The sequence below is a fragment of the Zalophus californianus genome, chromosome 1 (assembly GCF_009762305.2).
Source record: "Zalophus californianus isolate mZalCal1 chromosome 1, mZalCal1.pri.v2, whole genome shotgun sequence".
Taxonomy (NCBI): domain Eukaryota; kingdom Metazoa; phylum Chordata; class Mammalia; order Carnivora; family Otariidae; genus Zalophus; species Zalophus californianus.
The window spans coordinates 189,666,178-189,738,266 of NC_045595.1; the positions used below are offsets into that span (position 1 = coordinate 189,666,178).

General features: G+C 39.4%; 1 protein-coding gene across 1 annotated transcript; it reads left to right on the plus strand.

Annotated features, from left to right (window-relative positions):
• Window positions 1-12,029: 12,029 nt before the first annotated feature.
• LOC118355991 (ceroid-lipofuscinosis neuronal protein 5-like) lies at window positions 12,030-27,204 on the plus strand. Its single transcript, XM_035721983.1, has 3 exons — window positions 12,030-12,129; window positions 13,426-13,621; window positions 25,008-27,204. The coding sequence occupies exons 1-3, from the start codon at window positions 12,030-12,032 to the stop codon at window positions 25,705-25,707; spliced, it is 996 nt and encodes a 331-aa protein (XP_035577876.1). The 3' UTR covers window positions 25,708-27,204.
• The last annotated feature ends 44,885 nt before the right edge of the window (window positions 27,205-72,089 follow it).

Below are 72,089 nucleotides of genomic sequence, written 5' to 3' on the forward strand. Positions count from 1 at the left end.
GTTAATAAGTACTCCATTATAATTTTAATAAAAGGTTTTTATGTATTTTGTCAAAAATATATCATTCTTATGCTGGAGAGTTTGTGTTTAGCCTTATCACAATATCCTGCATTTGAGGAATATAGAACTGCTAAGGTTATTGATTTAGTGAAAGACATTAAATTTGGCAAAGTGCCTTGGAGAAATTAACAAACTCCTAAAGTCTGGCCTTCAGATCCAAACCCTTCTTATCAATATTAGGAATGAAGGAAAAGCTCCTTTCTGAGTCCAGTGCTGTCTTAAGAAGATACAACTTCCAGCCTATTTCCACCACCTCAGTACTTCTTTCTTATCCTCTCACCTCCTGTCCTCTCAACCCCTATCTCCATGCTCCCATTAAATTCTAATGTCTGCATCTGGTCAGAGTAAAACACAAATGGTACTTAGCAAAGACCTAGATAACCAGTAAGTCAAGGTCAGTGGTCCCAAAGAAAGCCCCTTTATGATTCTCCTTACAAGAAAAAGGCAGCTGGAAAAAAAAAAAAAAGGTATACTTCATGCAATGGGAAATGGAAAACATATTGAATGCATTTGAAATGGATGATTTGAATATAAAGAAAATCCCTTTCTCCCTCAGTTGCTCTTCCACCACAAGGAGGGCATGAAACTTTAGAATGAGTCAAGAGGGCCATAAGACATGAGAAAGTTTTAAACTATTCCAAATCATTATCCATATGTGGATTTTAAAAACCATTACTCCTATGAGATTGTTTTTCATTTCTAAGACTCCATAGGGCATTCTTTGGTCTTATATCCTATATTCCTCCTCTGTTTGGATGTTATATAACAGTACAAAAACTCTATAGTTCATTCTGATGAACAGCTTTATTTACTTGGGAATATGATCCTCATCTCAGAAGGACTTTGTAACATTTGATACAAAGGTCACCATTGCTATACTGCTTACAAATTACAATTTTTAATAGCCCTTCTGCCCTACTCTTTACCCCCATCACCCACATATGCCTAGCATGAAAAGAAGACCTGTTCTTCTAGCAGTTTGAATATAAAACACTTAAGTTTTTGTTTAAATGAAAATTAGTTTCAACGAGGCCTCTTGTTCAATTAATGTATATGGAAACTTGATGGAAGCTACGGCCTATTCTGCTATTATGTTGCTGATCTGTGAATATGATATTTTTAGATATATTTTTAATTTACCATATCCTATGCTAAAATTAGACTAAAATTTTCTCTCCATCAAAAACTATGGCCAATTTTCAAATATCTACTGAGAATCTTATCTAAGTCAACATGATAGCCACATAGAAGAAAAACTATGATCCCTGCTCTGCCTTAGCTTAGATGAGCTAAGTGAGAAATTATGCTCTCACGCACACAAAAATAATGATAATGAATAAATAATTGTGAAGGAGTTCTCTAGACTGGCCCCTAGTATTGCAAATCTAAAGGCCTGTAGAAACCAGGTTGACTGTGACAAGTAGAGAAGAGAGCACACGCTCCATCTTGCTAAGTATCCACTACTGACTCTACACAATATTCTTAGAAATGTGGCCCTTTTCTCCCTCCCCCCCACCCACCCCTGCTAGTGCACTCTCTCTCTCTCTTTCTCAAATAAATTAAAAAAATCTTAAAAGAAAAAAAGACAAGAAATGTCGCCCTTGATTTGTCAATTTTGGCTTTTCAAAAATGTATTATCAGATTTTGTATGTGAAATCTATCCACTTAAAATGTTGGCCATAAATCAATTTAAAAAAAAAAAACAACTCCATAAACCAAACCAAAAACATGCTAACAGCCATCAGTTTGCAAGTCCTCATCTAGACCACTGACTTCTAACCTTGTTTATTACCAGCATCATTCAATTATTTGTGGTTTCTACATTTAACAGGAGCCCTTCTGTATGCCTGCTTCCTCCTCCTATTTATTCACTGGGGTGTGGTGGGCTCTTCATTACTTCATTTCCCAGAAAATTCTCCTGAACCTATGAAAATATACTTCTCTAACCTTATGATCATGATGCAAAGTTACAAGAAATAAGCCCTGATACAAATCCATAATTACAGTAGGATGCAATTCTGTGAGGATGAGAACAGACAGATAAATAGACACATAGATAACTGATTGTAAGGAAATAGGCCAAAATATCTCCAGCGTATTCCTCTGGATAGTGAGAGGACAGGTAAAATTTTAAAAATAAATTTCTGTGTTTTGGGCAATAAATATATATATTATGTATATATCCATTGAAAGAGTATTCAGAGTACACTCTGCCTAGAGGTATAAGAGTGGGGATATATGGGAAGGACGGAATTAGGGGGAATCACATTTTTTCTGAAAGGGAGTTACAAGATTGTGTTAAGGTTTTTTCAAGTGCAATTTTTTTTAAGGTTTTATTTATTTATTTGAGAGAGACAGCACGAGTGGGGGGCAGGGGCAGAGGGAGAAGCAGACTCCTCGCTGAGCAGGGAGCCTGTCACAGGACTTTATCCCAGGACCCTGAGATCATGACCTGAGCCAAAGGCAGCCACTTAAGCAACTGAGCCACCCAGGTGCTCCTCAAGTACTATTTAAATCTGTTAGATTTATAAATGTTGTATGAATAAAAACTAATTTTCACTAACAAATAAATGTACAATTCAGTTGTCTTTTTCTTTTTAGAGGTGGGTACACATTGGCTACCAGGCCTGTCCCAACCTGGTACCATGGAAGGAAGAGACTGTTCTGCGAGTCTGTGTAGTACATCCCACATGGCTCCATCTTTCATGCTGGTATCATCAGAGTTTTTGAGGCCCCATGTATCACCATGCTCACCTCAAGGACTATTTTTTACATACACAATTCACTTTAACACGTTGGAGAAAAATATGATTTGGCTGAGAATTCTCAAGAGAGCCTCTTCCACAGAGTGGGCAGCCCCATCCTGTGGAAACATGCATCCCCCTAGTCATCAGATGTGACTTCACGCCTCTGAACCTCATCATTTTCTTCCTAAAGCAAATGTCCACATCTTTGCAAAACAATGTATCATTTAAAAATATTTTTGAATAAAATAAGGTACACAGAGATTAATACAAATATTTAGATTACATTTTCAAGTTCACTATTGTATTTTTAATTTGTTTGTTTTTGAAATTTACCCCTTTTCTTTCAAGATAACCTTTCCTATGTTCCTTTCCCGCAAGCCTTTTTCTTTTCTATCTTTCCCCTTTCTTTTTTGCCTTTTCTTTCTCTATTTTTCCCTTAATGGAAAGGTAGGTGAACATAAGAAATTCACATTTATCAATTGAAATAAACCTCATATTCATCATAAATGAAAGGACAAACTAATATATATATTCATGTACACAATTACGCACCTCTTAATATTTAATGTATCACCTAAGAGTGGATTTGACAAGTGACAAAATATAAGAATGACTTAAATAAATAAAACTTATTTTTCTTAAATAATAATGCCAAAGGTAGGTATTTCCTAACATTAGTTTAGCAATTCTAAAACACCATCAGGGACCCAGGCTCTTCCCATTCTCCTCCCCTACCATTTGAATGGTTTTGACTTTCATCTTCTTGCTTGTTACCTCTTAGTTACAAGCTCCAGCTCATGCTGGAACCCCAAACATCACATCAACACTATAAAAGAAAAGAAAATATGAACAGTAGTACCAGATGCTTTGCCCTTTCATCAAGAAAAGAGCTTTCCCAGAAACCCCTGTAGACATTCACTTTGATCTCATTGGTTAGATTTTAACCTTTCAAGTCATTAGAACTGTTACATGGCCAAACCTAGCTGCAAAGGAAACTGGGAAAGAGAATATACACCTAGAGTTAATGCTGCATCAAATGAAACTCATTTTTTGTTAACAGTAAGAAGAGAAAAATAGGTATCAAGTAAGCAAATAACAGTATTTGCCACAGTGACCTATTTAAAGAATAGCTAAATTATTCCCTACTTTAATATACCCCACCTCAACTAGGCTAATAGAGGATCTAGAAAGACCCTTAGAAACTTATCTGAAGAATAAATTTAAATTATCTCTAACTAGCATAACGATCGTTTTTAGTGGAGTGAGTACCTGTGAAGTGCTCTGATGCTTCTGAAAAAAAAATGTGTTAGCATATAATAATTTTCCTTACCCAAATTTTTGCCCCACTGAATTAGTAATACTTATAAAGAAAGGATTTGCTTTGCAAAGGTAAACTTGAGCCCAGATTATTCATATTTTACCAATTCAAATTCAATAGATGGTGAATGTTCTATTACTACATTGCTTTAAAACAAACCATGAAAATTAATTCAAAGTGTTAAATTCAGATATTGAGGTTGGATATTTAATAAACCATGAACAGTATTAAACTCCCATTGAAATGACAAAGTATTTCATTTCAAATCCTTTATAGTTTACAATGTCCTAATGATGCAGTTTTCACTACATGGAAGTAGTCAAAACCTGTGATATTGAAAATAGAATTTACACACCATAAACAAGTCAGAGTAGGGTCTCACATTGCCAGCAAAATAATAATGATGACTCCAAGTAAGCCTAATTTCCTGATTTCTAAGATTGGTAAATTCTCTCTGGGAAGAAGTTGCTTAACTCATATACTCCTACTGTTGCTTTCTTTTCTAAATTTTCTGGAATGTACACATGTCAAGAACCTAAAAACATATGAATCACTTTTCCTTGTTTTCAATTATGCCACACTTCTCAATTTTTCTCTCTCTCCTTTCAGGCCTTCTCTGTACTATGCAAATTTTCCCTTACCCCCAACCTTCTACAACCTCCCATTTTTCTTTCCCCCCCCTCATCTTACCAACCCCACCAATTGTCTTCCTTTTAAATTTCCTTGAAGTGTGTTCCAGGTTTCTCAGAAAGTTAGCAGCGGAACCAAAGGGAAGAGATCTGGTTCCATAACCCTAAGGCGGGGTGCTGTCCAAGTGCACCTTATAATTTGGATTTGGCTGGTGCATGAATAACAACCTAAATTACTAACACACTGCCTTAAGAGCTTTATGATTTCAGTTGGTTTTTGTTTATTTGTTTTAGGAGGGATTTCCAGCCCTTGCCCCTCTTTCTTACTCTCACTTTGCTTTTTTCCCATTTCAATGTAGTTGTTTTTAGATATTTGATACTAAATTATTTAAATTAAACTTATGTGACTGAGAGGATTTTCACTCTTTGAAAATGGAAGGGCCTCTGGGTAAAAGCCAGCCCCCACCCCTCCCCCCCACCACTCACACAAACCATCCATCCAGTACAAGGCTAAAGTAATAGATTCTGAGATGGGCTGCAAAGAAGTGAGGGATTTTTCCAAATAAAACTCCTTTTTAATATTCTTTAGGCCTCTTTAAAGAGCCAAAGTATGTGTCATTTAATTAATCTTTAAAGTGCCTCTTTAAATGACTAACAAGTCTCATTTCAACTGTTATGGCATAAAATTTAAATGCAATTATACACAAAGAAATTGCTTTCTCCCTTTGTACCTGATAATGACAAGGTCATAAGTTGCCCTAAATCTATATTCTTTGCTTAGCCATTTGCAATATAGTTTATTGTAGGTATTAAGTGCTATTTAATGAAATAGCTTATAATATTAAGAAAGTGTTCTGTTCGCTAGAGGTAAAATGGCAGCAATTCAAACCTTTACCCCAAAGCTTTTTGAAAAATGAAGGTTCCCACTTGGTTATCGTACATGAATTAATTGTGTAGCTATCTGAATACTTCCTCTATCCGTCACTCTCCACATTTCTGGATTATCCAAACAAAGCCTTAAGGCACAACTTTGCCTTTCTTAGAAGAGGTCTTAATCATGAGCACTAGATAATTTTTGTTCAGTTTATTCACATATTCATTCCTTTTTGTAACACATGGAATCTGCTTATGTTTTGCTTATGTTAGGAAGGAAAAGTCACAAAGAAATAGACTGTCAGAATCAAGTCAACCAGGGAGTATAGTAATCACTTTAACAGCTAATTATATAACATAATAAAATAAAATAAATAAAAATAAAAAATAAAATAAAATAAAACAACTAACTACACTGCAGTTCCTAAAACATACCAAATAATTTAAAAGAAAAAGGTGAGGAGGAGTCTAATGGCTTGAAAACTAGAATGTATTAGTTTTGAAATTTTTTTTTTTTCCTGGAACTGGAAATGACTTTGGAGATAATCTAGTCAGACTCCTTGCTCTGTAGGAACTGAAACCCAGAGAGTTAAAGTGACATCCCTGCAGTTCCCAGTCTGTTCCATCGCTTGAACCCAGATGCAGGTGAGGGTTATTTTCCCAGTGACCTCCCACTGAAACTGTGGCCTCTGACACAATGTCTTTACATTCTTCCATAGATGCCATATGGACCTGATAATATGTGCAGTATGCTTTTAAAACATGGCCATTTTCCATAGGTGGGGAATTGAACAGAATGCACATAACTTGTCTTTAGTGCAGCTTTTAATTGAAGGAATGCATATAGTAATATTAATGTGAATAAATATCCAAAGCCAATGTTTCTCAGAATGTGTGTGGTAAGTTTTCAAAACTAGTAGGAATACTCAAATCAATATTAGTGTCTATGTCTGTTTATGACCTGCCAAATGTGAACTCTTTTCTCAAATACACACATGAATTTGCTGTTGATTATTATTTGACAGGACCCATTTTACCTGCAGCAAAATTCAACATTTTACTACCAGTTGAAAGCTAATCAATACTTTTTGTTAAAGCTTCAGGCACAAGAAGCTAATCGTATGCAACACTGATGGATGGAAAATATAAAATCAGATTTACCTGTTTCTGGCCCCCTTTAAAATGATAGTGGGGTTATAATTATCAGATAAGATTTGTCACTGAACCATGAGGTTTTGGATTAGCTGTTAGGACATGGGAGTTTCAGCAAACATTGATTATGCCTCTGATAATATTTTTCACACATAATAAGATGGTCAATGTCAGGTTAGGTAAAAGAGTAACTGAGAACTTTATTGTGGCTCAGAAAGGTGAAACAATAGAAACTATCCAAGAGATTAAAATCTGGCTTTTGGCTCAATTTAACAAATGAAAACTTGAAGAGGAAACTTGTATACTAATAGAGAGATTCAAAATTATTCTATCAGCAGATCTTCAGACAAAGAAAAGAAAGCTTATATGTTATTAAATTGAAAAAGTATACATTTGCTTGGGATAATTATTCACCTTCAGTCACATACTTTAGACCTATAATTCAAAAGTGCAGGAAACCAGGATTCCATTATGTTTTCCAAAATGCTTTTCAGTAACTTAAATATTACAGAATAGCTGACTATAAATGCCTCTGAGAACTTAAAAATTGTATCACTTCTCCAGATTATGTGTTTTAAAACTTGACTCTCAGAAATAACAAGATACTGTGATCACATTTCACAGAGATAACAAAGACAGGAAGACAACATGCCACATGAAAGATTAGTTCTTTAATCATGTTTTTCTCTTGCCTGTATTTTTGAAATGTTGATATTCATGTTGCATCTATCATATATTATCCAGGCTCAATCAACAACTCACCTCTTTAAACTATTAATGATAAACTAAAGCATTTATTAACATAATGGTTGATTTACATCTTAAACCTAATTCCCAATCTAACACTTTAATATAAAACCAAGCACTGGAATAAACAGCATTAGCTTTTCCTTGCTAAAATACCAAGGGTGGCTTTAAAATAAGTCAGTTTGCTGTTGTAACCTATGAATTAATGTGCCTTATAAATATGCCTTGTTAACTGATTAATGAAATGCTTATAATTGCAAATTGTAAATTAAACTGAGGCAGATGGATAGATAAACGAATCTATTTGAAATGTACTTCCTTCCTATTGCATTAAACTAGGCCTTATTTTGGGCTTGGATAATAATAAGTTTTCAGGTAATTTGAAGTAATTTTCTGCAGTGAGCACTGATCACACCCTCAATCAGCCTTAGTGACTAAAATGAACATTGTTCTCCATCCCTATCCCCAACACATTAACTCAAAATTGATTTTTTTAAACTCATTTTTCCAGAATGGTGCAATCAGCAGGTGATCACTTCAGGAAGAAAGCCAATGTGTTCATTCAGGTTCTTCTTATTTTTCCCAGGCCCCCAACAATGATGGCTTGTGATCGTATATGGCCTACAAATTCACTATGGATGTTAGTTGGTTTTCATCAATGATCCTCCTTCTTGCACCTATTTTCATAATAATCCCTTGAGACTGCTACCCTCATCCATTTATATAACACAAATGTAGTAAGTGCTGGCTATACAAAGCCATGACACAATGTTTTGAAGGAAAGCACAGTCTACATGGGAAACAGATAAATGTATGATTTAGCAGAATGCAATGTAAAGACCACTGAACTGGTGGTTTGGACAAAAGGTGTAGGGATTACTTGAATGGGAAAGAGGAGAAATCATTTGAATAAAACTTGAATGAAATATCGTGAAATGTCTCAGATTGGCACAGCATTTCAGGCAAAAGGAAAAGTTTGAGCAAATAACACGGAGCTTAATTCCCCTTTCTTAAAATTTAATTTAAGTCATATTATACCACTACATCTTTTCCAAAAAATGGGCAGAGTGAATCAAAAAGCACTCCTAGTGGAGATACTTAGAACTAAAAAAGAATTAAAGTCAACAAAATAAAAGAGAAATAAAACAGATGGGAAAGAAACAGTCCTTTTAGAAGAAATCAAGTAGATAAAACAAAAGCAACTTGGCTTTGAAATTGCGTATCTGTATCGGCCAATGGGAAATAGTTCAAAATTCATTCTAACACAAGATGGCTCCAGGTCAGAACGTGTGTCTCTATACTTACATGTCTATTGTGAAATTTTTGTAAGACTGGGATTTTTCATAAACACATCTTACCATTTTTGAGATGTGCCTACCACGGTATATTTAAGAAGATAATGAAATACTTGTGTGAAAGAGTGTGAAGTGAGAACAGAGGATGATAGAGAGTTGCATCTAACCGAGAGTTTTCTCTGGAATAAATCCAAAACTTAGTCCCAAATGATATGGAAAGAACTAGCTTGAATAAAGACTTGGGTTGGAGAAGATCATGCTCTCCCATAGCCTGGTTTGAGTTCCTTAATAAAGTGCTAGTTTGGGGTGCCTGGGTGCCTCAGTCATTAAGCGTCTGCCTTCAGTTCAGGTCATGATCCCAGGGTCCTGGGATTGAGGCCCACATTGGGCTCCCTGCTCAGCGGAAAGCCTGCTTCTCCCTCTCCCACTCCCCCTGCTTGTGCGTCTGCTCTCGCTGTCTCTCTCTCTGTGTCAATAAATAAAATCTTTAAATAAGAATAAAACAAAGTGCTAATTTATTCATTTTTTAAAAAAGAAATAATACCTGTCCTACCAATTCACACAGTCAGTCAAAGTATTTATTATGCACTACTCATTGTACATTCTAACTGAGCCTTGTCTTGTAATGGTAAGTGCAATGCCTGCATACACGCTGATAAAAGAAATACCTAGTACCCTGCACATGGGTAATGGCCCTCAAACATTCACCAACCACCAGCCTGATAATCCAGTGCACCTACCCTATCATGCTTTGCATCTGTCCTTTGCAAACTACTGATCCCTTGATCTGAACTTTACCATAGGCATCTCTGCTTTCAAAGACCGAATAGACATATTTCTCTATTTCTGCTCTTGCTGTTTATCATCCGCTCATCCTCTGGCCATGTACCCAATGCTGAGGAAGGGATTATCACCCCATCTCACTCCAGACCTCATCCGGTTTGGGGCAATAAAGACCACTGCTGTGGGATGGACATAAAACTAGTGTAACAGGTACTGCAGGTCCTATGATGATCACACCCAGGTACTCATTTTCTAATGGGTAACACATGAAGAAGTGATCATAATGCATTAACATGAGTGTTTTTAAAGTACATATTTAGAAGGAAAAGAGGATGAATGAGTTGTAGATAAAGAATATCTGAGAGGGAAGATCAGCATAACAATGTGAAGACTAGGAAAATAAAGTACCAAAGCATCAGGGAAAAGAAGAAATGGTGTGTCTGAGCAACTGCACACATTCTTCTAATAAGGACAACATAGATAATTCCTACAGTTTTTTTCTACAAGCAGCTACTAATAGTTTGGAAAAAGAAAATGGGTTAGGATATGAGTTAGCAGACTAAAATTGCTATAAAGAATTATAGTAGCAGCTAAGAAGACTGGAAGAGACTGTTGATGAGATAAAAGACTGTCAAATGACTTTCAGAATCCAACTACGATTAAAAATCTAGAGTGCTCATGGTTCTGCAATTTTTTCAGCATCACTTGTCAATACTAGAATCAAAGATGAAAATAGAAAACAGACACAACAAAGTTTAAAAAAAGATTTAATAGAGGAAAATGATAGAGAGGAGTAAAAGTATGGGAACTGAGAACAGAGAGAGGCTTCTTGGCTCAGATTATGTGACTTTAGATGCACCTTATAAACTCCAAAGCCCTACGAATTTGGGAGGTATTATCTTTATCATTACTGGAATATTGCGTGTATGTTCCCTATACCCCTTGGAAAATGGTTACAGGTGACAGCAGAACAAGGAGAGAACATACACTTTCATCTCAATTCACAAAAAAACTAAGTATCTAGAATCAAGACCTGAAACTTGCCCTGGAGAAGCTTCCTGTCAATTATGGGAGACAAATATGTAATTAGAGCATTTCAAAATAATATGCTAAGAGCCACATTAAAAATAGGAGAGGCACTTAGTTCAATCTTCCTAGAGAAAATGATACTGAGGAAATTTTGAAATATAAGTAGAATTGAGTCAGACAGAGGGAACTACAGAGGAAAGGGCAGGAGCCTAGAATATGCATTTAACTAAATAACCAAATCCAAGAAAACAGTCTGCATTATAAAATTTGTATTCTCTGTAAAACTGAGAAGAGCTGATAAGAAGAAAATACCTTGGGTTACTGTTCAGAAAATCTTCCCTTCCCTGCGCCTCCCCACTATGATCACAGTATATTTCGCTGTTCCACTGATTTCAGAATTGGCCATGTGATTAACTTTGACCTATAGGATGTTAGAAGTGACTCAAGAAAAGACTTGAAATGGGCTTGCCTGCTGGCCACTTGCTCTCTCGCACCTCTGCCAGCACACACTGAGATCATGCCCTGACTTTTCCACCAATCCAAGGAAGACAGGTAGAGGAGCACCACCCGCCCAGCCTCCCAGATCTGATGCTTGGAACCCAGCCAGGTCCCGCCTAGATCATTTCACTCCAAGCTAGCTGATGGGCCCATGAGTGAATGTAAATGAGTCTTGGTTTAAACCTCCCACTTTTAGAGTGCATGTTATGTAGCAATAGCTGCCTATACATTGTTGAGCAGGGCTGTCACTGTGTCCAGTCCCTGTTTAATTTCTTACTCTTGCTTCATATTCTTTACAAATTTGCTGCTTACTTTTGTAATAAAGAGAATTTTTTTAAAAATTAATCATATACATAAAATATGTCATTTATGACGCAGGAATCTCTCAAAAGGTTATAATGTCTTGTATCTTTCCTCTTAATTGTCACTCATTAACTGTATCTTGAAGGTTGTTTTAAGTCACTGTTATTCTCAATTGTATTTCTACATGAACTTCCTTTGAGGATCCTAAAGCATTTCTTCTCAACAAACTTCTCTGCTTACTCCCTCAGGAAAAGATGAGGCCCAGATAGGAAGTTGGAAATACAAGTTTCAGATATACAGAGAATTGATTTAACAAAATCAGATAATTCTATGAAAGTGCCTCGTACAGTGCCTGGTGCATAGCAATAGATGATCAAGAAGGATTTGGGTGCCTGGGTGGCTCAGTTGGTTAAGCAACTGCCTTTGGCTCAGGTCATGATCCTGTAGTCCTGGGATCGAGTCCCACATCAGGCTCCCTGCTCGGCGGGGAGTCTGCTTCTCCCTCTGACCCTCTTCCTCTCGTGCTCTCTATCTCTCATTCTCTCTCTCTCAAATAAAAATAAAATCAAAAAAAAAAAAAAGAAGGATTTGACTCATGCTCACAGTCTCCCCTAGTATTTCCAGTAGCCAGTTTCAGAAAAGCTCTCATGAGGATTTTCAAATGCATGCTCATTTGCATTTTGGTGGTGGCCCAGGTAAATCATGCCGTCTCTTCAATGATGCAGTTAAGAGAACAAAAAGTCAGGAGGGTTCTGGCCCTTTGGATTTTCATGGAATTTTCAATGTCTGTTTTGACATCTGAGTTTCTGATTTTCTGTGATCTGTCATTTATGAATGCTGAAGTGAATAAGTGAGAGCCATTAAACAGCTGCACAATTTGGGGGACTTTTCACAGCCCAGTTGTTGGACTCTGCAGGGGATCAGTGAGGATTAGGCACAAAAAAGCAGACAGGCATTTTAATTAGAGTAATATTAACATTCACAAACTGTCATATTATGGAAATCACTGGCAGTGTGTGAGCTCTGCTACTGAAGCAAAGGCAGGGAAAGCAAAACAATCCGAGCTCAGAATTTCCAGGATTTCCTCAATGGCTGGCAGTGGACAGAGTCGGGTAAGCATCTAGTGTGGCATTCAGGAGAAACAAGAACAGGACTGAAGGAGACATCTAGGGGAATCCCAAGCAAATTTCTGGTTCTCTAAAGCACTTTTATATTATTAAAAGTCATTTCTATAAAGAGCCGGTGGTGTTCTGGTCCCAGGCAATGTTTCTTTATTGAGAAAAGGACATTACAGAGACACAGGAAGTATAATCAATCTATGGCACAGTCCTTGACTTCAGGGACTCTTGATGAAACTTTTTATACACATAGGAACTACACTAAAATAGTATATACATGAGAGGATAACATGTAAGTGAATTTAAGGTAGCTTAAGAGCGCTCAAAATTCATTTCTAAATATTACAGCAATAAAGTTACCAAGAATATCAAATGAGGATAACTATAAATAACTTCTTATAAGAAATGAATTTTGAGATGAGTTTTGACAAAGAGTAAGGATAGGATTCGTGAACAAAATAAAAAAAATGCACAGATAAGAAAATAATATTCAATTTTAACTGCATGTCTTGGGGCGCCTGGGTGGCCCAGTTGGTTAAGCGTCCAACTCTTGGCTTTGGCTCAGGTCCTGATCTCAGGATCATGAGATCAAGCCCTGCAACAGGCCCTGTGCTCAGCGCTCAGTGCAGAGTCTGCTTGAGATTCCCCTCCCTTTCCCCTGCTTGCAAATGTGTGGGCATGTGTGTGCTCTCTCGCTCTCTTGCTCTCACTCTCTCTTTCAAATATTTTTTTTAAAAAAGGAAACAGGTACTATTTAAAAAATATATTAATTGCTTGTCTTAAAAGTGCTAAGACAAAAATCATAGGGCACAAAGAAGAAAAAAAATGTAAAGGGCATAAAGTCAACATCACAATGTGTTGATATGATTTCAGGTTTTTATAGTGGTCCTTTGGGTATGGATCTGGTAATATCTCTGCCAAGTGTAATCCCTCCACCACCACTCCTGAAATCAAAGACCCATGTACAGTTTCACAGGGGAGATCCACTTGGAGACAGAGTGGAAGGTCTCCAGAGTTATAAAGGAAGTGGGGTGCAGTGGGAGTCAAAATGGCTGGAGCTCTCTGACTGGTAAGGCACCAGCTAACAACACTGTCCCTTAATTGTAGTTCACTGGTGAGATCATTGCGAAAAGCAAGTTCATAACTACTAACTAGGATTAGATGAACTGAGAATGATAAATAACTTTCCCTTAAATCCACACACACACAAAAAATCCCTCCACTCACCACCCCATCATAAAAATCAGCCTCATCCACATGCACCAAAAATCAAGAAAATGAAACAGGTCTGCACAGTAGATAAATTGAATGAATATAAAGTTTGTTCTTGCACTCACCCAAAAAAAGGGCTAACAAGTTGTGAAGAGACAGAATTTTTGGTAAATCATTTCTGTATTTCCAGTTTACTTTCATTAACATACCAGTGATTTTCTTTTCATATTATTTTTCACTTGGCCACCTGGAGAGGATTCATTAGAGCAATCCCTCCATAATGCTAAGACTCACTTATATACACATCAAAGAGTGAGCTTTCTAAGAGTTAAACATATCTTTGTTTTTCATGCCCTTATTTTATTAATTTTTTATCTTCTTTATGGTTGGGCTTCTCTAGTATTAGTTCATACTTATTAAAAGCAGATGCTTATATATTTTTCAAATTCTTCAGTCTAGTGACACATGAAGCAGCAAAGCTGATAAGCATGTTTATAGATGAGAAAATATAAGCAGGGCCAAATAAGCTTGGGAAATCGAACTGACTTTTTTACAGCCTAATGATTTTTGAAAATTGATGAAATTTCTATATCCAAGAAAAAATACTAACCTCCCATATTTTGTATTAATATGTATTCTTATGCAAAAAAAAAATTGCAGACAATTTTTTCAGAAAACCCATCTAGTGAAGTTAGAAAGAGCAATTCAGGAGAGGAGAGTCATTACTCAAGAAATTTTACAACAGTGGATATTGCTTAAAACATGACCACAAAGTAGCAGTCGTAAGAAGTACAGTAGGATAGGAGATAGAGAACACGGAAGAGTAGAATGAAGTCAAGAAGTAGGAGTGAAGGAGGAGCATCTGGGGGGCTCAGTGGGTTAAGCCTCTGACTCTTGGTTTCGGTTTTGGTCATGATCTCAGGGTCATGGAATAGAGCCCTGCTCTCGGGCTCCAGTGCTCATGGAGTCTGCTTCTCTCTTTCTCCTCCTCCCTTAGCCCCTCCTCCCACTCATGCACACATGCTCTCTCTCTCTCTCTCTCTCCCCCAAATAAATAAATCTTTTAAAAAAAAAAACGATTGAAGGAATGAAATAATGAGAAGTTAACAATAAAAGTGTCAAATTAAAATTCTGCTTTATAGGGCAGTTTTCCTGGCCAAATGCTCATCCACCTCCAGCCCCAGGCTGGTCTTCCTGCAGGTACCTCTGTCCTCAGCTTTCCTGCATGTCAGTGCTACCTTAGACTTCATGCCTCCTGTCCTGAAGATGCCACTCTCTTGCTTTATGGTTTAGAGAGATCTTCAGTTATTGCTTATTGGGCAGAATTCAGACTCCTCAGTGGGCAACCGCCTGATCCCGTATGTTCTACAAGGCCTTATTTTTCACTCAGCGCCACATACAATTCTCTGCTCCAGTCAAGTCAGGCTTTTTGTATCCCTTCTTTTCTTTCCCCCTCCCTTTGCCCTCAATTTACATACTCACTCCAAGCTCTCTACCTTTGATTCCACCATTTCTCTTGTGAAGAATGATTCTGTTCTCCCCAAACTGAAATCTTACACTACTTTCAAGGAAATATGGAAAGTAACAGTCAAATTTTCTCTCTGCTTCTTTATTCAAATTCCTGAGAGAAAATGATCAACCCAGCTATACAGCTCATACAAGAGGATTCAGGCCAGCCGAGGTCCATGTGTCTGCTTCAGATCCCATCCACACTGGCTTGAAGGGAAAGGAGGGCAGTGTGCATGAGCAGGTGTATGAGTTGGGGAGTGTCCTGTCTCTACATGGGGCAGCTATCTAGTGGAAACTCTAACTGGGGGGGCTCTCATTTAGATGCAACTGTGGGCTGCACTTGCTCATAAGTCAAAATATTTGCTTTTTTAAGTTTCTTTGCTTTTGCACAGGGGATCAGCTGCCTACTGGTACCTCTTTTTAGTTAGCAGAGAAGCTCTTTACTTCTTAATCAGTTTGCCACATCAGGGTAAATGATTAACAAATGAACTTAGCTCTTTCTATGAAATACTATATCCAGGATCTTGATGAATTTCCATAATTGAAGAAGACATACATACTGTTTCTAGAGATAATGAATTTTGGCTGGATATAAAACAACCATCAACCTTAATCTTGAAAAATTCAGGTTTAGAGCCAACAGCCTTATAATACTCTGCCTGGTTTAATCTAGCCAGGCAGTGAGACAGATATACAAAACCTCTCACTTGACTTTTTTCTTATTTTTCAGTGAAGGCCAAATGCCTGCCAGTGAAAGCTGAACATTACAAAATGATCAATATATATTATTTCCCCCAAAAAAATGTATTTATAAGTATCTTGTATATCTTTTCTTTACATAAAATATTTTCAACTTCCTTTATGATTCTTCTATGGGTTGGAGTACTTGTCTGCTTTAGTAATAAATAGATCTTTGTCTAAAGTTAAATGTCAAAGCAAGCCTTCCCCAAATTTACTTTATTTCTTTTTAATTTTATTTTATTATGTTATGTTAATCACCATACATAACATCATTAGTTTTTGATGTAGTGTTCCATGATTCATTGTTTACATATAACACCCAGTGCTCCACGCAGAACGTGCCCTCTTTAATACCCATCACCAGGCTAACCCATCCCCCATCCCCCTCCCCTCTAGAACCCTCAGTTTGTTTCTCAGAGTCCATATTCTCTCATGGTTCGTCTCTCCCACCAATTTCCCCCCTTTCACTTTTCCCTTCCTACTTTTTTATTTTAACATATAATGTATTATTTGTATCTGAGGTACAGGTCTGTGATTCAACAGTCTTACACAATTCACAGCGCTCACCATAGCACATACCCTCCCCAATGTCTATCACTCAGCCACCCCATCCTTTCCAACTGCCACCACTCCAGCAACACTCAGTTTGTTTCCTGAGATTAAGAATTCCTCATATCAGTGAGACCATATGATACATGTCTTTCTCTGATTGACTTATTTTGCTCAGCATAATACCATCCAGTTCCATCCACATCATTGCAAATGGCAAGATTTCTTTTTTTGATGGCTGCATAATATTCCAATGTATATATATACCACCTCTTTTTTTCCATTCATCTGTCGATGAACATCTTGGCTCTTTCCATAGTTTGGCTATTGTGGACATTGCTACCATAAACATTGGGGTGCACATACCCCTTCAGATCACTACATTTGTATCTTTGAGGTAAATACCAAGTAGTGCAATTGCTGGGTCGTAGGGTAGCTCTATTTTCAACTTTTTGAGGAACATCCATACTGTTTCACAGAGTGGCTACACCAGCTTGCATTCCCACCAACAGCGTAGGAGGGTTCCCCTTTCTCCACATCCCCGCCAACATCTGTCATTTCCTGACTTGTTAATTTTAGCCCTTCTGACTGGTGTGAGGTGGTATCTCATTGAGGTTTTGATTTGGATTTCCCTGATGCCGAGCGATGGTGAGCACTTTTCTCATGTGTCTGTTGGCCATTTGGATGTCTTCTTTGTAAAAATGTCTGTTCATGTCTTCTGCCCATTTCTTGACTGGATTATTTGTTCTTTGGGTGTTGAGTTGGATAAGTTCTTTATAGATTTTGGATACTAGCCCTTTATCTGATATGTCATTTGCGAATATTTTCTCCCATTCTGTCGGTTGTCTTTTGGTTTTGTTGACTGTTTCCTTTGCTGTGCAAAAGCTTTTTATCTTGATGAAGTCCCAATAGTTCGTTTTTGCCCTTGCTTCCTTGGCCTTCAGTGATGTTTCTAGGAAGAAGTTGCTGTGGCTGAGGTCGAAGAGGTTGCTGCCTGTGTTCTCCTCTAGGATTTTGATGAATTCCTGTCTCATATTTAGGTCTTTCATCCATTTTGAGTCTATTTTTGTGTGTGGTGTGAGGAAATGGTCCAGTTTCGTTGTTCTTGTGGCTGTCCAATTTTCCCAAAATCATTTGTTGAAGAGAGTGTCTTTTTTCCATTGGACATTCTTTCCTGCTTTGTTGAAGATTAGTTGAGGGTCCATTTCTGGGCTCTCTATTCTGTTCCATTGATCTATGTGTCTGTTTTTGTGCCAGTACCATACTGTCTTGATCATTACAGCTTTGTAATAGAGCTTGAAGTCCGGAATTGTGATGCCACCGGCTTTGCTTTTCTTTTTCAACATTCCTCTGGCTATTCGGGGTCTTTTCTGGTTCCATACAAATTTTAGGATTATTTGTTCCATTTCTTTGAAAACAGTGGATGGTATTTTGATAGGGATTGCATTAAATGTGTAGATTGCTCTAGGTAGCATTGACATCTTCACAATATTTGTTCTTCCAATCTATGAGCATGGAACGTTTTTCCATTTCTTTGTGTCTTCCTCAATTTTGTTCATGAGTATTTTATATTTTTCTGAGTACAGATTCTTTGCAGCTTTGGTTAGATTCATTCCTAGGTATCTTATGGTTTTGGGTGCAATGGTAAATGGGATCAACTCCTTAATTTCTCTTTCTTCTGTCTTACTGTTGGTGTATAGGAATGCCACTGATTCCTGTGCATTGATTTTATATCCTGCCACTTTATTGAATTCCTGTATGAGTTCTAGCAGTTTTGGGGTGGAGTCTTTTGGGTTTTCCACATAAAGTATCATATCATCTGCAAAGAGTGAGAGTTTGACTTCTTTGCTGATTCTGATGCCTTTTATTTCTTTTGGTTGTCTGATTGCTGTGGCTAGGACTTCTAGCACTATGTTGAAGAGCAGTGGTAATAGTGGACATCCTTGCCATGTTCCTGACCTTAGGGGGAACGCTCTCAGTTTTTCCCCACTGAGAATGATATTCGCTGTGGGTTTTTCATAGATGGCTTTTAGGATATTGAGGTATGTACCCTCTATCCCTATACTCTGAAGAGTTTTGATCAAGAAAGGATGCTGTAGGGCGCCTGGGTGGCTCAGATGGTTAAGCGTCTGCCTTCGGCTCAGGTCATGATCCCAGGGTCCTGGGATCGAGTCCCACATCGGGCTCCCTGCTCCTTGGGAGCCTGCTTCTCCCTCTGCTTCTCTCTCTCTCTCTCCCCCCCTCTGTCTCTCATGAATAAATAAATAAAATCTTTAAAAAAAAAAAAAAGAAAGGATGCTGTACTTTGTCAAATGCTTTGTCATATGAGAGGATCATATAGTTCTTGTTCTTTCTTTTGTTAATGTATTATATCACATTCATTGATTTGCGGATGTTGAACCAATCTTGCAGCCCAGGGATAAATCCCACTTCGTCGTGGTGTATAATCCTTTTAATGTACTGTTGGATCCTATTGGCTAGTATTTTGGTGAGAATTTTTGCATCCATGTTCATCAAGGATATTGGTCTGTAATTCTCCTTTTTGATGGGGTCTTTGTCTGGTTTGGGGATCAAGGTAATGATGGCCTCATAAAACGAGTTTGGAAGTTTTCCTTCCATTTCTATTTTTTGGAACAGTTTCAGAAGAATAGGTATTAATTCTTCTTTAAATGTTTGGTATAATTCCTCTGGGAAGCCATCTGGCCCTGGGCTTTTGTTTGTTGGCAGATTTTTGATGACTGCTTCAATTTCCTTACTGGTTATAGGTCTGTTCAGGTTTTTTTATTTCATCCTGGTTCAGTTTTGGTAGTTGATACATCTCTAGGAATGCAGCCATTTCTTCCAGATTATCTAATTTCCTGGCGTATAGTTGCTCATAATATGTTCTTACAATTGTTTGTATTTCTTTGGTATTGATTGTGATCTCTCCTCTTTCATTCATGATTTTATTTATTTGGGTCATTTCTCTTTTCGTTTTGATCAGTCTGGTCAGGGGTTTATCAATCTTATTAATTCTTTCAAAGAACCACCTCCTAGTCTCATTGATCTATTCTACTGTTCTTTTGAATTCTAATTCATTGATTTCTGCTCTGATCTTTATTATTTCTCTTCTCCTGCTGGGTTTAGGCTTTATTTGCTTTTCTTTCTCCAGCTCCTTTAGGTGTAGGGTTAGGTTGTGTATTTGAGACCTTTCTTGTTTCTTGAGAAAGGCTTGTATTGCTATATACTTTCCTCTTAGGACTGCCTTTGCTGCATCCCAAAGATTTTAAACAGTTGTGTTTTCATTTTCATTTGTTTCCATGAATTCTTCCTTAATTTCCAGGTTGACCCATTCATTCTTTAGTAGGATGCTCTTTAGCCTCCATGTATGAGTTCTTTCTGTGTTTCCTCTTGTGACTGAGTTCTAGTTTCAAGGCATTGTGGTCTGAAAATATGCAGGGAATGATCCCAATCGTTTGGCACCAGTTGAGACCTGATTTGTGACCTAGGATATGATCTATTCTGGAGAATGTTCCATGGGCACTAGAGAAGAATGTGTATTCTGTTGCTTTGAGATGGAATGTTCTGAATATATCTGTGAAGTCCATCTGGTCCAGTGTGTCATTTAAAGTCTTTATTTCCTTGTTGATCTTTTGCTTAGATTATCTGTCCATTTCAGTGAGGGGGGTGTTAAAATCCCCTACTGTTATTGTATTGTTGTCAGTGTGTTTCTTTGCTTTTGTTATTAATTGGCTTATATAATTGGTTGCTCCCATGTTAGGGGCATAGATATTTACAATTGTTAGATCTTGTTGCATAGACACTTTAAGTAGGATATAGTGTCCTTCCTCATCTCTTATTATAGTCTTTGGTTTAAAATCTAATTTGTCTGATATAAGGACTGCCACCTCAGCTTTCTTTTGGTGTCCATTAGCGTGGTAAATGGTTTTCCACCCCCTCACTTTCAATCTGGGGGTGTCTCTAGGTCTAAAATGAGTCTCTTGAAGACAGTGTATCGATGGGTCTTGTTTTTTTATCCAATCTGATACCCTATATCTTTTGATTGGGGCATTTAGCCCATTTACATTCAGGGTAACTATTGAAAGGTATGAATTTAGTGCCATTGTATTGCCTGTAAGGTGACTGTTACTGTATGTTGTCTCTGTTCCTTTCTGGTCTATGTTACTTTATGCTCTCTCTTTGCTTAGAGGACCCCTTTCAATATTTCTTGTAGGGCTGGTTTCCTGTTTGCAAAGTCCTTTAGTTTTTGTTTGTCCAGAAGCTTTTTATCTCTCCTTCTATTTTCAATGACAGCCTACCTGGATATACTATTCTTGGCTGCGTATTTTTCTCGTTTAGTGCTCTAAATATTTCATGCCATTCCTTTCTGGCCTGCCTGGTCTCTGTGGATAGATCTGTTGCCAATCTAATGCTTCTACCATTGTAGGTTCCAGACCTCTTGTCCCAAGCTGCTTTCAGGATTTTCTCTTTGTCTCTGAGACTCGTAAGTTTTACTATTAGATGTCGGGGTCTTGACCTATTTTTATTGATTTTGAGGGGGGTTCTCTGTCCCTCCTGGATTTTGATGCCTATTTCCTTCCCCACATTAGGGAAGTTCTCTGCTATAATTTGCTCCAATATACCTTCTGCCCCTCTCTCTCTTCTTCTTCTGGGATCCCAATTATTCTAATATTGTTACGTCTTATGGTATCACTTATCTCTCGAATTCTGCCCTCGTGATCCAGTAGTTGTTTATCTCTCTTTTCTCAGCTTTTTTATTCTCCATCAGTTGGTCCTCTATATCACTAATTCTCTCTTCTACCTCATTTATCCTAGGAGTTAGAGCCTCCATTTTTGACTGCACCTCATTAATAGAGTTTTTGATTTCGACTTGGTTAGATTTTAGTTCTTTTATTTCTCCAGAAACGGTTTCTCTAGAATCTTCCATGCTTTTTTGAAGCCTAGGTAGCATCTTTATAATCATCATTCTGAACTCTATTTCCAACATCTTACTAACGCCCGTATTGATTAGGTTCCTGGCAGTCAGTAATGCCTCCTGTTCTTTTTTTTGAGGTGAGTTTTTCTATCTTGTCATTTTGTCCAGAGGAGAACAGATGAATGAGGGAAGAAAATGCTAACAGGGTAACAACAACCCAGAAAAATATACACACAACAAATCAGAATAGACCTGAAACCAGGGGAAAAGAAAGGGAAAGAAAAAAAAAGGAAGGAAAAAAAAAAGATATGATTAAATATGATCAGGGTGTTGAATAGATCAGTGCCACGCTCTAGATTTTGGGCATATTTTGGTCTGTTAGAAGAAACTGCCTCCCAAAATATTAAAGAGAGAAAAACTTATATATGTACATAAATAAGGGTAAATAGGATGAAGGGATAGAATATGACGGTAAAGATGAATATTATAAAAGAATTTATAAAAGGAATTGATAAGAAGTTGGTTGAAAAAAGGAAGAAGAGAAATTAAAAAAAAAAGGGGGAGAGAATGTGATCAGGCAGGAGACTAGAACAAAGCCACACACTAGAGATATAGGGTATATTTTGGTCTGTTAGAAGAACCTGTATCCCAAAATTTTAAAGAGAGAACAACATATATATATATATATATATATATATATATATATATATATATATATATATATACCAAAAATAAGGTCAACTACAATGAATGGATAGAATATGACTCTAAAAATGAAAAATAAAAAAGATTTTTAAAAAGGGATTGATAAGATGTTGGTTGAAAAAGGGACAAAGAAAAATTTTAAAAATATAGAAAAAGAAAAAATAAAGAAAATTTAAAAAATTAACTTGAAAGACTAAAGAACCATGGGGAAAAAAAGCCACAAATTCTATGTGCTGTATTCCCCTAGTGTTGGATTTCTGCCGGTTCTCCATGATAGGTAAACTTGGACTTGGCTGGCTGTTCTTGCTGATCTTCTGGGGGAGGGGCCTGTTGCAGTGGGAATTGCCCTGCCCTTGCTGGGGCTGGGCTATGTAATCTGCTTGGGTTTGCTCTCGGGAGCTTTTGTTCCCTGCAAGCTTTCCGTACAGCTTTGGAGGACGAGAGTGAAAATGGCAGCCTCCCAATCTCTGCCCCAGAGGAGCCGAGAACTCAGGGCCCCACTCCTCAGTGAGCCCCCAGAGAAAAGCAGTCAATCACTTCCTTCTCCTTGGTCTCCAGACGCACTGTGCTCACCCAGCCTGTGACCGAGCATTTCTATCTCTCGCACACGACCACTTTTGGAGTTTTCAAACTCAGCATATTCCCTCCTCCCAGGGGAGGAAGGGGAGTCTCCCCAAATCTGCCGCTTGTTGGGTCCCTACTGGGAGAGTAGTGGCCCGACTATGCCACGGATCACAGTTTATGGCAACCCCAAGCTCAGAGCCCACTCCTTGGCTCCATCTCTGCAGCAGCTTCCCTGCTGCGATAATTGGGAGCTTTGCCACACTCAGGCACCGCTGGTCTTTCTGTGACCCCAAGGGTCCTGAAACCACACTGTCCCGGTGAGGGTTTCACCCCCCACTTAGCCACTGGAGCGACGTCCCTCAGCGGAGCCGACTTCTAAAAATTGCTATTTTGTGCTCCGCTGCTCTATCACTTGCCGGTAGCTGGCTGACGGAGGCCGCCTCCCCTGCCATCTATCTTCCCGAATATCACCTCAGATTCACTTCTCCGCACATCCTACCTTCCAGAAAGTGGTCGTTTTTCCCTCAGAGAGTTGCTGCTATTCTTTTCTTCGATCTCCTGTTGAGTTTGTAGGTGTTCAGAATGGTTTGATCCCTATCTAGCTGAATTCCTGGAACCAGACGAAATTTAGGTCTCCTACTCCTCCGCCATCTTGCTCCTCCCTTCCCCCACCACACAAATACTTTAAAAGACCCAATACCAATAAATTCTTTGATGCTTTGCAACATCTTCACTTTCCTACCCCAAGCAAGTTATTATCTCATGAGAATTATAGAAATTCTACTTAAACTTTCTGTTTTTATATTGTTCTAAATGTTTGAATCAATAATACGTTACCTGTTCCCTCCCATCAATATCATAGCTATTAAATTTATATCAAAGCCAATTTGTACACTTCAAAGTTAGCTTTTCATTTAGTATTTATAAGCCACACCCTATTTTTAGAGGAAATATCTTTTTCTCTACAGGATTGGTGGGCTATTTCTGCAGGCTCAGAGGGTCCTAGGGAATCTGAGGCTTCAAGATTTTCAAATGCAGCAAGCAAGGGTTGTCATCTGATATCTCTGGGTCTCAATCTTTGCCAATCAGAGCTGGAATATTTTCATGACAGACCTAACTGGTTGGGGAATTTCTTTCTCTAGAGATCTGCTATCCTTAAGTCCTGAGCCTGTTCCTCAGCTTTTTCTGCCCTCATGCTGCAATAGATGAGAATCTCTTCATGTATTTCTAAGGAGGCCCTCTGGCTTTCCCATTTAGCCTTTATCGATGGTTAATTTTCAGTCTTTCATTCTCTCTTCCTAAAACATCAATCAGTTGCCCCCCAGGAAGCACTATTCAATACTATTGCCCTTGTAATCACTATTTCTCACACATATCTCAAAAGCTTACTATAGTGCACCCACTGTTGAATTTTCTTTCCCCAGTATAGCACCTCATTTTACCTATGGTGAACACTTTGAAACTGCCACCCTGTACAGGGGCTTTTTGTACTCCATCTCATTGCTCACTAAGTAAGCAGTGGGTGATCTAGCTCCAAAATCCCATTTTAGTATTTGTTTTCTCAAACCATTGTCAGATCAACCATAACCGGTTGACTGTGCAGGAAACAGACTCTGAGATGAAAATTAGCAAATTGAAAGTTCATTAAGGAATGCTCTTGGAACCAATAAATGTGGGAGAAGGGAACAAAAGCAAATTTGGGTACAGAGAGAATTTGGTCTGTGTTGGAGTCACAACAAGCCCCATCCCAAATTCATAGGGAGCTCTGAGGCTAACATGGCTCTTCAGAATTGTCCTGAATTGAAGAGAAAGGGCAAGGCTTTTTTATACCTCCATTGACTTAGTCACTGGATACAGATTCCCAGCACACACACACACACACACACACACACACACACACACACACACACCCTTCTCCAGAAAGGGAGTGTGATCTTAAATAAGACAGCTATGTTCAGTCAAGAACAATTCCCAGAGAGAGTGGACAGCTGAGTCAGCCTTCAATCTTTGGAATAACTGGTGATAAATCCATTAGTCCTAATGTGGGGATCTGAGTGTTACAGGTTAGCATCCATTATTGAAGGATTAAGTCCTAATGGAGACATGTCAAAGGACCCTGGGACCAGGCTAGGAGATATCCCACTGGCTGATTTGGGGCTAAAGCAAATATCAAAAAGAATAATAATGATAATATGTTTTAAGGTATTGAACAAAAAAGAATCCAAGAGTCCATAGCTATACTAAAAAGGTAAGTGGGCAGTCGGGAGGCGCCGGAAGCACCGGGAGCCGCCACATGGCGCAGGCGGGGAGCGCCCACCGTGGGGTCGGTGGGCAGCGGAGCGCGGGCGCGGCCTCGGGGTGCGCTCTTTGGCGCTGGGCCCTGGCGCTGCTCTGGCTGCCGACAGCCGCGGCCGACCCCTCCCGGCGCCAGTGGCCGGTGCCCTACAAGAAACACATTTAACGAAATGGCCAAGTGGGTAAAGCGGGACAATGAAACAGGGATTTATTACGAGACATGGACTGTCCAAGCCAGCCCAGCAAGAGGGGCGGAGACATGGTTTGAATCCTACGACTGTTCTAAATTCGTGTTAAGGACATATAAGAAGTTGGCTGAACTTGGAGCAGAATTCAAGAAGATAGAAACCAACTATACGAGAATATTTCTTTACAGTGGAGAACCTACCTATTTGGGAAATGAAACATCTGTTTTTGGGCCAACAGGAAATAAGACTCTTGCTTTAGCCATAAAAAAATTTTATTACCCCTTCAAACCACATTGGTCAACTAAGGAATTTCTCTTCAGTATCTTGCAAATTTTTGATGCAGTGATTATACACAGAGAGTTCTATTTGTTTTATAATTTTGAATATTGGTTTTTACCTATGAAATTCCCTTTTATTAAAGTAACTTATGAAGAAATCCCTTTACCTAACAGAAACAAAACACTCTCTGGTTTATAATATTTTAATTCTGCTTTTTCTTTCCTTTTATCACCAGCATATATGTTTTTCACGGGGTGATTTTACATTTGTGGATTTCTTAGGCCTTTCTACCTTGGACCAGAAATGCACCTGGGCAGAATTGCCCCATACCATCTCAGGACTATTTTTGGAGAGAAGCTGAAACTTACTGCATTGGTCAAAGTGGGCCCATTAGGTGATCTTGGTTTCAAACTCCAAGCCTTTCTTAATATGAATTACAGTTCATATCAGATATATAGGATCTTTGGGGACACCCTTTTTTTTTTAATTGTGGATATGGTGTACCAAGATTTTTTTAATACCCTCAGTGACATTTTCATGATGGGAGGTACTTTTTTCTGGTACAGTAGTTATGCATTTTCATTTAAGTACTTTTTGGTGGTTTAGACGGACTTCACAGCTTTTGTAACTTTTGGGACCAGGTCTAGTAGTTTGATTTTGTTCTGTTCACTTAGAGACCAATCTGGACACCATAGCTGCAGCACTCGTGCTTCTGGATGAGGTAAAAACAGTGTTAAAGAGCTCAAGTTTCTAGCTAGCATTTTAGAATTAGCCAGCAACTAGCATTTTGTGATTTAGGCAGCTTAGCATTTCTGAACTTTACTGTCCTTATGTCTAAGATGATTCATCTGTCAGGATTGTTGTAAAGACTGAAGCCATGTATGTTTGTCATAGGAAAGTTACAGTAAATGGTCGCTATAATGATGAGTCAAAGAACAAAGTGCCATCCTTGATCTGGCCTAATGTAGTTTAAATGCCAACCTTTCCTGGGGTTTATAGTAATTCCCTAGACTGAGCTGACAGTTGAATGCTTCTGCAATTCTTCAAACACAGGGGACACAAGTATCTGACTGCAGGTGCATCTGGGTGAACAGGCACCCTCTGACTCCTCTACTCTTCTTGAATTCCTTCCACCCAGTTGAGGTGCCAACTCAGAAGAGGGTACACTTCTCAGACAGGGGACAGGTTTTTGTCAAGGATCTCCAAGTAGCTGTGCTTCAAGGTCCTTTAAATGTTTGGTGATGTCTATTCATGGAAAAAACACCACTCAGTAAGATGATGAAGCAGAGACAATCGGTTAAATATGTAAACTGTTACTCAGTTTCTACTAACATTTGAGTGCCTCTTGAGAGGTTAGTTATCACTGAGTTCTCCTACAAAGCCCAAACAGAGGCATTATTTACCTGACCCAAATGAGTAAACTGGGGCTTAGGTTAAATGACCTTTCCCTGGCTACCCAGCTAATGGTAACCGATCCACATTTTGAACCAGTTCTGTTGACTGCATGGCAAACACTATCAAGCGAGGTTTCACCGTTACTCAAATATGTAGTCCTCAGACCAGTGCCTGCACCACAGGTTACCAACACCATAGGTTACTGGTCAAGTACAGACACGGATAGGAAAGATTCAGAAACTTCTTTTAAAGCAATTTATTGGAGTAATTTTGTTTCTGTTGAATCTAATAAAAAAATTGCTTGTAAAAAAAAAAAAAAAAAAAAAAAAGGTAAGTGGGCAGAAGCTCTTCTTTGTAGAATAATGCCAGTTAATTAATGTAGAATGACAGAATTAAAAGATCATTTTCAAACATCAGTGTAATGATTTAGTTATCAAGAGTTGCTAAAACTATTGGCTGAAAACTTGTTGAGGATCAGGATATTCACACAATTTCAAGGTATCAATATGTACTATGCACATTAATTATCCAGGGAAAAAACACCTTTAAAACAAGGAGATCTTGAAGATACCAACATACCCAAATGATCAAACTTAATACCCCCAATAAGAGAAAAAAAACCAGACATCATTAACTTTTTGGTTTTATGCAATGGTAAGTGCAAAGTATCATCTATGTATCATTCTTGACAAAATATTTAACTCGATATAATACTAAGGAAGAAACTGGACAAATCCAGACTGTGAGATAATTTATGAGACCATTAGCCTGAATTCTTCAAAATTATCACAATAATGAAAAACAAAACTGTGAGGGGACTGTCCTCAATCAAAAGACTCTAAAGGAATATGACAAAAAAATACTCTGTAATATTGTTAATCAGATCCTGAATTGAAAATTAAAAAGCTAAAAAGAACATTTGGGGTTTATTTGGGTAAATACGAATATGGTAAATATGAGTATATTACATATTATTATCGTAGCAATATTAAATTTCTTGAGTATGATAATGCAGTCATGATTATATTGGAGTTACCTGCTGAAATAAAGGTCACATGACATGTTGTGACATGACCAATGTACTTCCAAAAGTTCTTTTTTAAAAAGCACATGGAGAGAGAGATGTGGCAAAATGTTAACTGGTGAATCAGAGAAGGGTTAGATGGTTATATGTAACATTATACTCTCAATTGTTCTATTGGTTTCATTTTTTTTTCCAAATAACATAGAAAGAAATTTTAAAGTTTAACTCAAGTCCTGATTCAATTTCTGCAAATCCCCTATTAATAAGGTCTATGTTCATAAAATGTAACTGTTTTGAATTCTAATTACAACCTTCCTCACACCAACCTTTTCTTTTTAGTATTAAAAGCAAAATGATTTTTTAAGAGAAAATACATACAATACCACACTTACTTTAACTAATCTCCATGACTCTGTTCCAGATCTTTTTTTTATAGTCATTTTCACCCTGACCAATTCCTACAATTTTCAAAATGAAATCTCAATCCTAGTAATTTTCTCTAAATGTTTCCTTTCGACATATTTTGAATTTAAAGAGACTACTTCCACTGGCTGAGAGGGGAGGCCTCTATCTACTTTGGCATAAAAAAAAATCATTAAAAAAACTTTGTTTTAACTTCCCTTTTCTGAGCAATATTTCCTCCTTTCTCATTACCTCATTCCATCAGGATCACTTAACACTGTTTTGAAAGGAATGAAAAGTAAAGTTAAAGTTCTCTATTAACCATCTTAAGAAGGATTAGGGGAACACGGAAGCTGAGAATACAGACATGTCTCAAGGTGTCTAGTAGGACCTAAAGAAACACTTTCATGCCTGGTTTAAAAAGAAGTGGTAACCTTCTCTGCTCTCACTTTCTAAAGAGCTCCGGTGCAGTCATTTAAGGAATGCGTCTCTCATTTTCTACATTTACAGGCTTCATTATAATTCCTACTGACAAAATACAACAAAATCATATATACATATTGATAAGGTTTCCACTACGTAGATATGCATGCAATCTTCAAAACACCCTCTCTCAATTTCAAGTTTCCAATTATTTCAGAAGTGAAGATCTGCATTATCTAGAGCATTTTCTGACACAATAATACTTCAGTAGAACTCAAGTAAATTTTAACATGTACATCCTCCAAGATTTTTCTTTCTTTGCTATTTAAGGCTGTCTCTCATCTCACAAATGCCCTAGTAGCTACAGGCTCATATATATGCATGTGTATACCTGTAAACCCTTATAATGTACTTAAATAAAGGCACTCTAACACAATGCATAAAGCAGGTGAGCTATTTTTAATTTTATCACAGGAAATATGTACAGTTAATGTGAAAGAAGATAAAACAGAATCCCAACTCAGTTTTTTATTGAAAAAATACTCTAGATGTTTTGTGAGAAGGGAAAAAATCTCTCTATAATTGAATTGCAACAGAACTTTTATGTAAAGTAGTTTTATTTGAGATATATTGTCCCAGACAGCAGAGAAAAGAACAGTTTTAATCTGAAATGCTTCTAGGCTCAGTCCCTTCTGGCCAATTAATTTGATTTCAGTAATGCCCTGGTTGCCTCTGCCTAGCAGTAGCTATTAGATATAATGCTGTGCCTTTTAGAAAACTTTTACTTTACGTGAGAGCCAAAAGGTAAATCTGTACAAAATTGGACTAGGAGTTGAGATATGATTTTGAAATGGGAAAATATATATGCTCAAATTCAGACAAATGGGAATCTTTTTGAAAAAATTGGTGACAAAAAGTGTCAGTCAGTGTCTGTCAGCCATCTGTCACATTTAGACAAAGAATGAGAAAAGACAATCCTTGTCCTTGGGGCAATCTCTTAGATGAAATTAAGCAAGTCTTACAATACTATAGGAAATGAGATGACTGTGTCAGTTACCTATTGCAATACTTAGTTCTTTAAACAACAACCAGTTAGTGAGCCAACATTTCTTTTTTTTTTTTTTTAATAAAAAAACTACTTCTCACAGTTCTGGAGGCCTTCAGTCCACAATCAGAGTGCCAGCATGGTTGGGTTCTGATGAGAGCCCTCTTCCAGGCTACAGACTGCCAACTTCTTGTGTCCTCACATGCTGGAAGGGGTTAGGGAGCTCTGGCGGGTCTCTTTTTGAAGACCACTATTCCCACTCATGAGGGCTCCACCCTCATGACCTAAGCACTCCCAAGGACCCCATATCCTAATACTATCACACTGTGCATTAGGATTTTAACAAATGAATGGTGGGGGGGTAGGGAGAGCACAAACCCTCAGACCATGGAATTTTTATTGCTGAATAGTATTCCGTTGCACAGATCAGGACTGGTTTTTGCACTTCTATATAAAATTAGGACCAACTTGTCAAATTCTACCAAAAAAAAAAAAAAGCCTACTAGGATTTTGATAGGGACCATGTTTATTTTATAGATCAATTTGAGTTAGCCCACATTTCAAATGGGCCCTTGCTGGTCTGGGCCAGATTTTGATCATTGGACTGGGCTTGACCATGTATCTGTGGCATTTGCAAGGTCATCTATGGGCTACCTAGTCCCAGAGGTTCTCATCCACATGTGTTGCCATTTAGCAAAAAAATAATAATAATTCATGCTGAAACTAGGGTGATTGGGGAGGATATGACAGACTTATATTCTTTTTTATTATTATTATTGTTACGTTAATCACCATACATTACATTAGTTTTTGATGTAGTGTTCTATGATTCATTGTTTGTGCATAACACCCAGTGCTCCATGCAGAACATGCCCTCCTTAACCCCCATCACCAGGCTAACCCATCCCCCCCCTCCCCTCTGGAACCCTCAGTTTGTTTTTCAGAGTCCATCGTCTCTCATGGTTCGTCTGCCCCTGATTTCTGCCCCTTCATTCTTCCCCTCCTGCTATCTTCTTCTTTTTTTTTTTTTAACATATGACGTATTATTTGTTTCAGAGGTACAGATCTGTGATTCAGCAGTCTTGCACAATTCGCAGCGCTCACCATGGCACATACCCTCCCCAATGTCTATCACCCAGCCACCCCATCCCTCCCACCCCCCACCACTCCAGCAACACTCAGTTTGTTTCCTGAGATTAAGAATTCCTCATATCAGTGAGGTCATATGATACATGTCTTTCTCTGATTGACTTATTTCGCTCAGCATACCCTCCAGTTCCATCCATGTCCTTGCAAATGGCAAGATTTGTGATAGACATTTTAGAAACAAAAAGAAAATGCATTATCAATTTAAAGATTACACCATTATAGACTATAGTTTAATATATTTTTAAATGAGACATTTCATCTTACTCTTGCTCAGCAGCTTTTTTTTTAATTATGCAAGATATATAAGGTCAGATGAATAGACACCTTTACCCTCACAACACCTCATGATTTTTCTCTCTCTTCAAATAGTACAGTTTCAAAACCTCCAAGTATGATTTCCCTCTTTTTTTCTTCTTCATTTTCCATATCAGATTAGTTGTCAATTTCTTCTGTCTTCAGCATCCTTATCCCATTTCTATTCCCACTGCTTTCACTGTATCTCAGACTGACCTGCCTCTTGCCTGGGCTGCTTTAATAAGCCCCGCCATAATTTCTTCACACCCAGATTTGCTCTCCACATCCCACTACTGCCTCCAAATTAATCTTATCTCGCCGCTCTGATCAGATCATCTCCTTCTGCACAAAGGTTTCTATAGCTCCCCGTTCTCAACTGAATTCTCAGCCTAGCATTAAAACTTTCCACACTTGGCCCCATTTATATTTCTAAACTGTTGTCTCTCACTGTTCTATAGCACCAACACTCCTCAAAAGAAGACTCAACATTCTTTCAGACTCCTTTCTACCAACATTTGGTCCTTTCAACCAACATGGAGTATCTTCCCTGATCTCAAAAATCCTGAATATTCTTCTACATCCAGTTCATAAATAAATTCTACATGAAAAGCCTTCCCCAATCACCTTAGTTAGAAATTCTCTCTCTGAATTATATGGTTTGTTCCACCAACATGATATTCCTTTGTGTTCTAGCTATTTAAATACATATTTTATTTTCCTTAAGAAGTGATATTTCCCTGAACAAAGAGACATGTCTTATTCAACCTTATTTTCTTCATAATGTTTTAATACTGCACATGCACATGAGTCTGCCTATTAAAAAGCTACTGGTCCATGATGAGAGATAGGTGTGTAAACAAATACTACAAGAACAAAATAATTGTCGTAATAGAAATATGTTAGATATAATCACACAGAGAGTAATCAATTCCAGTTGGATAGAACAGCAAGAGTATCACAGAGGAGAGGTCAGTGGGGCTGGGTCTTGAGGTATAATACTTTTCCAAGTAATCCAGGGCAAAACCATTCCAGGTAGAAGAACTAAAGCATTCAAAGGCATGGAGGCATGGAATAGCTCCTTATATTTAGAGACTAGAACAGTTTTTGTTCTCCACAGTGATCATTTGTGGGAGTGGTGAAAGATCAGGTACACAATTTAATTTCACTGGATATCATGAACCAAAATTTGTTTTCTTAAATTGGAGCTATCCTTCATATTGCTATGCAAGGCCACTGAAAACAGCAACAATAAAAACAATGAACAACTACTCTTCTATTTCTTGGAATACTAAAAATATATTCTGAGATTATATCCTTTTAAAAGATGATCCTTAATGCTGAATTTAGATTTTAGAATAAATCTCACCACAATATCTCAAATTTTCTTATGCCATTTGTTCACAGTATTTGGGAACCATTATTATAAGTGATGAAAATGGAGGCAATTACTAAAGGATTTTAAGCAGGGAAGTAGCAAATCTACTTTATATCTTAGCCAAAAATCTTCGGAGACCAAACTATTTCAGTAAGGGGTAAGAAGATCAACAGTGAAGAGACCAATGCTGAAAAGGTCTACATGACAAATAGTGAGTGACAAGGTCCTGGAATATGGTATTAAGTCATAGCAACAGGGAAGAAGCATCCATAATATGGATGTTAAATTGGCAAGATTTACTGGCTGCCAATGGAAAGTGAGAAAATGGATGTTTCTGGATTTGGGGTGTAAAAATCAAGAAAAAGAGGTATGTGATGTAGAAACAATGAGTTCAGTTTCATACATCTTCTAGTTATCTATTGTTTTAGTACAAATTAGCTCAAAACACAGTGACTTGAGACAGTAATTTTTTATCATCTCATGGTTTCTGGGGGTCAGGAATTCAGACGGTGCTTTGCAGAATGATTCTGGCTCAGAGCCTCTCATGAGACAGCAATCAAAATGCTGACCTAGGCTGTAGGCATCTGAAGAACTGACTGGGAATGAAGGAGCACTTTCAAACTCACTCATATGGCTATGAGCAAGAGGCCTGAGCTCCTCATCTCATGGCCCTCTCCATGGGGTTGAGTGTCCTGACAATATGGTGGTTAGCCTGCTCCAAAGCAAGTGATATGAGAGAGCAAAAAGGAAGTGGTTATACCTGTTGTGATCTAATCTCAGAAGTCCTCATTATCCTTTCTGCCACATTTTATTCATTAGAAGTGAATTACTAAGTCCAACCTAACTCAATGGGCAGGGAAGGTACTAAGTCCAACCCAACTCTATGGGCAGGGAATGAAGCTCCAAATCCAGAAAGGAGGAATACCAAAGAAAGTATGGACACATTTTAAAACCATCACAGACATGCTGAGTTTCATTTTCTTGAGGGAAACACAGAGGGAAATACCCAGTGGCTAGTCTAAAGTTCAGACTCTTGATCTAGAAATGCACATTTGGGGACTCAAAATGGATGAAAGACCTCAATGTGAGACAGGAATCCATCAAAATCCTTGAGGAGAACACAGGCAGCAACCTCTTTGACCTCAGCCACAGCAACTTCTTCCTAGACGCATCACCAAAGGCAAGGGAAACCAAGGGCAAAAATGAACTATTGGGACTTCATCAAGATAAAAAGCTTTTGCACAGCAAAGGAAACAGTCAACAAAACCAAAAGATCAACCAACAGAATGGGAGAAGATATTTGCAAATGACATATCAGATAAAGGGCTAGTATCCAAAATCTATAAAGAACTTACCCAACTCAACACCCAAAGAATAATCCAATCAAGAAATGGGCAGAAGACATGAAGAGACATTTCTGCAAGGAAGACATCCAAATGGCCAACAGACACATGAAAAAGACTCAACATCACTCGGCATCAGGGAAATCCAAATCAAAACCTCAATGAGATACCACCTCACACCAGTCAGAAGGGCTAAAATTAACAAGTCAGGAAACGACAGATGTTGGCGAGGATGTGGAGAAAGGGGAACCCTCCTACACTGTTGGTGGGAATGCAAGCTGGTGTAGCCACTATGGAAAACAGTATGGACCTTCCTCCTCAAAAAGTTGAAAATAGAGCTACCCTATGACCCAGCAATTACACTACTGGGTATTGACCCCAAAGATACAAATGTAGTGATCCAAAGGGACACATGCACCCCAATGTTTATAGCAGCAATAGCCAAACTATGGAAAGAGCCTAGATGTCCGTCAACGGATGAACACAATAGCCAAACTATGGAAAGAGCCTAGATGTCCGTCAATAGCCAAACTATGGAAAGAGCCTAGATGTCTGTCAACGGATGAATGGATTAAGAAGATGTGGTATATATATACAATAGAATATTATGCAGCCATCAAAAAATGAAATCTTGCCATTTGCAATGATGTGGATAGAACTAGAGGGGGTTATGCTAAATGAAATAAGTCAATCAGAGAAAGACAAGTATCATATGATCTTGCTGATATGAGGAATTTGAGAAACAAGACAGAGGATCATAGGGGAAGGGAGGGAAAAATGAAACAAGATGAAACTGGAGAGGGAGACAAACCGTAAGAGACCTTTAATCTCAGGAAACAAACTGAGGGTTGCTGGAGGGGAGGGGGGTAAGGGGTTGGGGTGGTTCTGGTGGCTGGATGATGTACATTTGGGAACTATCAGCTATTTGTAAACTGGAGGCTGTGATGGAAAGAGTGGACAAGAAAGAAATCATTCTGTGTGAAGGTGGAGAAGAAAAGAGGGGCAAATGTAGATGTTTGGAGGATATCTACCTTAAAGGCAGAAACAGTGAAAGAGCCAGACCGTGGGGCTAAGAAGAAAAAAACAGAATATTTTTCATTTCCTGTCACAAAATCCAAGAAAAAAAATTTATTTATTCAGAAAAGATCATATGCCTTGACACTGGGCAACAATAAAAAAATGCCAAGAAAATATCAAATAAAGTAAGGATTTAGGGTTATACCTGAATTTTTTTTTCAAGTAGGATGTGTGAGAACACATCTCATGAGGAAGCAGCAAAGGAGAAGTCACATTGTACAATACATGCAGAACCTTCCTAAAATTCCTCTTATTTCATTCTCTCCCTAAAGTCCCACATCTCATGGCAACTGCTTACTACCACTTCTTTTCTTTCTCTCCCTCAAAATAAAAATGAAAAGCTCCTCTAAACTCTTTTTATAATATATTTTATCCTTACTTAATCTCCATGCACTTTCTCTTTTTTCTTCCAGCTTTACTGAAGTACAATTGTTACACATACACACACACAAAAAATACTGCACATAATTAATATATACAACTTGGTAAATTTGGAAATACGTATACATTCATGTTACTATCACCATAACCAAGGTAATAAAAATATCCACCACCTCCAAATGTTTCCTTGTGTCCTTCTGTTGCTTGTTGTTGTTGATGTTGTTGTTGCTGTTGTTGTTGTTGCTTACAGGAAGAACACTTATAACATAAGATCCACCCTTGTCACAAATTTTCAAGCGCATGATACCTGTTGTTATCTGTAAGGCACTAGGTTGTACAGCAGATCTCTGGAACTTAACTCATCTTGTATTCCTGTTACTATGGAGTTGATTGGTGATCTTTTTGCAGTTTCCAAGGTCTAGTGGAGGTAGGAGACAGGCTGTAGAAGTGTGCACAGAGAGTGGAAAATGAGGAAGTGATACAGTTGTGCTTGCAAGAAGTTTAGCTGAGAAGTAAAGGACAGAGATAAATCTGCGGCATGGACAAAGGTTCTGTTACCCTTTGTATTTGTCTTTTTCCTAACTTTCTATTATGAAGTTCTCCATCATGCAGTAAGTAGAGACCAGTATAATGAACTTCATGTACCCACCACCCAGCTTCTTGTCTCTCTTGCAACTGCATTTCCTATAAATTGTAGGCACATCAAGAGGCTTAAGTACACATTTGTTTTTGAGCATGATTATATGAGGTGAAGGCCAATAGAAATTGAGGCTAAAACTCAGAAAAGAAAATAATGACTATCAGGTCATTTTTCATATAATTTTTTTTCTGCCTGATGTTATTTTCACATTCTGTAGGTGATAAGATGAGGAAGAAGAATAAGCATGGGATTTTGAGTCAGAAAACCTATATTAAGATCCTGGCCCTACAACTTTAGCAACATTTTGCTTGATATCACCAATCTGAGCTTCCTTATCTATAAAACAGTGACAGTGAAAGAAGATAGTGGGTGATAATAATATCAAATAAGCAGTTCTTTTAAAGAAATGAAATAATGTAAACAAATGTTTGAAGAAACCTAAAGAACTATACTGAGTCTACTTACTATTCATAATGTACCAAGAGAAACTAGGGTTCAGGGTAAGTATGCTATCTAGTACCACTCATCCAGCAGTAAGTGAAAGTCTCTGAATGCTGCTCATTCCATCCCTAAATCAGGGTTCTTTCTGCTTTGCTATGTTGCCTGTCTTACTTATGAGTTGATACTTAAATAATTGTTAAGTTAAAACAAAGGATAAAGCATGCCTGAAGGAGTAAGGGCCAAGATCCATATGGCAGGGTTGTTTAATGATCTAGAAACGTCACAGTCGACACTAACCCCTAGGAATTCTTAAGTATCTCTGTTTTAATATGTTTGGTGGTTAAGGCAACTGTAGCTACTGTAATAAATAAATGCAAAAGGATAATGGCTTAACAAGTCAAAATTTAATGCAAGTGTTCCTTGTTGATAAGAAGGTGTCTTCCATGTGGTAATTTAGAGACTTAGGCTTCTTCTATCTCGTGGCTCCAATTCCCTATAGCTTCACATTCTCTTGGCAAAACTTAGTTATTAGCTCTATTAGAAGGAAAGTGGGTGAACCGTAATGTAAACCTTGGCTTGGCAGTTGCTTTGCATCAATAACTCAATACAAAATTGGAAAGGAAAGGAAAGGAAAAAGGATCATACCAAAATTACATGTTAAGAAATAACAGCTCTGATTTTCCAAAAACCTTGTCACCAGCACCTTGTCATTAGAGCATGGACCCATGATAGGGATAGTCACATAGACCATATTTTCACCCCTCAATCCCCATGGTCTGGTCACCCTGAATGTCATTCAGTTTCACCCACACACCAGTGCTGTCTCCCACCACAGGCTATTCCATACACTAATTTTAATTTTTTTTCTTTTGAAAAAATTTTAGACTTCCATAAAAGCTTCAAAAATAGTTCAGGTTTTCCATATATTCCTCACTTAACTCCCCCTGATGTTAACATTCATAGACACTGTTCAAAGTGCAGAAGAAGGCAGTAAATTTCAGGAGGGCAGTGAATAGATCTGCCTTATTCCCTGCTGTATCCCTAAGGCTTAGCATTGGCCTCATCCACAGCAGACACTAAGCAAATTATTGTCGATGAGTGAATGCTGAATTCACCCCAGCTCCTCTTCATTACTTCTTCTGTATTTGTTTGTATTTGGAGGATTCTGGGCTACTTACACAGAACAGCATCTAGTTCTAGTTATCTTTTTAATTTCTGAATGATAAACAATAAATTACGTGACTCAAGTTGCAGAAACTATGCAATTTGAGTGAATCTATTGTGTTCCTCAAATGCAAACTATTTTGCCTTTTGGCTATGTGTACACTGCCCTTGAAGTGGCAACTTAGTCTATTATTTGGGAAAGCTTCTTTACCCCCTGACTTACACACTGTCACCACTTTTGAGCAGCATGCTCTTTATTCCTATGCCTCAGAATCCATTTCATTCTGGTACACTCCTTCATGTTCATTTTTCTCATTTTGAATGTCTAAAATTTTTGTAAAAGCTGGTCTTATTTAACTAGTTTAATTATCTTTGGGATTCCTGGGCTATCAAACTTTAAAAGCAATAAATTGGGAAGGAATGGAGACTACAAGAAGGTACTCTACAGCAATAAGAAGTAACATCTAATGATAATGACCAACAGTAAGGGGGGGAGGGAGACAAAAAAAATGACAAAAAGCAGACTTAAGGCAATGAGCTTAGGGACCTGGCCATTTATATAAATAAGATCAAGAAATCTTCCAGAAGTCTCAGAGCATCTCTGCATTAGAGCATGGAAACAACTTAGGTTCATAGCAATAACTGTAAGTCATCAAGAAGAAATTAAGTAATGCTCAATGTACTTCAACAGAGAATGTAGGGAATGTTATTCATTTCAAAAATATCTTGTTTTAAAATAATTTAAATGAGATACACTTAAAAATTTAAAGACGATAGCTTCAATTATCTTAAAAATAATGTTTTTATAAACTTTTTTAAAGATTTTATTTATTCATTTGAGAGAGAGACAGAGATAGAGAGAAGAGAGCATGAGTGGGGAGGGGAGGGAGAAGCAGACTCCCGCTGAGCAGGGAGCCTGACATGGGGCTTGGTCCTGGGATCATGATCTGAGCCAAAGACAGACACCCAACTGACTGAGCCACCCAGGTGCCCCTTCAAAATGTTTTCAACCAATGATGGATTAAAGGTTTTCTGTACCTTTAGCCATCTCTTAAAGTGGCATTATAATCATTTAACCTACTTTGTTTTGCAAGATTATGTTATTTTAAGCATTCCTCAGAAAACAATTTTAAACTACATGTCAAGTATTTTCACTAGAAAATCCAACTTTTAAAATTGAAATACCAAACGAATGGATTGGGGGAATAATATTTCATTACCACCTAGAACCAAAACTGCCCTTGAGGGAAACCCTAAAAATAACCCAATGAAGGTATTAGGTACTAGTACATTTAGAGGCTAGAATTTAATTCTTATTTATCCACCTTTATAATTTTTAGTGATTTCCATGACAGCGAGTTAGTGATTCTCATCCCAAACTTCAATAGCACTGCAAGGACCATTTCATCATTAGATTTCTAAGATATGTTATACAGGAGGAATTTGGATCTCAAATTTTATAGGTGAGAAATTGGAGGGAATTAACAAGCAGCCTGTCCAAAGGCACAGTTATTTATTTATTTATTTATTTATTTATTTATTTATTTATTTATTTATTTATTTATATTTGCTAGAGGGAGAGAGAGAGAGTGAGAGTACAAGCAGGGGGAGGGTCAGGCAGAGGGAGAAGCAGGCTCCCCGCCGAGCAAGTAGCCCGATGTGGGACTCGATCCCAGGACCCTGGGATCATGACCTGAGCTGAAGGCAGACGCTTAACTGACTGAGCCACCCAGGCGTCCCCAGAGTAATTTATTTTCAAGGAACAGGACTCTAACTCATAATCTTTACATCTGCCATTCCAAGACATGGTTTTCTTTTTTTTCCCCTATAATTTGATTTCCATAAGCAGATCTAAAAGAGAGAGATTGGCTATAGAATTGCAGAAGCCATTCTCTTCAAGTTCAACATCATAATCTATCATCCTAAGTAGATACCTCCTTATGTGGTACACACTTTATGGCTACCACAGATCCTATCTGAACCATAACTTCATAGATTTAAAGAATAGAAACTCAAAGATTTCCTGAATTCAAGGGAATTTTTGTTCCTCTTGAATGCTGTGAGACATAACTGATTACTGACACTAGATAGTATTTCTTAGGGTATATTTCTTATATTTATGATGTTTCTTACATGGTAAATTCATTCCCACTAACCATGAAACTGATTTCCTCCCAGGTTGACCTCCTTCAAATTACTTTTTCTGCCTCTCCTCAGAGCCTGTGAATCCAATTAAATGAAAGAAATTTCCATCTGCTCAGTTCCTGTACTTTACTAGACTGTGGGCCTTTGTGTCCCTTTCCTGGTCTTGAGAGAGTAAATACTTTCCATGCAGAAACAGTTTCAGATCACTTGATGGTTATGAAGGATACAAACAGAACACACAAAAGACACAGCCTCTGTTCTTACTCTTACTATGAGATAAGGTGTTAAAATATTCCATGCTCTCTTTTCTCTACTTTTGGTAGCTGAATAAAGGTAACTGTCAGTTTTACTTTGAACTTACTCCTTTTTTTCCTCTCCTACTCACAGAAAAGCCCCAGGGATTTTGGAAGAAGTGTGATTTAACCACCTGGAGGAAATGACAGACCAAAAGACATAGACCAGAGGAATCAGGAGCTAATGCATATGTATTATTATAAATATTTAGCAAGTAAAAAGGATGGACACATATCCAATAAGGTAGGAAAGGAGCCAATGATCAGGTAGATACATAGTTTACCTTGCTACCCGATAAGACAATGATACCCATGGACTGGAAAAAAAAATTTAATGTCTAGAAATTTCTTAGACACGTTGAATGAACTGAGACATGCAGAGTTGCCTATCTCAATTGTTATGCAAAAAAAATCCGTGCTTTCCTTAAATTATGAAACTGTTTCAGCTTCCGCATTAGTAAGTTTTAATGACAAAATGAACTGCACAACAAATTTACGGACCATCATGTCTCATCATACTATGTTCAAAAATGGTAGAAGCTCCAGAAATTATATATGGTGAGGACTGGGGTGGGAAAGATGATTAGAGGGCAGAAAATTAGGGAGCTTCTTCTGAAGCTGATTTTGTATTACTGTATTTACACTGTATTAGATCAATGTATTAACATAAAAATCATAGGTATTTAACATGGCTTTGCAGAGAAGGACAACACTCTTCACCAAGTCATCACTGACACTACCCCTGCTTCATAATTTTTTTATTTTTGCAAAATGAAGTGCAAGGAAGAGGTAGGAGTAATTTATATTCCAGGCTGTATATTTTTAATCCTACTTTTCTATAGGTCAGTACCCAACAAGATGGACTTCTAGAACTTTTGCTTAGATAAGGGTTTATATTTTTAACCAAACCAATTTCCCTCAACCTACTTCATACGTGTGTGTGTGTGTGTGTGTGTGTGCGCATGTGTGTGTGTATTTTTGCCCCAGATCTTCCTGCCTCTTGACCCCTTGGTTGTTTGCTCTAGCCTTATCCCCCAAATATGATGTTTGATATCTATTTTCAGGTTCTAAGCTCTGGCTCTCCTGGACTCACTTCTTAGTGTTATTTAACAAGACCTTACATAGCTTTTATTATTAGAACAGTATCAGTCACTCTTCTAAGCATATCACACATGTTACCCCATTTAATCATTATAACAATCCATAAAAGCTAGAAGAAATTACTGTCCCCATTCTCAAAATTTTGATGACATCTACGAAATACTGCCAAACAGAAAATTTGCCCAAGCCTTGTCATCCAGGGTTATGACTAGGGGACAGTCACATATGTATAGAGTGTCCACATGACTGACCTTAACTAGTCAATCTCCAGCCCCTCCAGAAGTGAAAGTGATACATCCTGGCCTAGGGCCAAACAAAAGCAGACACCTACCATAAGTCAGAGTTAGCATGAACTATCCGATATGGCCTAAAGCCCCAGGTATACAAAGACACTCCTCTCAGAAGTATATTCCAAATGCTTAAAGGTTATCTCCCAGAAGTTGATCAAGAGCTAGTCTTTTCAATCCATCAAAATCCTTGAGAAGAACACAGGCGGCAACCTCTTTGACCTCAGCCACAGCAACTTCTTCCTAGAAACATCGTGGAAGGCAAGGGAAACCAAGGGCAAAAATGAACTATTGGGATGTCATCAAGATAAAAAGCTTTTGCACAGCAAAGGAAACAGTCAACAAAACCAAAAGACCAACAGAAAAAATGGGAGAAGATATTTGCAAATGACATATCAGATAAAGGGCTAGTATCCAAAATCTATAAAGAACTTATCCAACTCAACACCCAAAGAACAAGTAATCCAATCAAGAAATGGGCAGAAGACATGAACAGACATTTCTGCAAAGAAGACATCCAAATGGCCAACAGACACATGAAAAAGACTCAACATCACTCAGCATCAGGGAAATCCAAATCAAAACCTCAATGAGATACCACCTCACACCAGTCAGAAGGGGTAAAATTAACAAGTCAGGAAACAACAGATGTTGGCGAGGATGCGGAGAAAGGGGAACCCTCCTACACTGTTGGTGGGTGGTGCAGCCACTCTGGAAAACAGTATGACGTTCCTCAGAAAGTTGAAAATAGAGCTACCCTATGACCCAGCAACTGCACTACTGGGTATTGACCTCAAAGATACAAATGTAGTGATCCAAAGGGGCACATGCATCCCAATGTTTCTAGCAGCAATGTCCACAATAGCAAAACTATGGAAAAAGCCTAGACGTCAATCAACAAATGAATGGATAAAGAAGATGTGGTAAATAGATGATGATAGATAGATAGATAGATAGATAGATAGATAGATAGATAGATAGATAGATAGACACAATGGAATGTTATGCAGCCATCAAAAAATGAAATCTTGCCATTTGCAATTACATGGATGGAACTAGAGGGTATTATGCTAAGCGAAACAAGTCAGTCAGAGAAAGACAAGTATCATATGATCTCACTGATATGAGGAATTTGAGAAACAAGACAGAGGATCATAGGGGAATGGACAGAAAAATGAAACAAGATGAAACCAGACAGGGAGACAAACCATAAGAGGCTCTTAATCTCAGGACACAAACTGAGGGTTGGTGGAGTGGAGGGGGGTGGGAGGGATGGGATGGCTGGGGTGTGGACATTGGGGAGGGTATGTGCTCCCCACATACCCCCACATATGGTGAGCTCTGTGAATTATGTAAGACTGACTAATCACAGACCTGTAACCCTGAAACAAATAATACATTATATGTTAATAAAAAAATAATAAATAAAAAATAAAATAATAGGACTTCTTAAAAAAAGAGCTAGTCTTTTCTTTGGCAAGGGAAACAAAAGCAAAAGTAAACCACCGGAACTTCATCAAAATAAAAAGCTTCTACACAGCAAAGGAAACATTCAAAAAAACTAAAAGGCAACCTATGGAATGGGAGAAGATATTTACAAATGACATATCTGATAAAGGGTTAGTATCCAAAATATATTTAAAAAAAATAAAACTCAATGCCCCAAAAAGGAATAATCCAATCAAAAATGGGCAGAAGACATTAATAGACATTTTTCAAAAGATATACAGATGGCTAACAGACACATGAAAAAGTGCTCAACATCACTCAGCATCAGGGAAATACAAATCAAAACTGCAATGAGATATCACCTCACACCCATCAGAATGGCCAAAATCAACAACACAAGAAACAACAAGTGTTGGTGAGAATGTGGAGAAAAAGGAATCCTCTTCACTGTCAGTGGGAATGCAAACTGGTGCAGCCACTCTAGAAAACAGTATGGAGGTTCCTCAAAAAGTTAAAAAGAAAACTACTCTAAGATCCATCCATTGCACTACTGGGTATTTACCCAAAGAATATAAAAATACGATTCAAAGGGATACATGCACCCCAATGTTTACAGCAGCATTATCTACAATAGCTAAATTGTGGAATCAGTCCAAGTGTCCACCAACTGATACATGGATAAAGAAAATGTGGGGGGTGTGTGTGTGATGGAATATTATTCAGCCATAAAAAAGAATGAAATTTCAGCATTTGCAATGACATGGATGGAGCCAGAGACTAGTACGCTAAGTGGAGTAAGCCAGTCAGAGAAGACAAATACCATGAGTTCACTCATATGTGAAATTTAAGAAACAAAACAAATGAACAAAGGAAAAAGAGAGAGAGGCAAACCAAGAAACAGAGTCTTAACTCTAGAGAACAAACTGATGGTTACCAGTGGGGAGATGGGTGGGGGGATGGGTGAATTAGGTGATGGGGATTTGGGAGGGCACTTGTTGTGATGAGCACCGGGTGTCGTATGGAAGTGATGAATCACTATACTGTACACCTGAAACGAATATTACACTATATGTTAACTAACTGGAATTTAAATAAAAAGCTTAAAAAAGGAAAAAAAAGAAACACATATCCTTTTGGAAATTATCTTAATTTGTGACAAGGTGTAAACAGGGACCTTGTCTATTTGTTCACTGTTGTAATCCCCATGTCCAAAACAGTGCCCAAAAAGAGTAGGTATTTTTAAATATTTGATAAATTGAATGGAAAGTCTCATCTGTAAAACTGCCTATAGTAATAATGAAATAATGCAATAAAATATTGTAAATAACTGGTTTAGGTTAAACACTGTGTTAGCAGAGACAGCTGCACTCCTGATAAAAGCCCACTGTGATAGCTAGAGTTACTCTTTTACTGCGTTAGCTCAGCCAGGCAAGACTGGATATTTTAAGTAATGGAAAAACAAATGTGGTAAATTACATTGGTCTTTATTCTTCATGCTCCCCTTCATATTTACCTTTTGTCATGTGGCTTCTTAGTTTCCCTTATTGAAGGAGAAAAGTGTATTTTACTGCCTTTTGGTCTTGGATTTGAACATGTGACTTGCTTTAGCCAATTAAAAGAGGTGAATGTGTCAGGATGTCTGTTTTCTACTCACTCTGGCTACTGTCATTGCCATGAGAGGAAAATCCCTGGCTCTCACACAGGTATCAATAGATGCGAGACATGTGGAACAGAGCTGACTCTATGTCTACACACGGACATGGGCAAAAACCCCGACTGACATCAATGTTATGGCTCAGACTACCCAAATGAAGAAGGCAATGCTTGTTGCTACGTGGCCACTATGATTTTGTGGCTGTTTTTTATGGTGTCTTACTGTAACAACAGCAAAGTAATACAATTCTGCTTGGTAAAAGCTCCATCAATTCAGGAATGGTGCTGAGCATGCAGTATCTCCAGCAGCGCTCCACTGAGTGTCTGAGGCTGTGGTTCAGTTGCTGCAACTGGACTGAAATGCAGTCACTCCAGAGGCAAACAGGAAGTTGAAACAGAACTCATCTTAGAGACAAACTAAAAAATTTTTTTAAAAATGCATTTGGCTCACCAAGGGAGGTACTTCAGAATAGGAGAAAGGGAACAGCACCCAGAATATTAAAAGGAAAAGTGTATTTTCTGAACATAATTTAATTAAGGAGCTGGAAAATTTCAAAAAACTGTCATTCTGGAATGCGTGAAAGTAAACATATTGTCTGAGAATCAGACACCCAAAGTCAAGAGAAAAGACCAAGGAAAGATGGAGATGAAATAGATGAGGGGAAACCAAGATAGAGGATATATGGAAGATGCATACAAATTTCACACAAAGCGCCAAGAATATAATCTCCTCTCACTGGATAATGTGAGAGCATAGCTTATGTTGCAGAAAATAAAAATTTGTGAAGCTATTCCAAATATGAAAGTATAAAATAAAGGAATAGAAATACAAATGAGAAAATGATAGAACTGGAAATCATAGAATGAATAACTAAAACATAAATAATAGGTAATCTTAAAACACAAAGAAATACTTTAAAATAAAACATAAAAATAACTCCAGAGTTAAAAAGCAATCTGCAGAGCTCACCTTACTATTGTTAAAACATTTTTAACTACAAAAAGTAAAAAAAAAAAAAAAAAAGGAAAGAAAGAAAGTTCAATGTGTTAGGCATTTAAGATGAGACTTCTCAAGATATATACCATGCAGAAGGCATAAAAGAAGGAAGGCAGGCAACAAGACCTTGTATGTGAGCTCACGAGGGAAACAGAAAATTCAAATTGACATACATTAAAAAAAAAAAATGAGAGAGAATTTCTTAAGGGTCCTGAAGGCCATACTGAAGATGTTGAAGCAACTGGCAAATTAAAACTATACAGATTATTTATCAGGGATGTAACATGACTGAAATAATATATGAGACAGACTTTCTAGTAAATATAAGTAGACTAGATCAACAAGGCAAGAGCCTTGAGACAGGGTGGGGAGAGGATCAGTTTCTATATGACAGCATTGTTTTTACAATACATGGTGGAGACCTCTGAGAAAAAAATAATCAATACTTAGTAAAAGATTAAACCACCAACAGAGGAGAACAAATAAGATTGTAAGTCTCAAAGATTTGGGGGAAAGTGTGCTAATCTGCTGAATTTGTAAGTATCAGAATACTTAAATTCTTATAGTTATGCTCTAAGGAATACTTGGCTCTACTAAAATAATGACTATCTCTTTGCATGTATATGTGGTTAAAAGTGCTTAATAGTATGGTACCTTTCAAAAGATATACAGGACACTATCGTTTTCAAGGCTGGGGTGCCACTCATCCTAAGAAGCAACTTACAGAGAGACCACTGTGAGGTTTCGAACAAGTTTGATCACATGGCTTAATGCTAAAGAGCTGAACCGAATAAAAGAAACAGTCTAGAAACCAAAATAAAATGAATAGAAAAAGTTTAAGTTCTAAGTGTAAACCTACCTTAGAATATTCTATCGAAATTATTGTTATAAAATAACAATATTAAAGGAGCAAATATATTTAAATACTAGCATCCTTGGCTTGGGAATGCTAAAAAAAAAAAAAAAAAAAAGCACTGCTATTTCATTTACCTGTTTTTCCCTTAGGGTAGATAATGTAGAAAAGAGAATGAAAGTCAAGGTTAAAGCCATCAAAGGGAACTTTTTCAGGAGAAGGAAAGGTTATGAGCATGAGTCAGTTTAAAGTATTTTCATCTTTAGTGATATAATCTCTGTACTACATTATGAAGAGTTTTACCCAACATATACAGCAATTAAACGCAACTCCAAAGCACATAAACGTGATGCCCACTGTTTCAGATGCAATCAACGCAGACCTGGGCTCCAAGGCGAAATCTGCCACCAATAAAACTGATGATTTTAGAAAAATAACTACCTCCCTAGAACTCAGTCCCTACCCCTCTACAATGATAAAGTTGACCTGCCATCGTCCATAGTTCTATTTTTAAAATAGACTTATTTTATAAGTAATTTCTTCACCTGAATGAATTCAAGTTTGTCACAGAACTTAGCTATACGACAGAGAACAAGAATAAATCCTTGTGTTTCCTCTGAATTTCAGTCGAATTACCGGTTTTAATGTACAGGAAGGTCAAAGAAAAGAGAAGACAAGAAGATGCTGAGTATTAAGATAATATATTAATACACAGGAAGGTATATAAATCCCTTTTCCCAGCATCAGAAGCAAAAATTAGTAACTTGAGAAACAAGTTCTCTTCAAAAACTAATAGTTATACATCAATTGTATCTCAAATTAATTAATATTAAAAAGCAAAAACAAAACAAACAAAATATATCTTCCTTTTGGATGCTCCTGATTTGAAAAACAGATTAACATAAAAGGCTTTCCCCCAAATTTGTTTCTTCAGAAAATGCCAAGAAATTGAGTGCCATCTTTTAACTAATTATCCATTTATCAGTAACATCTGTCACTGTTTATTTAGCATCTACTGTACTTTTTCTTTACTTCCATTAAGTGTAGTGGGGGTATAAAAAAGTTTAGATGAAGTCCATATTCAGGAACGAACATTTTTTTAGCCTTACACTTTTTAATTGAGATATAACTGACATACTAGTTTTAGGCATACAACACAGTTATTCAACATCTGTATATACTACAAAATGATCACCACAATAAGTTTAGTTAACTTCTATCACCATAGTTACAAAAAAATTTTTCTTGTGATAACTTTTTTATGGATTATTTTTTAAAGATTTTATTTATTTGAGAGAGAGTGAGAGAGAGCAAGCATGAGCAAGAGAGAGGAGCAGAGGGAGAGGCAGAAGCAGACTCCCCACTGAGCAGGGAGCCCAATGTGGGTCTCAATCCCAGGACCCTAAGATCATGAATTGAGCCAAAGGCAGACGCTCAAATGACTGAGCCACCCAGGCATCCTGTAAGAACTTTTAAGATCTACTCTCTCAGCAACTTTCAAATGTACAATACAGTATTGTTAACTATAGTCACCATACTGTACATCCCTGTGACTTACTTATTTTATAACTGGAAGTTTGCAACTTTTAACCACCTTCACCCATTTCACCCACTCCCTACCCTCTGCCTCTGACAACCACCAATCTAGGAACCAATGTTTTAGTTGAAGAGGTGAGAATAAAAAAAAAATTAAAAAAAAATTAAGTATAAGGAGATGCCATTAAGTCTAAATTTGAGAGCATGGACTCAAACTCTTTTAAGAAGTTTAGAGAAGAGGGCGCCTGGGTGACTCAGTTGGTTAAGCAACTGCCTTCGGCTCAGGTCATGATCCTGGAGTCCCAGGATGGAGTCCCGCATCGGGCTCTCTGCTCAGCAGGGAGTCTGCTTCTCCCTTGACCATCCCCCCTCTCATGCTCTCTAAAAAAAAAAAAAGAAGAAGAAGAAGAGAGAGACTAATTTAGACAGGAATTAGCAGGAAAAGTCTAATGGATTAGGTAAAACAGATTTAGAAAGTGGGTAGGACTGAAGTAGGTAGGAAGGAATATCTTCCAAACGTGTTAGAAAGAAACACGAGCAAGGACTTAGAGGCAAGCCCAAGGCCAGTATAATGAGGACAGCATGCAATCATAAAATTTCAGGTTTCTACCAGAACCAAATGTTTTTCCTTCTTCTTTAGCTGTTATTTTGGTTCCAAGGCAAGTCCAGTGAGTATTCATGTCAACAGAAAGTAAGAACATGTGCCCAAAAACTCGGTGCATACAAACTATGCTGTATACACAATACCATCTCTAAACCTGGAGGAAACTGGGAAGTTAGGTATTTTTTACCAGGCAAGGGCATCTTGCCAAGGAACTCTCAATACCCAGGACTATGGCTTTATCAAAGCAAAATCTTCACTCAAATCTAATAGTGCTTCTGAACATTTGACAGAATCCATGAACCTAGTCCTGAAGTTTCTGTTAGCTCATGCCACCAAAAGTAGCTAGAAGGCAGTGCCTGGTCCTTTCATGTGGTAGATAGAGAGATATCCTGCCTGAAGGACCTCTGAAAAGAGATGGTATGAAAAGTAAAATGAAAGTCTCCTTTGAAAATCAATGAAGGGGGCACCTGGATGGTGCATTTGGGTAAGTCTCCAACTCTTGGTTTCGGCTTGGGTCATGATCTGAGTTGTGAGATCCACCTCCATGTCGGGCTCCACACTCAATTCTGACTCTCTCTCTCCCTCTCCCTCTGCCCCTCCCCACCACACTCCCTCTCTCTCTCTCTCAAATAAATAAATCTTTAAAAAAAAGAAAAGAAAGTTAATGAGTTATACTTAGCCCTATATCTGGGTAGAGGTGAAAAGAAGGGGTTGCTAAGCAGTATATGGCAGAAGAGGGAACCCTGGTTATTGGAGAGTTTGACCTGGAGACGTTTTTCTTTAGCAGAGATAATTGTCCATTGAAGTGCTGTGGTCAATAATGAAATAAAGATACTCAAAACCTAGTTTGGCTATACAAAAATAGATTACTAACATCCATTATGATTCTTCTCTTAAAATTTTGGTTAATCTCCATGTGCACAATAATCATTGTGTATATCATAAATGTATGTCATATTGATAGCACTGTACGCTACATTTTATAAAAGAATTAATTTATATTTAACATTTTTTATTGTTGCATTCAGTTACTTAATGTTGCATAGTTTCTTCTTACTGCTTTTAGAAATTAAAAGGAACTCAAAATCTGGGTCTAAACATGACCTTGATCTAGTTCCATGGCAGGAAAAACCACCTCAGTACCAGCAGGAATTAAGAAAATGTGTGTGCATAGAAAATGGAACAGAATAGAGAGCCCAGAAATGGACTCTCAACTCTATGGTTAACTAAACTTCAACAAAGCAGGAAAGAATATCCAATGGAAAAAAGACAGTCTCTTCAACAAATGGTGTTGGGAAAATTGGACAGCCACATGCAGAAGAATGAAACTGGAGCATTTCCTCACACCACACACAAAAATAGACTCAAAATGGATAAAAGACGTCAATGGGAGACAGGAATCCATCAGAATCCTTGAGGAGAACACAGGTAGCAACCTCTTCGACCTCAGCCACAGCAACTTCTTCCTAGAAACAACGCAGAAGGCAAGGGAAACCAAGGGCAAAAATGAACTATTGGGACTTCACCAAGATAAAAAGCTTTTGCACAGCAAAAGAAACAGTCAACAAAACCAAAAGGCATCTGGCAGAATGGGAAAAGATATTTGCAAATGACATATCAGATAAAGGGCTAGTATCCAAAATCTATAAAGAACTTATTCAACTCAACACCCAAAGAACAAATAATCCAATCAAGAAATGGGCAGAAGACATGAACAGACATTTTTCCAAAGAAGACATCCAAATGGCCAACAGACACATGAGAAAGTGCTCCACATCACTCAGCATCAGGGAAATCCAAATCAAAACCTCAATGAGATACCACCTCACACCAGTCAGAAGGGCTAAAATTAACAAGTCAGGAAACGACAGATGTTGGCGAGGATGCGGAGAAAGGGGAACCCTCCTACAATGTTGGTGGGAATGCAAGCTGGTGCAGCCACTATGGAAAACAATATGGACCTTCCTCAAAAAGTTGAAAATAGATATATCCCATGACCCAGCAATTGCACTACTGGGTATTGACCCCAAAGATACAAATGTAGTGATCCAAAGGGGCACATGCACCCCAATGTTTATAGCAGCAATGTCCACAATAGCCAAACTGGGGAAAGAGCCTCGATGTCCATCAACAGATGAATGGATAAAGAAGAGGTGGTATATATATACAATGGAATATTATGCAGCCATCAAAAAAATGAAATCTTGCCATTTGCAATGACATGGATGGAACTAGAGGGTATTACGCTAAGCGAAACAAGTCAATCAGAGAAAGACAAGTATCATATGATCTCACTGATATGAGGAATTTGAGAAACAAGACAGAGGATCATAGGGGAAGGGAGGGAAAAATGAAACAAGACGAAACCAGACAGGGAGACAAACTATAAGAGACTCTTAATCTCAGGAAACAAATTGAGGGTTGCTGGAGTGGAGGGGGGTGGGACACTGGGGAGGGTATGTGCTATGGTGAGCGCTGGGAATTATGTAGGACTGATGAATCACAGACTAGTACCCCTGTAACAAATAATACATTATATGTTAATAAAAAATTTTAAAAAAAGGCATAAAGATTTTAGAATAAATTATATTGTATAGATGAAGAGCTCAAATAATCTAGATTGTTGAAGTTTTTATCAAAATGAAACATTTAATTTCTTAAAAAAAAGAGACAGAGAGAGCCAGAGTCCTGATACCTGGTCCCTTGATCCAGCTGTTCCTGAAGCCTCTTTCCGAGTCTCAGAAAGGACCTAACCCAAGTCCCCTTTGAGGCTTAAGCAGGTTGACAGGAGTTTCTACCACCTGCATGTGATAGAATCCTATTAGTTCTCTTTTCTAACAATTCTGCTGATGAGCAAACACTGTCTTCAGGAGAAGGCTCTGTCCAGAGTCACAGAGTCCATCAGAACAGACAAGGTGAGACAGCTTACAGGTTCAGTTGGCCGCACTCGGGCTCCTACCTTACAAGCATAAGGACAGTGACAAGCTTCCCTCTTTCTAGGATTGCGGGGCCTTCTCCCTCTGGGGTCCCCCACTGCCCATGACAGTTGTCCTCTCCCTGGGTGGGCATGGGGACATTGTTGTGCTCTGCTTCCAAACCTCCCCAGGGGACACAGCAGGGACCATGAGTTGAAGGCCCTTCGTTGTCCACTGACCCATCCTGCCCAGAGTGGGCTCCTCCTGGGAGCAGGGCCTGGGCTTGGGGGCCCCAAGCTCCTGTGTGTGCAGGGGCACCTCCCTCCTGGGTCAGCTTCTTGGAGGTACCACCCCTGCCCTGGGGAAGAAGGAGGCTTCAGGGGCAAGACTCACGCATTTGTGGCCCCAGAAATGACTCTCTGCATTTCTGACTGAGGCTTCCTCCTGGGCCTTGTAATCCCAGACCTGAGGCTATGCCTGTCCTGAGGGTCGGGGGCCTGAGGCTCGAAGGGGCTGCCTGGAAGAAGCTGCACAGACACAGCTGCCCGTGCCCCACAGTCTCCTCCCTGGGCACCCCTGCAGGGCCAGGAGGGAAGAGGGAAGTTGGTCCTGACTGGCACCCCCATCCTCAGACTCCCAAAAATATTACGCAGTCCTGAAGGACAGGGGCGTCATTCAGCAGATCCATGGGTTGCTCGTGTCCTCCGTGAGGCACTTTTGAGCTCTGCTCCCCACACCAGCCTCTGGTCAGTGACCTTGGCGAATACTCACAGGTGCAATTTTATCATTAGTTTCAATGGTGGCCCGTTTGGGGCTGGTTTTCTTATTTGAATTTTCTCTCCTGTCCCCACTGCTGATGAAATTTCCACCCACAGGCCCTCCTTCAGAGGCACAGGCTGTAGGAGGGCCCCAAGAGGGAAACAGGCTGGGTCACTGGGTCACCCTGTAGTGGAGTCACCCCATTGCAGGAACACTTGGATTCAACAGGAACAGGCTGGCTCCACAGAGTCCATGAAATTGTAAGACCCTGCCACTCCTGGTTGATTTCTCCTGAGTTGTTAGCATTGGAATTCTGCTCTCTTAGGTAATACCTTTGGGGACACCCTCGGTCTCAGACCCACAGGGACCTGCCAGCCCACAGTGACCAAACAGAGGAGGGAGGGAGCCTCAGAGGAGGGAGAACCTGGGACCTTTACAAACAGGACCAGAGTCCCTGCAGCAGAGGGAAACTTCAGATCAGGAGAATGGGCCTTGCCCGGGAAGGAGGCCTTAACACTCTGCCCTGATTCTCTTGTGGGCACAGAGGGACGTGACCTGGCCCTGCCTTGAGCTCCTAGGTTTGCTGTAGGGGCAGGTGGGCCTGGAGTAGCTGGGCTCCGGGCTGGGATCAGCCCTTTCCACCTCCCCTAGTGTGATTGAGACAGCTTTCTACTTCACAACAAAGTCAGGGAGAACTGCTTTCTGGAACCTGGCTGGTCTCCCCTCCCCCCGGCCCAATTGCTCTGCCCTTGTTGTCAGGCACCGGTTGACCTCAGAGATGGAACTCTCCACAGGGTTCTGAGTGGTCAGTTGTGGCCACAGGACGCTGGCACTGGGAGGCAGAGATGTGGAGCCCGACACAGCCATGGAGGGCCCCCCGTCAGCCACCAGATCCCCTTGCCAGCTGGTGTTGGAGCACCTGTTGGGGGCACTGCTGGTGATTTCTGGACGCTGGAGACACAGCCCAAGTCTCCCGTGTTGCCCTGGGCGATGCTGGTATGTATTGTGGTGCTGGTTTTCCTAGTGAAGAGACGACTCACTCTAAGAAGTGCAAAAGCACTGGGCCAAAGGGGTTCTGCCCACCATGAAGTCTGTGGAGCAGGCTGTGAAGAACCTGGCCCAACTACATAAGCCGAGGACGCCCTCAGGCCGCCGGGGTGGTGGCCAGTCCTCCCACGTTACAAGCCTTGTGCTTGTCAGCACTGAATACAGACTTAAGCAGGTTGGTGCTTTGGGACACAGTCAACTTTCTGAAAAAGGCACAGAAGACCAGCCTCCTGACCTTCCCCAGGTTACTGGGGAAAAACCCATCATAAGAGCATCAGAGAAGGATGGAGAACAACTTGCGAGGAAAAGAACAAATGATTTGAGTGAAAACACTCCTTTTCCGGAAGGACCACAACTGCTCAACCAAGAAGTTTCCAAATGGAGGCAGAAAGGGCAGGAAAAGGAAGGGGAAGAAAGGCTGGAGCCGTCGAAGTCACCCATGGAGCTGGTCCCGAAAGATCAAACCAGCCAGTCCCCGTCCAGGGCAGGACCCCAGCTGCAGTCCGTCCCACCTGACCTCCCTGCCGATCATGCTGGTGCCTGGACCTGGGGAGTCCAGCAAAAAGGGGGAGCAGTGGATCTGATGAGCCCACCCATCAGGCAGCAGTGGATCTGAAGGGTGTCCCTTAGGATGCTGGCTGCCCCAGGTCCCCTCCAAGTCCCAAAGGGGAACAGCAAGACAGAGCCAGACAACTGTGGGCAGAAAGGCGAGAGATCGCAGAGCTGACACGACAAATCCACAGTCTGCAAACCCAGGAAGCCTCTTTGCAGAAGGAAAATTCACAGCTGGACAGTGAGATTCAGCAGCTGAACATGAAACTTCAGAATCCGCAGGATGAATAGGACCAACATATCCTGCAACTTCACAGAAAAGTGTTTCAAGGGGAAGCTCAGTGCTTGGAAATGAAGAAGAAACTGGCCAGCCTGTATAGAGACATGAACTTCATTCACCAGACTCGCAACCTCTACAAGAAGATGGTCCAAGACCTGGGCAAAGAGCTGGAGAGAAACACCTCCCACTATCGCAGGGTGGTCCTCTTCCATCAGCACAGAGCCACAAAAAGCTGGGTGGAAGCTGCATCCAGCGAGAGAAAGTTCCAGGAGCTAAGGGAAGAAAATGATCACATGAGGCAGATGCTGGCCGGATGCTGGTCACTTTCCTGAGGGACCCTCTTCCTCCTGCTGCTCTGCCCACAGCCCGCAGAGGCCGGGAAGCATCAGGGGGGCCCCCAGGGAGGAGGGAAGGCCGACTGTGAGGGCACCGGGATCTGGGGTCGCCTGCAGGTGTGACTGGGCTCAGGGCAGCTGGGCCCTGAACAGCCACAGCCCGGCTCAGCATCTGCGCGGAGCTCCGTGAAGAATGTCTGACGGCTCTCTCTCTAGTAAAACTGCTACTATTTCTAAACTGATGCCACAGTTACTCTTAGCAGTATAACACCATCGCTGGTTGTATAAATAGAGCTTCGTTAATATTGTCATGAATACAGAGTTTCCCCATCAGATGCTTTAGAACTCTATGCTGTAGGTATGGTATTTGGATGAAAATTAATGCCACTATGACTGAAGACATCCTCTATTGTGGACATGGATAGATACGTTCAAAACAAGACCATTTCTGTGCACTGGGACTAGGGTTACAAATCTGCAGAAATAACTCAATATTTATGTGAATAAAATGTGATTGTTTTAAAAAAAGAGAGAGAAAAACTTAACATCTCTCTCACACTGTATAAAATAGTTAGTGTAGTCCTAAATTGAAGTTTAGTCCTAATTCATATTTTAGTCCTAAAGTCAAATTTTAGCCTAAATTCAAATTTTAGTCCTAAATTCATATCTTAGTCCTAAATTCATAGGATTAGCTTAGTCTTAAATTTATAGATAGGAAAACTTAAGAATTTGGAACCATTTCTTCCTTGCTCTATAATTTTTTTCTCAATCTTTGTTGTTTTGTTTAAGATACTGTTTGTTGTTTAACATTTCTGAATTTTTTGCAGTCAAAATACAAAGCTTTCCTCCCGATGACAAACACACACTCTCATGCACATGGGCACGTGCACACGTACACACCCCATGATGCAGAATCTAGAGTATTGGAGTTGTTTTGTGAGTACCTGAAAATGTAAAACTAGAGTTGAAAATTTTAAAAATTGCATATAAATAAATTACTGAAAGGAAAAAACATGTGTGTGCAATGTGTAAAGAGAGGACAGGCTCCTTGATCTTCTGCACAGAGAGCAGAGGGCCCCAGTGGATCAGGGAAGATCCCAGGCAGGAGCGCTTCTCCCACACAGTGCGGAGGAGGAGGAGGTCAGGGGGCAGTCCCCAGCTGCAGCAGGGAGGAGGGCAGGACCAAGGAGGGGCGTCCCAGCCTCCAGCCACAGGGGGAGGCGGTCCCACCCCTCGGCCTGGAGGGAGGACAGGGAAGTAGCATCTGCTGAGCCCAGTGTGGGGCTGTCCCAGGGACTGGGCCAACTGCCCCCTTCTGCCATCCAGGCCTCCATGGACTGCTAGTGCAGGGCAGCCCCCCAGAGGGCCTGGAGAGCAGACAGGAGAGTCAGCCTAGGGCACAGAGCAGGCAGAAGAGGGTCCAGGAGCAATTTGGAGAAGGACCACACTCGTGATTCTATTGGATCCAAAGTGTGCCTGTGTATGTTAATGCTTTCATTCGCACCCGCATATGTAGTGAGTATCTCTGCAGCTTCTACGATGTCTTTGGGGCTGTCCTGCCACGTGGGGTGAGGCCCGTGGACCCCCAGGGCTTCCGTCCTAGTGAGGGGCAAGGCCAGGGAATCAAGAACAAGGGGACAAGGAATAGCAGTCTCTGCTCTGCAGAGAACTCCAATAGGGTGATGGCTAATGGGGTCAGGGGCCACACCCAGAAGTGACGTTTAGGCTGAGATTAAGGTCACAGGAGGTAGTCTGGGAGGGCAGGGGGCAGAATGTTCCAGGCAAGGAGCACAGGAGTATAAAGGCCGAGGCAGGGCCGTACTCCCAGGGCTGGGGAAACAGTGCACAGGTGATAGGGAAGGGGACAGGCAGCAGGGCCACTGCACAGAGCTCTCCCTAGTGCAGGGTAGAGACCCCAGGGGCGGGTGTAGACCTGGGGACAGGGGGTGGTGCCTGGGCACGGGTGTGATGTGTGTTCTGCACAGATCTGCCTGGCTGTGGGGACAAGGGAATGAGGGGTGGGGGAGATGGGGCTGGATTCTGGGAGGGGGCTCACAGGGTCTGCATGGAGCACTGGGGGCTGGCACTGGGGTGGTCATCATGGAGATGGAGGAGGAGGACAGATTGCGGCTGTGTTTGGGCAGTTGGGGGGTCAGAGGAGAGGCAGGAAGAAAGACTCCCACCTTTTGTAAGATCTCTGTGTGTTGTCTGGGCGTCCCCAAGTAACCCTTAGAAAAATCTCTGCGTGGGGCCCTGTGGAGAGTCAGCCAGGCATGGACCCATTGCATGCAGTGGGGAGCCCACTTTCTGAGGAGTGGGGTGTGGAGTAGGCCTGTCCATTTGGGCTCCCGCCAGGTTTCCACCATCCCTGAAGGCCCTCCTGAGCAGATGGTCTCACCTCCCAGCTGCTCCCACAACAGGGACTCCAAGGGCCACTTCGGGAGGGGCTGGAGTGTAGGGGGAGGATTTCCAAGGGGGCGCATGTCCTACCTGATGGAACTGAAGCTGCTACCGGTGGGAACCTCGACAAATACATGTCCTCCCACAGAGTCACAGGCAGCAGGAGGCTCAGGGACTGGAAGTGCTCCTGAAGGTGGCATGTGCCCTGATGGCTGGGCCACCCCGGCTCTCTAACTGTCCCTGCTGCAGGCTGGGGTGGGGTGGCAGGGCAGGGGTGCTCTCCGGAGGAGGCAGCCTCTGAGCTGAATACTGATAGATGAGGAGGAGTTACCAATGGTGCTTTCACAGTTTAAAAGAGCATAGGAATCTCTTGGAGACCTTGTCACAGAAAGATTCAGATTCCTCAGGTCGTGGCGCTGAGACCCTGCACAGCCCCCATATGCTGTCTATGCTGGGAACAGATGTGGAACAGCAAGGATCCTTAGATGATGATGGGTTAGGAGTGGGGCAGTTGGAGGGGGCAAAGGCATTTCCGGCAGAAAGCACCACACAGGCAAAAACATGGGGCACAAAATAGCCTAGTCTGGGTGAGCAAGGCAAAGTTGTGCAGTTAGCTTTCTGGAGCCCAGAAACTGAACTCTGGGAGGGTGGGAGTAGACCCTGTATACATGTACTGTTCCCACTTACCCTCTCCAGGGCTCCTATCCTAACGGGTAATCCTGTCTCCCTAGGGAACCTCTCTCCTGAAATCACAAGCACCTAGGATCCTCTAAGCTTGAGGTGCCAAAGGCTATCATGTTGATTTGGAGAGCTTCTGTTCGAGACCTAAGCTATCACAGAGAACAAAGTAGAGACAAGAGACAGAGACAGCCCAGCAATCAGACAACAAAAAGAAATAAAAGTCATCCGAATCAGCAAAGAAGTGAAACTCTCACTTTTTGCAGATGGTATGATACTTTATGTGGAAAACCCAAAAGACTCCATCCCAAAACTGCTAGAACTCATGCAGGAATTTGGTAAAGTGGCAGGATCTAAAATCAATGCACAGAAATCACTAGCATTTCTATGCACCAAGCAGCAGACAGAAGAAAAAGAAATTAAGGAGTCGATCCCATTTACATTTGTACCCAAAACCATAAGACATCTAGGAATAAATCTAACCAAAGAGGCAAAGGATCTGTACTCAGAAAACTATAGAATACTCATGAAAGAAATTGAGGAAGACACAGAGAAATGGAAAAATGTTCCATGCTCATGGATTGGAAGGACAAATACTGTGAAGATGTCAAAGCTACCTAGAGCAATTTACACATTTAATGCAATCCCTATCAAAATACCATCCACTTTTTTCAGAGAAATGGAAAAATTATCCTAAAATTTGTATGGAACCAGAAAAGACCCCGAATAGCCAGAGGAATGTTGAAAAAGAAGCAAAACCAGTGGCATCACAATTCCAGACTTCAAGCTCTATTACAAAGCTGTAATCATCAAGACAGTATGGTACTGGCACAAAAACAGACACATAGATCAAAGAAACAGAACAGAGAGCCCAGAAATGGACCCTCAACTCTATGGTCAACTAATCTTTGACAAAGCAGGAAAGAATGTCCAGTGGAAAAAAGACAGTCTCTTCAACAAATGGTGTTGGGAAAATTGGACAGCCACATGCAGAAGAATGAAACTGGACCATTTCCTTACACCACACACAAAAATAGACTCAAAATGGATGAAAGACCTCAATGGGAGACAGGAATCCATCAGAATCCTTGAGGAGAACACAGGTAGCAACCTCTTTGACCTCAGCCACAGCAACTTCTTCCTAGAAACATCGCGGAAGGCAAGGGAAACCAAGGGCAAAAATGAACTATTGGGACTTCAAGATAAAAAGCTTTTGCACAGCAAAGGAAACAGTCAACAAAACCAAAAGGCATCTGGCAGAATGGGAAAAGATATTTGCAAATGACATATCAGATAAAGGGCTAGTATCCAAAATCTATAAAGAACTTATCCAACTCAATACCCAAAGAACAAATAATCTAATCAAGAAATGGGCAGAAGACAGGAACAGACATTTCTGCAAAGAAGATATCCAAATGGCCAACAGACACATGAGAAAGTGCTCCACATCACTCAGCATCAGGGAAATCCAAATCAAAACCTCAATGAGATATCACCTCACACCAGTCAGAAGGGCTAAAATTAACAAGTCAGGAAACGACAGATGTTGGTGAAAATGCTGAGAAAGGGGAACCCTCCTATACTGTTGGTGGGAATGCAAGCTGGTGCAGCCACTCTGGAAAATGGTATGGACCTTCCTCAAAAAGTTGAAAATAGAGTTACCCTATGACCCAGCAATTGCACTACTGGGTATTGACCCCAAAGATACAAATGCAGTGATCCAAAGGGGTACATGCACCCCTATGTTTATAGCAGCAATGTCCACAATAGCCAAACTGGGGAAAGAGCCTAGATGTCCATCAACAACTGAATGGATAAAGAAGATGTGGTATATATATATACAATGGACTATTACTCAGCCATCACAAAGGATGAATACCTAACTTTTGCATCAACATGGATGGGACTGGAGGAGATTATGCTAAGGAAATAAGTCAAGCAGAGAAAGTCAACTATCATATGGTTTCACTTATTTGTGGAACATAAAGAATAGCATGGAGGACATTAGTAGAAGGAAGGGAAAAATGAAGGCAGGGAAATCAAAGTGGGAGACGAACCATTAGAGACTATGGACTCCGAGAAACAAACTGAGGGTTTTAGACGGGAGGCGGGGTGGGAGGATGGGTTAGCCCTGGTGATGGGTATTAAGAGGGCACGTATTCCATGGAGCACTGGGTGTTATACACAAACAATGAATCATGGAACACTACATCAAAAACTAATGATGTAATATATGGTGATTAACATAACAATAAAAAATTTAAAAAAAACTAATGATGTACTGTATGGTGACTAACAGAACATAATAAAAAAAAATAATAAGGTACCATTTACAACACCAAAACAAAAGGCGAAGTATCTAGAGATTAATAAGACATTTACAGAGACTTAAGAGAAAATGTTAAACACTCTTAAATGGTCTAAAAGAAAACCTAAATTAATGAAAAGATATTTTATATTCGTGGATACGTTTACTTCATATTGTAAGATTTAGTGATTCTTTCTTAAGGTTACAAATAAATTTTAAATAATCCAACTTTAAAAATCGTCAGTATTTCAGGAGTTTGTTCATCATACTCTAAAGTTTTTAGTGAAATACAAGTTGGGGAATCTCACCCCATGCTTTTTGAGTAGCTGGTAACTTCTTCCAAAAAGTGCAATAAAAGGCAGATGTTGAAACAAATTTAAGTTTGGTATTTGCAGGCTGTGGTTTCTCATAGCAATCCTCAATATATAGAGTTCAACTTATTTAGAAGATAACCAAAGTTTCTTATCTTGAAGGGTAAAATTATAGGTCTACACTCATTAGAAAATTAGTTTTTAAGACAGTGTTCATATTTTAAACATCATCATTTTGCAAAGTACGCATACCTATAGCTGCACGCTACATGGAGACCAGACGATCAGATAGAAAGTTTTAGATGTCATTTTTCCTTTGTTCTTCCTTGACATGGCATTCTACTAATTTTGGTATGTTTAATATCAAAACTCCGTAACTCTAATCTCTCAGAAACTCATTAATCTGCATTAATAGCCTTTCTGGGAAGCTGTAAGTTTAATCAATTCTTATTTGATAAGGGTCTCTAATGCTTTCAGTGATGGGAGACATACTGAGCAACAAATTGTTTCAGAACCATCAGCATTATCCAAAGTCATGTCAGATGTTGATAAAGCGAAATTCCTCGTACAATACAGGAATGTAATTCTCAATTCTTTATCCACTGAGAAGGTTAATAAAACAGAAGGCCCTCAAAATGTTATCTAAATACTTGGAGAAAGATAACTTGTTAAAACATAGTATTTCTTCATAATCTGGATACTTTTATATTTAGAGAGTGCAGGCTGTTTTCTCAATGACCTGATGGAGTTATACAAGTCACTGCTAGGCTCAGTTTTTAAATGTCTGTCCAGCACAGTGAAGGCAGAAACTGCACTAAACTGCCACTTTTTGCAGCAAATACCCTACCTCTGAGCTGTACCCTAATTCATTATATCTTTGTGGTTTGGTGTGGATTTTTTGTTTGGAGGTTTTGTTTTTTGGGTTTTTGTTTTTGTTTTTGTTTTTGTTTTTGTTTTTTTGCAATTTACATAATCCTTTATATCAATCATCTTATTTTATCCTCACAAGTCTAAGTCAGGAGAAAATAGGGATGTTGCTGTTACCAATTGGAGACATGGAATTCAGTGATCTTATGTGCAGACATCTAGAAAGTAACAGAATCAGAATCATACAGTGCCCTTCTATAACACTGTGCTGGACAAGAACCACAATATCTGATAGAAGCTGCTCCAAAGGAAAAAAAAAATTAAAACACACAGACTCAGGTCAAGCTTAAAGGAATTTCTTTACGGTTATTTCATAAACTAGTTACTTAGCTCTACTGAACTGCTGTTCATATAAAAAGTTGATGCTGCCAGTCAGCCATCAGAATAGGATATTTGTTATTTGATTTCTCCAAAGTCAGGATGGTTTTGTACTAACTCCTGTTGCTTTTCTTTTCTGAATGCTCTCTTCCAATCTGTCAGGACACACCGAGGGACTTAATGTATAGGGGAGGCAGTGTGTGGCTAGTGGACTGTGGGATTCTTGGGGGTCATGCTCTCTTATTCTTCTCTGTGTCCCCAGTGCCCAGTATAATGCCTATTACACACAGAAATTATACACACACACACACACACACACACACACACACACACACACACACACTCTTAAATTCTGAATTCTAATAGACTGCTACTCTGCTGTGACCCACTGACCTTACAAGCCTACATACCATATGGACCCACAACTTGTAGAGCTCATGCAATTACTTATTTGGCAATGCAAGACCCCAAACATTCTGCTCTTTCCCACATAGACATCTTTATGCCTTGTATGAATGCTCCTTTCCCTCTTTGTCCTCCTACAGAGCTAAGTTCTCCTCTTCCTTCAAGACACAGACAAAATGTCACCCTTCTGTAAAGCTTCTCTGACTCCTGCCACAGGCCAGATCACAGGAGTAAATCCCTCCTTGCTTTACACTGCCATCACACCTTTCACTGCCCTCAATTATTGCAGAGTGAGACAGTATCTGTACTGTTAAGTGGCTGGTCGTAGGAGGGATTATAACACTGAAGTGCTTGAGAGAAAAGAACAAAGCTATTCTGGTTTGGCATTCAATAAGCTATTTCAGTGAAGCACAATTCCCCTGTGTTCAAACAGGAAATCTGAGTGCCCAGGGATCCCTTTGTTTAAGAGGTAAAATTAAGAGGTTAACTCCAGCGTGAGAGGCAAGAGGAGGGTTCCAATGCTGCAGAACCACTTTTTAGTATCTTGCATCGTCCATGTGTAATGTAACTATAAGCCAAACAGCTGTAGCAGGGATGACCAATTAGCAAATTTGGTCTTCCCAAAGACCAAAATTAGCAATAACTAAAATTAGCAACAACTGCTAATTCTATTTAAAATGCATATTATTCTGCTTAAGCAATTATTTGGGTGAACTAATGTCTTACCTTCAATATTAGCAATAATACTTAAGGTAACAAGTTTATTTTTATTTATCAAGTATAATTTCACCTGGACTAGATTCAGTTACTTTTGATTAAGATTTTTTTTATACATAAAACCATGATATGGGCGCCTGGGTGGCTCAGATGGTTAAGCGTCTGCCTTCGGCTCAGGTCATTGTCCCGGGGTCCTGGGATCGAGTCCCACATCGGGCTCCCTGCTCCTTGGGAAACTGCTTCTCCCTCTGCTTCTCTCTCTCTCTCTCTCTCTCTCTCTCCCCCCCGCCGTCTCTCATGAATAAATAAATAAAAAATCTTTAAAAAAAATAAAAAAATAAAAATAAAGAAAACCATGATATAACTAAAATCAATTTCAATATAAGTGATTGTATTTTTTGAAGTTATTGGATGGTTTTTATTAATCATGTATAATTAAGGCTCTGGCTCTGATGAGATTTTAGCACATATAAATATTTGAGAACTCTGACTTATAGTGTGAAGTCAAGATTTATAAATATAAAATAGTATTTTTTGTCCTCCACTTTCAAATAGCTAAATCACTTACTGAATTAGCTTTGGGAATACAAGCATTAAAACAAATGCAATTGCTAATATTCTTCCCTGGAAATTTTTCGGATTTTTTTAAACACAGAAATCTCTGTATAATGTATTCATGTAGAAACAAAGCAGTCTATCTATTTCTTAAACATGGATTGGCCTCTCATGATTGAGCTCCAAATAATAAATCAAAACTAATCAAATGAAAAAACATATATGAAACCACTTGAAAATTAAAAAGGCTATAAGCATTTAAGATATTATTATTACTCAGCTGCATTAAACTAAACCATCTGAAGATTAACTGTCATCCAGGTTTTTCTTTTCCTGGTTCCAAGCTGACCAGTGGCTTACTACATTGCCTTTGTTAGAATCTATACATAGTCAACTGTAGGAAGAAAAGCAAACCTAAAATATTTTTCTGAGTCTTAAAAGCAAATCCTTATGGATACTTCCAAAGAAGTAATCAAATTACCTTAAAATATTATTATAGCAGGTAATGTGTGCTCTATCTCATTTTCAGTTCTGGTCTGCTCTTTGCTTTTTATTTTGCTTTCTCACCTGATACATTATATGTTGGAAATATGTTTCCCATTGTTCTCATTTTCTAGAAACCATATATATTGACTTGGATCTCTGATTCTGCTTATTAAATTTTCTTATGTGACATGGAAATTTAGCTTCACCTTTTGTAACAATATAAAAGAACAGCAAGTATCCAAGAAGAAAGCTTGGCCTCTCCCATTATACACGTTAATCACAAACTTTGATAGGCTGGGCCAGACGAAGGCAGGCCAACACATGTCCTATCTCTGTTAAGGTAGGTCAGGATGGCAGCTGGCCCAGATGGATGAGACCTGCAACAACACTCAAGAACAAAGGATGGTGATCTCCCTTTCTTGTGGCCTATGAGACTGGAGTTATTACAGTATTTGTCTAGTAAGGAAATGCATTTTCATTTGTTATTTAACCATGTCTACTCCTGCCATGAACTACACATTTGGATTCTGCAGATATAACAAATATCACAAAAGTCTGAAATTCCTACTAATGAACTATTTCCTCTCTGACATAGGAAAAAGAAAGAAGACTGGGTTTATATCTGGCATATTGAGAACTGCTGTGGTTCTTCCAAATGGAACAGGCCAGTAACTTCTTACATTATCACATGCACTCGAGTGTCAAAAGGCTTTCACCAGCAAGTCTTCACTCACCTTTCTTATTTTTTTTTTAATTTTTTTAATTAACCTATAATGTATTATTTGTTTCAGGGGTACAGGTCTGTGACTCATCAGTCTTAGACAATTCACAGCGCTCACCACAGCACATACCCTCCCCACTATCCATCACCCAGCCACCCCATCCCTCCCACCCCCCTTCACTCCAGCAATGCTTCACTCACCTTTCTTGGGAGGCTACCCACAATCCCATTGTTCTCTTCCTGAAGAAGTATCTCTTTTTCACTTTCCTGATGTTCAATCAAAATGTTTTTCTTTCTAGACTTAGGCTTCTTAATTAGTTTCATTCCTTTGTGCTGTGTTAAATAATTCTCCTTTTGCTACTTGAATCTTTCAATGATGAGTAGGTGGTTATTATGTTCCCTCCCCTCTTTGTCCTTTTGCCAGGCAATACAATTTTATACCCATTATTTTTCCCCTTAAGATTAATTCTTTTATTTTGTAAATTATTTCAATTGCTCTTCTCCAAATCCTTCTCCTCCAAGATTGTTTCCAAATCTAAAGGGATTAGATGTCCTAATATTAGCTCACTATTCTGAACTCTTTATATTAATTCACCCACTCAATCCTCACAACAGCTCTATGAGGCCAAGTCTAGCATTTGAGCAATTTTCCTGATTTGCCTAAGATTATTCATCCAGTAAGCATCAGAACTAGGATTGGAATTCAGGTCTTCTGGTTCTAGACAACCACTATACCTCACTGTCACTCAGTAATAGCTGATCTCCTAGATTAAATTTGACCTATTATTTCCTTTATTCACAATATGGCATATTTATGCAACACAAAACTTAAATCAGTCAGAAGACAGTATTTTTAAATGCTGTGAGAATACAATTGAGTACACACTCCTGTCTTCTCCTCTAACTACTTAATTCCATCTCAAAATATAAGTCAAACAGCCTGCCTTTTTGTCCCACGGTCATTTCATGGGCTCTTAGAGATATCTAGACTCCAAAAATTGCCTTTTACAGTATACATATTCCCAGGGAGAGTTATATCTTAGTTATATCAGCTATTATTATATGTATATCTTATTACAATAAAAAGTACAAGTGAAAATGTGAATACTGTTTTGGCAGCAACACAAACTGGACACTTAACATATATTTTGCTTGTCTGAAAGTGGACACTTGTACTTTCTAGTTTTCTACAATTAACATTTATGAGTTTGTCATCAAAAATATTTATTTTTTAAAGAGACTACCCTGAATTGTCCTGGGTTATACAGTATCTGCAAACTTTTCTCACATTGAACCTAGTCTAAAAAGTTATATATTCACTCATTCACTCATCAAATATTTATGGGACACCCATGAAATTGTTGGCATTAATATAGGCATGATATTTTTGAGGGGGTGGGAATGTCAAATAGATATTCTGCCTGGGAGCATATACTAATGGAGATAAAACAAGAATTGAAAAAAAAAGAAAAGAATTGAAAACACATAACACTCAAGATAGAACATATTCCCTAACAGAGATGGCAAATTATTTTTTTAATCTTAAATTAAACCTGAGTAAATGTATATACTTATAATAGAGCAGTAAAAAGGGCAGCTATAGCAGTATATTGAAAAGTTAACAAAAACTTCTTAGTTAACATGACTAGCCCAGAACCTTAGTTATAGCAAATATTAACACATATTTGTAGAAGGAGCAAAATATACACAACATTCTTTGTATTGTGTATTGTGCACAAGCTCTACTTGTGCAAAAGTTTGTTGCTTCTTTGATTTATATAATGGATCTGAACCTATCATCCGTGAGCCCACCTTTCAGTGGGTATTAGGGGAAATTATATAATAATAAGAGTAACAGTAATTATCTTAGTCTTTTCCCTTATGAAACATTCTCGTTCAGATAAAACCAAACTCTAAATTCTAGACTTTCAGTAATTCCCCCAACCTTACTCTAAAAACATCAAACAAAAACAAAACAAAGAAATAGTATGTCCAGATGGAGGAAGGGCCCATTCATTGTCACCCAGGCCTTTACTGTTGTCTGACACTGGGTGCTGCTTTGGTCAGGGACCTAGATAGCTGGCTACCTCCCCGTTAGAGGCAGGAGCAAGTAGAATCCCTGGTCTCCTCCCTCCTGAATTAACTACAGGTGTCCTCACATCTAATATCAAATGTTGCCTCTTTTTTTTTAAATTTTATTCTGTTATGTTAATCACCATACATTACATCATTAGCTTTTGATGTAATGTTCCATGATTCATTGTTTGCGTATAACATCCAGTGCTCCATGCAGTACATGCCCTCTTTAATACCCATCACCAGGCTAACCCATCCCCCCACCCCCCTCCCCTCTAGAACCCTCAGTTTGTTTCTCAGAGTCTATAGTCTCTCATGGTTCGTATCCCCCATCAGTTTCCCCCCTTCATTTCTCCCTTCCTACTATCTTTCTTTTTAACATATATTTGTTTCAGAGGTACAGGTCTGTGATTCAACAGTCCTGCACAATTCACAGCGCTCACCATAGCACATACCCTCCCCAATGTCTGTCACCCAGCCACCCCATCCCTCCCACCCCCCACCACTCCAGCAACCCTCAGTTTGTGTCCTGAGATTAAGAATTCCTCATATCAGTGAGATCATATGATACATGTCTTTCTCTGATTGACTTATTTCACTCAGCATAATACTGTCCAGTTCCCTCCACGTGCAAATGGCAAGATTTCTTCCTTTTGATGGCTGCATAATATTCCATTGTATATATATACACCATTTCTTCTTTATCCATTCATCTGTCCATGGAAATCTTGACTCTTTCCATAGTTTGGCTATTGTGGACATTGCTGCTATAAACATTGGGGCACAACGTACCCTTCGGATCACTACATTTGTGTTTTTGTGGTTAATACCCAGTAGTGCAAATGCGGGTCATAGGGTAGCTCTATTTTCAACTTTTTGAGGAACGTCCATACTGTTTTCCAGAGTGGCTACAACAGCTTGCATTCCCACCAACAGTGTAGAAGGGTTCCCCTTTCTTCACATCCCCTCCAACATCTGTCGTTTCCTGACATGTTAATTTTACCCCTTCTGAGTGGTGTGAGGTGGTATCTCATTGAGGTTTTGATTTGGATTTCCCTGATGCCGAGCGATGGTGAGCACTTTTCTCATGTGTCTGTTGGCCGTTTGGATGTCTTCTTTGCAGAAACGTCTGTTCCTGTCTTCTGCCCATTTCTTGACTGGATCATTTGTACTTTGGGTGTTGAGTTGGATTAGTTCTTTATAGATTTTGGATACTAGCCCTTTATCTGATAGTCATTTACAAATATCTTCTCCCATTCTGTTGGTTGTCTTTTGGTTTTGTTGAGTGTTTCTTTTGCTGTGCAAAAGCTTTTTATCTTGATAAAGTCCCAATAGTTCATTTTTACCCTTGCTTCCCTTGCCTTTGGTGAAGTTTCTAGGAAGAAGATGCTGCGGTTGAGGTCAAAGAGGTTGCTGCCTGTGTTCTCCTCAAGGATTTTGATGGACTCCTGTCTCACATTTAGGTCTTTCAACCATTTTGAGTCTATTTTTGTGTGTGGTGTGAGGAAATGGTCCAGTTTCATTCTTCTGCATGTAGCTGTCCAATTTTCCCAACATCATTTGTTGAAGAGACTGTCTTTTTTCCATTGGACATTCTTTCCTGCTTTGTTGAAGATTAGTTGACCATAGAGTTGAGGGTCTATTGCTGGGCTCTCTATTCTGTTCCATTGATCTATGTGTCTGTTTTTGTGCCAGTACCATACTGTCTTGATGATTACAGCTTTGTAATAGAGCTTAAAGTCCGGAATTGTGATGCCACCAGCTTTGCTTTTCTTTTTCAAAATTCCTCTATCTGGGGTCTTTCCTGGTTCCATACAAATTTTAGGATTATTTGTTCCATTTCTTTGAAAAAAGTGGATGGTATTTTGATAGGGATTGCATTAAATGTGTAGATTGCTTTAGGTAGCTTTGACATCTTCACAATATTTGTCCTTCCAATCCATAAGCATGGAACGTTTTTCCATTTCTTTGTGTCTTCGTCAATTTCATTCATGAGTATTTTATAGTTTTCTGAGTACAGATTCTTTGCCTCTCTGGTGAGATTCATTCCTAGGTATCTTATGGTTTGGGGTGCAATTGTAAATGGGATCGACTCCTTAATTTCTGTTTCTTCTGTGTGTTGTTGGTGTTTAGGAATGCCACTGATTTCTGTGCATTGATTTTATATCCTGCCACTTTACTGAATTCCTGTATGAGTTCTAGCAGTTTTGGGGTGGAGTCTTTTGGGTTTTCCACATAAAGTATCATATCATCTGCAAAGAGTGAGAGTTTGACTTCTTTGCTGATTCAGATGCCTTTTATTTCTTTTGGTTGTCTGATTGCTGTGGCTAGGACTTCTAATACTATGTTGAATAGCAGTGGTGATAGTGGACATCCCTGCTGTGTTCCTAACCTTAGGGGGAAAGCTCTCAGTTTTTCCCCACTGAGAGTGATACTCGCTGTGAGTTTTTCATAGATGGCTTTTAGGATATTGAGGTATGTGCCTTCCATCCCTATACTCTGAAGAGTTTTGATCAAGAAAGTTTGCTGTACTTTGTCAAATGCTTTTTCTGCATCTATTGAGAGGATCATATGGCTCTTGTTCTTTCCTTTATTAATGTATTGTATCACATTGATTGATTTGCGGATGTTGAACCAACCTTGCAGACCAGGGATAAATCCCACTTCGTCATGGTGAATAATCCTTTTAATGTACTGTTGGATCCTATTGGCTAGTATTTTGGTGAGAATTTTTGCATCCATGTTCATCAAGGATATTGGTCTGTAATTCTCCTTTTTGATGGGGTCTTTGTCTGGTTTTGGGATCAAGGTAATGGTGGCCTCATAAAACGAGTTTGGAAGTTTTCCTTCCATTTCTATTTTTTGGAACAGTTTCAGAAGAATAGGTATTAATTCTTCTTTAAATGTTTGGTATAATTCCTCTGGGAAGCCATCTGGCCCTGGGCTTTTGTTTGTTGACAGATTTTTGATGACTGCTTCAATTTCCTTACTGGTTATAGGTCTGTTCAGGTTTTTTTATTTCATCCTGGTTCAGTTTTGGTAGTTGATACATCTCTAGGAATGCAGCCATTTCTTGCAGATTATCTAATTTGCTGGCATATAGTTGCTCATAATGTTCTCTTTTTTTTAAACTTTTTTTAATTTATTTATTCATGAGAGACAGAGAGAGAGAGAGAGAGAGAGAGAGGCAGAGGGAGAAGCAGGCTCCCAAGGAGCAGGGAGCCCGATGCGGGATTCGATCCCAGAACCCTGGGATCATGACCTGAGCCGAAGGCAGACGCCCAACCATCTGAGCAACCCAGGCGCCCGCTCATAATATGTTCTTACAATTGTTTGTATTTCTTTGGTGTTGATTGTGATCTCTCCTCTTTCATTCATGATTTTATTTATTTGGGTCATTTCTCTTTTCTTTTTGATCAGTCTGGTCCGGGGTTTATCAATCTTATTAATTCTTTCAAAGAACCATCTCCTAGTCTCATTGATATATTCTACTGTTCTTTTGGATTCTAGTTCATTGATTTCTGCTCTGATCTTTATTATTTCTCTTCTCCTGCTGGGTTTAGGCTTTATTTGCTGTTCTTTCTCCAGCTCCTTTAGGTGTAGGGTTAGGTTGTGTATTTGAGACCTTTCTTGTTCCTTGAGAAAGGCTTGTATTGCTATATACTTTCCTCTTAGGACCGCCTTTGCTGCATCCCAAAGATTTTAAACTGTTGTGTTTTCATTTTCATTTGTTTCCATGAATTTTTTAATTCTTTTAAATTCTTCCTTAATTTCCTGGTTGACCCATTCATTCTTTAGTTGGATGCTCTTTAGCCTCCATGTATGAGTTCTTTCTGAGTTTCCTCTTGTGATTTCAAAGCATTGTGGTCTGAAAATATGCAGGCAATGATCCCAGTCGTTTGGTACCAGTTGAGACCTGATTTGTGACCTAGGATGTGAACTATTCTGGAGAATGTTCCATGGGCACTAGAGAAGAATGTGTATTCCGTTGCTTTGGGATGTAATGTTCTGAATATATCTATGAAGTCCATTTGGTCCAGTGTGTCATTTAAAGTCTTTATTTCCTTGTTGATCTTTTGCTTAGATGATCTGTCCATTTCAGTGAGGGGGGGGTTAAAGTCCCCCACTATTATTGTATCGTTGTCAATGTGTTTCTTTGCTTTTGTTATTAATTGGCTTATATAATTGGTTGCTCCCATGTTAGGGGCATAGATATTTACAATTGTTAGATCTTCTTGTTGCATAGACACTTTAAGTAGGATATAGTGTCCTTCCTCATCTCTTATTATAGTCTTTGGTTTAAAATCTAATTTGTCTGATATAAGGACGGCCACCTCAGCTTTCTTTTGGTGTCCATTAGCATGGTAAATAGTTTTCCACCCCCTCACTTAAAACCTGGGGTTGTCTTTAGGTGTAAAATTAGTCTCTTGAAGACAGCATATCGATGGGTCTTGTTTTTTTATCCAATCTGATACCCTTTGTCTTTTTTTTTTTAGCATAGATAACATTCTTTATTATAATTGAGGGTCCTGGGTTCCTGGGGTGAGCAAAGCACAATTTCAGCATCAATAGAGCTTGGTTCAAATCCCAGCTCTGCCCTTTCCTGGCTGGGTCCAACAGGTTTCCTCAGTCAAGTTCAGTTCCTCACCCATAAGGAGGCCCAGTGACATGTATCTGGAGGACTACTGGTAAGATTTAAGGACCTCAGTAGGGAGCATGTCAGCGGGGCCTGGGGACCCAGAAATGCCCCATGTGGGGGTGTTGCCATGAAAAGGATGGCTTCAGAGGCCACCAGATCATTCGGCTGAGATTGAGCTGGTAGACAGGACAATCTTGTTGAAACAGTGATCTGGTCGAGAATAAACACTCCCCAGTTTTTACACACCATGAGCAGTTTTGCAACCGTATACAAATGTAAGCATTTTTGTCCATTTTTTTTAGAGCTTTGGGGGGGGTGAGGAGGCGCTTTTTCTATTTTTTCCCCTTTGCTTTTCTTTTAAAATGTTTTATTGTAAAATATAGTAACAGAAGAGTATATAAAATATAAATATTGCTTAAAAAATAATAATCAGACAGACATCCAGAATAAATAATAAAACAGAAGCCACTTAGATGTGGCTTCCAGAACTGGACACTTAGGGCCTGACAGGCTGAGGTGGACTGGGGAGCAGGAAAGGAGGGACAAGACCAAGCCTGGGTCTTCCAAAGGCTTGTGGAGGGGAGAGCTGGGCCAGTAGGCAGGGACTCAGAGTCAGGTCCAGCTGCCAGTGAGCCTCCTATGTGACCCTGAGCACATCTCTGACCTCTCCTGGACCTCAGGAGCCCCAGAACTGTCCTAGATTAACATGGAATTCTAGAACATTGATGATGGACAGTCCTCCTGAGGACCAAGTGTGGCCCAATGCACTTAGCTCCCTGATGAGGTATCTGATGCCCAGAGAGGGAAGGGACTTATCCAAAGTCACCCACCAAGAAATAAGGGGACGGCTCCCTGGAGCCAGCAGCCAGGTCCATGAGCCTTGGGCCTAGCCCAGGTTATAGGTCATGATCGTTTTTAGGCTCCCTTCAGGCCGTTTCCCAGGATTCATTGAGGACTGGGACTACTTTGAGTTGATCAGGACATAGGTTGCAACTGCTTCCCCAACCAGGGAGGGTGGCAGAGGGAAACTGGAGCATGAAAGAGCAGATGAAGCCAGAGAGAAGAACTTTCAGGTGTTTA

Bases quoted from the DNA above. Each gene is read 5' to 3' on its own strand.
- LOC118355991 (XM_035721983.1), top strand. From the start codon at position 12,030: ATGCTCACAGTCTCCCCTAGTATTTCCAGTAGCCAGTTTCAGAAAAGC. The intron at 12,130-13,425 runs GTAAATCATGCC...ATATGATTTCAG, and splicing joins GCATTTTGGTGGTGGCCCAG to GTTTTTATAGTGGTCCTTTG. The intron at 13,622-25,007 runs GTAAGGCACCAG...GTAAGTGGGCAG, and splicing joins TGGCTGGAGCTCTCTGACTG to TCGGGAGGCGCCGGAAGCAC.